This window comes from Moschus berezovskii, chromosome 8, assembly GCF_049115385.1.
Source record: "Moschus berezovskii isolate FMDL1 chromosome 8, NW_MosBer_1.0, whole genome shotgun sequence".
Taxonomy (NCBI): domain Eukaryota; kingdom Metazoa; phylum Chordata; class Mammalia; order Artiodactyla; family Moschidae; genus Moschus; species Moschus berezovskii.
Genome location: NC_142467.1, coordinates 92,596,956 through 92,658,412, shown reverse-complemented (window position 1 = coordinate 92,658,412; position 61,457 = coordinate 92,596,956). Strand labels below are relative to the sequence as shown.

General features: G+C 53.6%; 3 protein-coding genes across 9 annotated transcripts; all 3 read right to left on the bottom strand.

Annotated features, from left to right (window-relative positions):
* Window positions 1-6,598: 6,598 nt before the first annotated feature.
* Window positions 6,599-20,183, bottom strand: NCLN (nicalin). Of its 2 annotated transcripts, none has more exons than XM_055430442.2 (15): window positions 19,835-20,183; window positions 14,661-14,851; window positions 14,425-14,569; window positions 13,508-13,602; window positions 12,598-12,678; window positions 12,205-12,308; window positions 11,246-11,334; window positions 11,023-11,162; window positions 10,616-10,794; window positions 9,575-9,662; window positions 9,442-9,480; window positions 9,191-9,354; window positions 8,241-8,294; window positions 8,071-8,149; window positions 6,599-7,977 (listed from the first exon to the last, which is right to left on the bottom strand). In XM_055430442.2, exons 1-15 carry the CDS (start codon window positions 20,016-20,018, stop codon window positions 7,921-7,923), a joined length of 1,689 nt encoding a protein of 562 aa, XP_055286417.1. In that variant the 5' UTR covers window positions 20,019-20,183; the 3' UTR covers window positions 6,599-7,920. The 2 variants fall into 2 exon arrangements, with proteins under 2 accessions (XP_055286417.1, XP_055286418.1); XM_055430443.2 differs by having other exon boundaries at window positions 9,191-9,351; window positions 19,835-20,182.
* A 2,202-nt stretch (window positions 20,184-22,385) lies between these two features.
* Window positions 22,386-28,526, bottom strand: S1PR4 (sphingosine-1-phosphate receptor 4). The gene has a single exon (XM_055431052.2). The coding sequence runs from the start codon at window positions 28,412-28,414 to the stop codon at window positions 27,257-27,259; it is 1,158 nt and encodes a 385-aa protein (XP_055287027.1). The 5' UTR covers window positions 28,415-28,526; the 3' UTR covers window positions 22,386-27,256.
* Window positions 28,527-30,148: 1,622 nt separating this feature from the next.
* On the bottom strand, window positions 30,149-60,857 carry GNA15 (G protein subunit alpha 15). Of its 6 annotated transcripts, none has more exons than XM_055430168.2 (8): window positions 59,214-60,857; window positions 51,020-51,204; window positions 48,990-49,144; window positions 48,177-48,305; window positions 45,418-45,547; window positions 43,679-43,832; window positions 36,185-36,417; window positions 30,149-30,743 (listed from the first exon to the last, which is right to left on the bottom strand). In XM_055430168.2, the coding sequence occupies exons 1-8, from the start codon at window positions 59,356-59,358 to the stop codon at window positions 30,582-30,584; spliced, it is 1,293 nt and encodes a 430-aa protein (XP_055286143.1). In that variant the 5' UTR covers window positions 59,359-60,857; the 3' UTR covers window positions 30,149-30,581. The 6 variants fall into 6 exon arrangements, with proteins under 6 accessions (XP_055286143.1, XP_055286145.1, XP_055286142.1 ...); XM_055430167.2 differs by lacking the exon at window positions 30,149-30,743 and adding an exon at window positions 34,968-35,581 and having other exon boundaries at window positions 59,214-60,853; XM_055430170.2 differs by lacking the exon at window positions 36,185-36,417 and having other exon boundaries at window positions 30,157-30,743; window positions 59,214-60,840.
* Window positions 60,858-61,457: the final 600 nt, after the last annotated feature.

The following is a 61,457-nucleotide window of genomic DNA, read 5'->3' as shown; positions in this document are numbered from 1 at the left end:
GTCTAACTCGAGTCTGAACTCCACGACCTAAAATTCAGCAACCGTGTGTGTGATCAGTCGTGTCCAACTCTTAGTGACCCCCATGGACTGTAGCCCACGAGGTTCCTCTGTCCATGGAATTCTCCAGGCAAGACTAGTGGAGTGGGTTGCCATTTCCTCCTCCAGGGGAATCTTACTGATCCAGGGATCAAACCCTCATCTATTGCATCTCCCACACTGGCAGGAGAATTCTTTACCACTAGCATCCCACCTCCTGAGCGCTCTTCACCCCTGGCGTTTGTTCCCTGACACACATCGGCCATACCAGGGAACAGGTCATGGCAGAGAAAACCAAGACTATGTGCCTGAGGGCACCTGGAACACTTGAGGCCGACTTTGATTTTATTATCAGCAGAGGAAATCTGGTCACATCTGCTTCATGGCAGGAGGTCCTTGGTCTGGGCTGTTACTTAAAAGACAGTGAGGGTGGGAACAGAGCCTGATGGGGAATCTGGGACTGAGATACTTCCCAGCCAGTTGACTGGCTCTCAGGATCTGTTGTCAAAACCTGCTCCAGGACCTTTGCACAGTCTCCCGGAATAGTTTCTCAAAATAATTACAGAGACTTAGTTTATCTTAAAGGAAAACTCTACAGTTGGGATCAGGTCATTCTCTGTGCGGGGGTGGGGGGGCGGGGTGTTGAGCAGCTGCCCTGCTTCACCTTCTTGGTGCCAAGAGCACCCCCCAGTTGTGACAGTTGTCCCCAGATGTGGCCCAGGGTCCAAGGTGAGAGCTGCTGATGTGAACAGGTAAGGTTCCCACCTTGGCTTACCTCGGCAGAGGGGCCAGACTGGGATCAGGGGGGCAAAGTCCAGGCTGCACCACCCCTCAGATGTGCAGGAGACCACCTGGGCGGGCATTCTGTTGAAAACGCAGAACCGCCCCCAACCCCGTGGGTCTGATGAGGGGCATGGGACTCTATTTCAAACCAGTCTCCAAATGAGGGGCAGCAAAGGTGTGAGGAGACACCCACTGTGTCCCCGTCTTGACATCTGCAGACAAGACTCTCACTTCACAGGGTGTGGGTTCATTTCACAGGGCGTGGACATGACGAGGACTGAGCCCGGGAAGGGAAACGTCCTTTCTGGGTCCTGGTCTTGCCGCCCTTGCTTTGGGGGTTCATCCGGTGGTGGTAGGAGGGCCAGCCGGTGGGACTGGGGCCCAGCCTGGAGCGCCAGTGCCAGCGGTCTCTGCACTGCCAGCCCAAGTGTCTTCCTGGGTGAAGATCAGCCATGCCCTGTCCCCTTGGACCCTGTGTCCTTTGGCCTCATCCCTTCAGCGCCCCCAAGACCTTCACTGTCCAGGCTGTGTACACCTCCTCTGGCACATCCCCAGAGATTGAAATGTCCCCACCTGACAGGGCTTAGGGGCTCGGGATGTGTCCCTCAGAAACACTGTACTGCAGTCCCCACCCGCCCCAGATGCCTCCCGCCTTCACACACCTAAGGACACAAGGCACCTGGGGCTGTCCAGGGCTCAGTGCCCCCAGCCCCACTGCCCTCCCTCTGCTGGGGGGGAACTGCCCGTCCGCCTTCCTGCAGGGACCCCCGGATCCTCCCTGAACCTCGCCATTTGGCTTCAGGGATGGGAAAAGGTTTTTCATTGAGCCAACCCCTCGCTGCCCCCTCTCTCAGCAAACCACACTCCCTGGACACAGCCAGCGGGAGGGGAATCTGAAACACAACTCCGTCACCCCCTGAGCAAATCTCTCCCCTGTGGGGAGGTGGGGGAAGGAGAGGAGGGGCTGGAGATGAGTAGGGACCCAGCCATGTGCCTCTCAGTGGCCACGGTCCCTTCCCCCATCCCTCCTCTGCTGCGGCCCCACTCCTTTGGCCCTAAGAGTGGACACCTGCCCCTCAGGGCTTCTTCCTGTGGGACTCTGAGCCTGGGAACAAGAGGGCCTGGGTGTTGAACCAGGGAGTTTGTCAGAGGATCTTCCCCCTCCCCAAGTTAGAATGAGAAAGAGATGAATAAATGCTCTTTTCTGAATGAGTTAGCCTCACTGTGTTTCTGTAACTCGCCATCAAAACGGCATGAGAGTCTATATTGCAGGATTCCATTTCTGTGAAATGTTCAGAACAGGCAGAATCCAGAGAGACATACAGTGGGTTTGTGGTTACCAGGGGCTGGGCTAGAGGCTGGGGGGTGACTGCTCATGAGGGCAGGGTTTCCTTTCAGGAGTGGGATAGGATGTTCTGGAATTAGATAGAGCTGACAGATACACAGCTGAATGGACTAAAACCTACTGAACTATACACAATGAGATGGCAAATGTTACGGTGTGTGACTGTATCTCAATAAGACTTAAAAAAATAAAAATAAAAAAGGTGGGGAGACTTCCCTGGTGGTCCAGGGGTTAAGACTCTGCACTCCCACTGTGGGGCCATGCGTTCAATCCCCAGGATCCCACATGCTGCAGGACGTGGCCAAATAATAAAAATATATTTTTTTAAAAAGTGACTGCCAGCAGCATCCTGTTGCCAAGGGACCTTAAAGGCAAGATACTTCTTTTGCCCAGATACCATTTTGTCCTCTGCAAACTGGACACAGAAGCAGATATGTGGTCCTGACCTGTGCCTTTAGGAGAGGAATGGAAGGAGGGTCCCTGCTTGGGCACCAGGTCCCGGTGGTTTCAAGCAGGAACTGTCAGTGGTTGCCGACCCTGGGACTAAAGGATCAACCCACAACTTGCTCATTAATCACAAAGGGGGAACAGCGACTCTCTTGTGAGATACCCAGCAGACACATCGCCCTGAGCTCAGCAATGACACCCCCACTTCATTCCTGGCTCCTGTACCAGCGCCCCCTGCACACCTGCTCCTCCTCACCTTTAACTATTTTCTGGACCTTCTGTAGGTCAAATACTGATTAAAATTATCAATAACTCTCAGAACTGAGGCTGAAATGTCAAAAGAAGCCAAGGATGTGTGTGTGTATGTGTTAGTCACTCAATCGTGTCCAACTCTTTGCAGCCCATGGATTGTAGCCTGCCAGGCTTCTCTATCCGTGGAATTCTCCAGGCAAGACTACTGGAGTGGGTAGCCTCTCCATTCTCCAGGGGATCTTCCCGAACCAGGGATCGAACCTGGGTCTCCTACATTGCAGTTAGACTCTTTACCATCTGAGCCACTCAGGAAGCTCCTGAACTGAGGCTGAAATGTCCAAAGAAGCCCAGGACGTGTGTCCCCTGCAAAAGGACTGCACCGCCAGTCTGCCCTGGTAGCTGCCAGATGAGTCCCATGGTGAGAAAGGGGAGAAACCAGAGGGCAGACTTTGGGGGGCTGTGGACTTCTCCCAGAAAGAGCCAGAACAGTAAGCACTTGAGGGTTTGTGGGCCCTGCAGTGAGAAAACAGCTGAGGGTGATTCACAGCTGGGTTGGTCTGGTTGTGACCGTGTGCCAATAAAGCTTTATTTACAAAGATGGGCAGTGGGCCAGACACAGTCAAGGGCCACAGTTCTCTGGCATCTGGTTAAACACACTCCCTCCTGAGAGGCACCTATGAAGGCTTGTGATGGTATGAACATCAGCAGGGCGCCAGTAGATAAGCCGTGGTATCTTCTTAGTACAGAATACTACACAGCAGGGAAAAGGAGCATGGAGTCTAAGTGAGAGATACCAAAGCAAGAGTTAATGCAAGAGAAGGACAGTACAACGTGACCCACAGGTGTGTAGGCCACACACAAGCGAAGCTGAATATTGTGTACATATCCATAAACCAGACGCTTTCTCCTTGTAAGGAAAACTATGACAAATCTAGACAGTGTATTAAAAAGCAGAGGCATCACTTTGCCAATAAAGGTCCGTCTAGTCAAAGCTATGGTTTTTCCAGCAGTCATGTACAGGTGTGAGAGCTGGACTATAAAGAAGGCTGAATGCCGAAGAATTGATGCTTTTGAACTGTGGTGTTGGAGAAGACTCTTGAGAGTTCCTTGGACTGCAAGGAGATCAAACCAGCCAATCCAAAAGAAAATCAACCCTGAATATTCATTGGAAGGACTGATGCTGAAGCTGAAACTCCAATAGTTTAGCCACCTGATATGAAGGGCCAATTCATTGGAAAAGACCCTGATCCTGGGAAAGATTAAAGGCAGAAGAAGGGGACAACAGAGGATGAGATGGTTAGATAGCATCATTGATTCAATTCAATGGACATGAATTTGAGCAAACTCTGGGAGACAGTGGAGGACAGAGGAGGCTGGTGTGCTGCAGTCCATGGGGTTGCAGAGTTGGACATGACTGAGCGACTGAACAACATAACCATACACACAGAGACGTTTTTAAGAGTGAGAAAGTTACAGACAGTGGGAGATGCCTCTGTGCAGAGAGAGCAAGGTGGTTTCACCAGATGCTCTTCCTGTTTTATAGCCTTAAAACACAGACCCTGGAAAGAGATTGATGCCACTGGGGTCCCAGTAGGGGATTGCACCTTTGCCCAAATCGTTTGCTGCTGCCCAGGGTTGATGGGGACCTGCAGTCATGCTCACTGGTGCTGAGGGAGCCCACAGAACAGGGTCATCTTCACAATTGTCCCCTGGGAGTCAGTGGCCTTGCGCAGCCCTCCTCCTCTGCCCTTCCCTCCCCACAGCTTCCCATCACACTGACAGCAGGAAGGAAATGCCCACCAATTCCCCAGGGGCCTCTTGTGCTCCACCTCCTTCCTCTCTCCCCTTCCATCTCTGCCCCACCCACACAGGCCCCCTCCTCACGGCTCCTGCAACTCGCCAGGCCTGGTCCTGCCCCAGTGCCTTTGCACAGGCTGTGCACTCTGCTTGGACCACCATCCTGGATTTCCATATGGCTGAGTCCCTCCTGTCACTCTGATTTCACTCAAAAGCCTGCTCATGTCCACCTGGGAGGTTTGTTTTTACTCCAGTGGACCGCGGGCCCCAGAGTCTCTGCGTGGCAGCTGCATCTGTATGCCCAGCAGGGCACCTGGCACGTGCTGGGGCAATACTGGCTGACTCCACAGTTGAATGAGACTGGATGCCCTCTGCAGTGGCGGAACCAGAGGGCACCTGGGGACAAGGAGGCCACAGGGAGGGGTCGCGGGTGGAAGCCAGGAGGGGCGCTGAGGGCCATGCATACACGCCTTCCATCCAGGGTGGACACGATGGGGAGACACCAGCACATATGGAATGGCAGCTGTCTGCCTGCCGCTTTTGTGGTTTTCATGTTTTTGGTATAATGGGAACAGTTCCGTGGAAAAGGAAGAGGAAGTTAACAGCCTGTGTTGAAATAAGGGGAGGGGCCGGCTTTTCCCCTGAAACGTGGGAAGTTTTACCTGAATCCGAGCTGGGGCCAGAGCCACCTTCCAGCCTCAAGGTCGTGGTGTGGGGGACATGAGGGTCTGAGAAGAAGCGACAGTGACGTTGAACCTTAAGATGGGAGTCACTATGGAGACTTGAGCAGCTCTGTGGTCAGGCCCACGCATGGTCCAGAAACAGCCTTCAAGCCCCTCCTCTGGGTCCAGGGAGCCCAGCCCCCTTCTCCCCTTCTGTGTCCCCCCACCTGGACAAGCATAGCCCCTCGACCTGCTGGGGGTACCCACTCCCAGTCGGTCTTCCCCAAAGCTGCCACCAGAGGGCGCCCGTGAGCATCTGAGTCCAACCCCTCCTCTGCCCACAGCTCCCCCAAGGTTCCCAACTCCCTGGGGTCAAGGATCTCACAGCCCTCTTTCTTGGCTGAAGCTGTGCAGTTCAAACCACACCCCCTGCGCCGCCTACCTCCCCCAGGCTTCCTCTCCCCACTGCACACGTCTCTGTACTCTTTTCTCTGCTCCCCCAAACCAAAGACCCTGATGCAGGGACCCTGACACAAAGGCACTGAGAACGGTGCAGGCAGGCAGAAGCCAACAGGGACAGGCCCCAGATCAGGGGTCCCCCACAGTGAAGCCCAGGAAGCAGGCGGACCCCTCGGGAGTTCCCAGGCCCAGGAAACGGAGCCCGATGCTGGAACCCCAGTGTGGAGCTACACCAGGCACCCCAATGACTGGCCAGGGCTTCCCCAAAGCCTGGGCTGGGGCTGGGGCTGGCCAGTGGGCTTGACCTTCATACAGCCATCACCCTTCCACCCATATCAGGTTGAATGGTGTCCTTCCAAATTCACAACCAAGCAAAACTTCAGAACGTGTCCTTCTGTGGAAACAGGGCACCTGCAGGTGGAGTGAGTTGGCATGCTGGCTGGAGCAGGATACACCCTAAACCCAAAGACGGACGCATGCTTATGAGACATCAAGAGATGGCCATGCGACCCTGAGGCCAGGAGCCGGGGGACACACGGGACCCTAGCCCTCACTGCCTCCAGGCCTGGGGTGTAATGGATCCCAGCTGTATTGTGGTACGCCACCCCCCACCATGATCTATCAGCTCTGAGCTGGCTGTCACCTTCACGTTGCCATGGGGTGGGTGGTGGTCCCAGCTAGGGGCAGGAAGGACACCGACTCTGTTCTTTATGCAGGCACGAGGCTCTCCCCACAACCGTCCCCCCAAGAAATGCATAAAACCCTCAGGGGATCTGCCCAGACCCTGAGGCCCCAGCCCCGACAGGACACGAGATGCTGTGGTTTGTTATGGCTTTATTTCTCATTGTCTGGCCGCATCCCACAAGCAGCCTGAACTCCACCTAGTCAGTGGCCCTGACCATGCCCCCCAGGGAGGAAGGACACTCACTCGGCATCCCCAGCCAGTCCCTGGCTCACACATTGACACCCGAAGAAGGGTGAGCCGCCAGCACACGCCTGCCCCTCCCAGGCCTGCCAGATAGTCACCTGTTCCCTCCAGTGGGCGGTAGGTGGCTTCGGGAGGGAGCCAGCCCCCAGCCCCTCCGAATCGAAAGGCTGGCGAGCGTTCCCTGGTGGCCAGTAGGGCCCTGGAGTCCCTCCTCCTGGATCCTGAGTCCCCAGCACTCGACAAGTCACTGATTATATTGCTAATGAATGGGTACACCTGGGTCTCCCTGAGGTCACTCCCAGCCCTGCTCGCCTCCCCCACTTCACCCCTTCCCAGGGGCTAAGGCCTGGACCTGCCCCTCCAGGTCCCAGAAGAGCTCCCCTGTGGTCACGTCCCCTCCGGGGACATGGGGAAACACGCTCCTCCTGAGTGCAACCTCCTCCGTGCAGATGAGGAAACCGAGGCCCTGGGACAGGTGCAGAGGGGCTGCCTCAGCCCCCAGGGCTCCGCAGGAGAACAGGCTGAGCAGGAGCCCCAAGGACTCGGAGGAGGGCGGGGCCAGGTGGGCGGGGCTCCCGGGCAGCGGGCGGGGCAGAGGAACCCAGAGGCAGGGTGAGAGGGCAGACAGGGAGGGTGCCAGGGAGGGTGCCGGGTGTCCAGGGGCTTCAGGGAATCCAGAGGCCGCCCCCTGAGCGGGAGGGGCTGGAACCCGGAGACCCAGAGGCCCTAGGCACACTCTCCAGACAGGAAAGAAGGGAGAGCCCCAGTTACTGGAGCACGTGGGAGTGGGGGTGGGGGGTGCTCGGGGAATGCGGAGGGCAGCCTCGAGGTCAGAACAGAGCCAGCGTGGTGGAGGGCAGGGGGTTTGGGGGGTGGCCTGGCCCGACTTCCTTGGCCTGCGACTGCCAGGTCCAGGTCAGCGTCTTAGGTGGGGGGAAAAGCTGGGCGCGTTTCCTCTTTCCTGGCCATGGCTTATACCCCAGGGCCATGGGGCCGTCTCCAGGGTGGGGGGCTCATCCACACATTTGTCCCCGAGTCTGTGGCCTGGCCCCAGACCTCCACCGACGCTCCTCCAGGGGAGCACAAAGGACAAAAAAAGAGAAAGAAGCCCCCAAGTCCTCAAGAGCAACACAGAAAAGCTCTGTAATTCAAGGTTTCGGCCACCGAGGGGGAGGCACTGCCCTCCAGGTGAGGCGGGGATGGCAGCCCGGTCACTGCGTCTTCGCCTTCAGCAGTCTCTGAACTGTTTTGTATAAGAGGTCGAAGTGCTGGGGGTGGTGGGAGGACTCCAGTGAGACCAGGGGAAAAGGGCCACCCATTGGGCTCCCACAAGGACCCGCCTCCCACCGCCCGCTGCTTACCTGGACTGCCGTGTAGGCCATCCCGAGGTAGGCACCAATGCAGACGGCCAGGAGCAGGTCAAAGATGGCTGGCTTGACCCTGGGGAAGGAAGGGGGCGGTGGGGTCGGTCAGCCAGCTGCTCCCAGCTGTCCCGAGGCCCCAGGCCCCTGGGCGGTGACAGGGCGCTCACCTGTAGGCGTTCATCACCTGCTTCAGCTGGTCGTAGAAGACAAACTCGGGGTCCCTGGCAAGAGAGCACTTGCTCAGCAGGCTCACCCTGACATCAGAGCCACCCGAAGTCCCACTAGCCCAGGAACACAGGAGGGGGGAGGACCCTGGGTATGTGTCTGCAGGGGGTTGCCACTGTCTGTCCTAAGGAAGGACGTCCTTTATTCTGAACTAACATCTTTTCTATGGCTTTCTGGGCCAACAATTCTCTAAGAACAAAGTGTGGTGACTGTGGAAATGCTCTGGTCTGGTTTCTATAGAGGGAGAAGGATCACAGCTGAGGACTCAGAAGCCCCAGCTCCACAGCTGTGGGTCCACTGTGACCCTCAGTTTCTTCTTCTGTTCAAGAGCTGTCTCCCTGGAGTACCACAAATTGGGAGGAAGATGGAGAGCCAGTGAGTGGCACTGAGCTGTCTGTGGAGGAAGAGGGGTGTCTCCTGCCTGAGGGTCCCCCAGGCACCCTTCCTCAGTCCTCATTCATCCCAACCAGGGAACGTGGGAGCATCAAACAGAAAGACAAAGCCCAGGAGGCCTGCAGTGGGCAGGACCATTCTGAGGGCAGGAGGGGGCCAGGGGTATCAGTCGCCTGAGGCCCAGGGCACAGAAGGATCACCGAGGGTAGGCAGGGGTACAGGGCTGCCAGATAAAACACGGGGCTTCAGTTCCGTGAGGACTGAAGATAAAGACGACACGGCAGTTCAGTGTAAGTATCCCAGACACCACATGAGAGGTACTTATGCTGGGATAGTTCGTGGTTCACCTGGAGCTCAGTTTAATAGGTGCCTGCACTGCTCACTCATCCTATTACGTTTCACCGTGAGTTTCCCTTTGCTCCATCTGGGGCCAGTGTGTGGCAGGGAGACCCTGGAAGGGCCCTCTGCCAGCTGGGGCAAGGGCTGCGCCTGGTCTCACCGCTTGTCGGCCTTGACGTGGTGCGGCTTGACCTCCTTCAGGTAGCGACCGAGGTAGTGCTCCAGCGTGCTGAGGAACGTGCCGTCCTTGTCCACGAGTTGGGCGGCGCGGGGCTGGGTGGTCAGCCAGTCCATCACCGAGTCCAGCTGCTCCTGCTGGATCTGCTGCGGTGACGCGACGGTGGTCACAGGACCCCCACACACACTCCCACCACGCCCCCGAGCCCACCCACCCGCCGGCCAGGCCATTACCATCTGCTCCGTGAAGACCGGCATGTCCGGGGGTGTCCCCTGCAGAGAGAGGCGGGCCGGGGCTGAGCTCAGACCCCCTGCGGGGCTGGCGGAGGGGGCAGAGAGGGCGGCTCACGGGTGGCCGGGGCCTCACCTTCTCTGTCAAGTTGTAGATGACACGGGTCAAGGCCTCAGCGATGAGCCTCGTGTTTCGGGTAAGGGTTTTCGAGTCAACCCGGGACCTTCGAGGACAGATTTTATTTATTCACTTATCTTTATTTATTTAATTAGAGGCTAATTACTTTACAATACATCACCATGAATCAGTCACAGCTGTACATGTGTCCCCCGCCATCCTGAACTCCCCTCCCACCCTCCTTAGAGGACAGATTTTAAAAACATACATATTTGGAAGTGGCGTCAATCACCCAAAACCAAGAATGATCACATATGTATCTGATGATGAAAAGACAGAAAAAACAAAAGCCTTCCCAGCGGATGGTCCCCCACCCCACACCTCGGGCTCCTCTGTGTGTCAGGCCCACCCCTCACGGGGCTGCCCCGGGTGCCCAGCTGAGCCCTGAGGATGCCCATGGGCCTCAGTGACCAGACAGCTCTGGGCCCGTGTGCTCCTCCAGAACCTGGGGGTATTGGGGGGGGGGGTGTGGTCAGGACATCTGCTGCCACCGGCTGCCGAGGGCAGAGCTGAGGTAACGCCCTGTAGAAGGGCTACGGTGTCCCCCACACCCACGGCTGACCAAACCCCGGGATGGGACCCGAACTGGCAGCAGGGTATCCACAGATGTGACTGGTTAATATGCAGTCACAATGGAGCAGAGGGTCCTGAAGTCCATGGTTCTGTCCTCATAAGGAGGGGAGCCTGGACACAGGCACGGGGAGGGGACCCATGACAACGGAGTCAAGGATGGCAGCACAGCCACAAGCCCAGGGTCAGCGAGGGCTGAAGCCACACAGGACCAGAGGAGTGGCGCTTCAAAGGCGACACATCCTGACCCGAGTGGGTGTGGGGTGCAGGCTTCCGGGGAGGCAGGGTGAGGTGGCGGCCACTGGCTCTCGCAGCACCCCGCCCCATCAATTTTTCCCTCTCTTCACCTGGCTCATGTCCCTCAGTTCTGGGGCCACCTCCTCCAGGAAGCCTGATGGGCTCAATCCGATGGGGGTGGGGGGCTCTCACCTCACGTCCATGATGCTGCTGCGCTGGCCATCACGGTGGCTCTCCAGGTGAGACAGGGTGAAGGCAGGCAGCCGGCGGATGGCGAAGCGCTCGTGCTCCCAGGCCAGGATATCCTCGGCCAGGTTGATCTTCTTGTGCACCATGGAGAACCGCACCTCGGGAAACTGGTGGGCGGCCACCTGCGAGGGGAGCCATGAGGCTCTGCCCGGTGCCCATGTGCCAGGCCCTGGCTTCACTGGCCTCTGTAGAGGTGGCCCCTGCCGCCCAATGGATCCCCAGTCCCTCCCCGAACCTCCTGCTTCTGGAACCTGAGGAGAAGCCCACCTGCCCGCCGGAAACCCAACTGAGGCCCCAGGGTTTACACGAGCAGCTCCCATGTCCCCGCTCAGCCCTCACGGGGTGCCTACCGTCTCGAGCTCCCGCAGGAAGGCATGCTGCAGCGTCCCCTCCCTGGGCGGCTTGGACACATGCAGGTGGAGGCTGTCCCCCCGGCCCACAGTGTCCAGGCAGAGGACGAAGGCCACGTTGTCCTGGAGCAGGCTGGAATCTGCAGGCATTGAGGGCTGGTGGGCGGGGGGTGTGGGCAGTACTGGGGGCCCAGACCCCACCCCGGCCACGGGGGCCGCTCACCTGTGTGGTCCAGGTTGTCTTCCAGCCAGCGCTTGGTGCCCTGGTAGTTAAACTTGCCTCCTCCGGAAGCAAAGAACAGGAGGTTGTACCTGGCAGGGAGGAGTGGGGCCACAGAGTTGACAGGTGGGGGAGTCCAGGCTCCCAACAAGGAGGGGATGGTCCCCCCGCTGAGTACCCAATCCCACCCTGTCCTGGCACTGCTGACATTGGGGCATCCTGAGTGCTGCGGAAGCTGGGCACATCCCTGGCCCCCACAGGTGAGTGCCAAGAGCCCCCTAGTCCTGACACCACAGACATCCCAACTTCACCCATTGTCTCCAGCGTGAGAAGGGAGGCTCCAGCGACCTCTCAGAGTGGAGAGGTGGACCATTCAGAGTGGTGCACCCACTCAGACTGGGTGGACCAACCAGGAAACAGGAAGTGATGGGAACTCAGCACCACCTTCCTGAGCAGAAGTGAAGCCAGCGGGGTGGTGAAGGACCATGTAACTGTGCCCCCACCCCAGCTGCACCCACCTCACCACAACCACGGCAGTCCTTATAAAAGAAACACAGCAAGTGTGGCCCCGCCAACAGCTTGCTCTCAACGCTCACCACCACCTGCCGCAATGGACCGTGAGCACAGTGCTTCTCAAGCCATCTCTCTGAGAGCAGGCTGGGGCCTGGAGTGTGAAGTTTGGGGAGACCCACTGGCTACTAGGGCCCTGCTCTCCCAGGGCACCGTGCTGTGTGGACAAGTGCCCCTGCGAGAGATCGCAGTGTCCAAGACGGGGAGACGCTCGTCTAAGTGGCCATAAAGATTCTGCAGGGGTTTCTGTCTCTTGCATCTGGAAGCAGCCCAGCCCCTGGTGGGATTCCCGGGGAGGGGGTAGGTGGGTGGACCTGGAGGGGCGGGGCCTGACTGAACCAACTCTGAGATCCCGGGTCAGCCAGCCCCCAGCTCCAGGCCCTGTCACTCACGCAGCATGGGTGCGCTTGTAGGTGTACAGCCTGGAGAAGAGGCGGGCGAGTTCCAGCAGCACCGAGATACCACTCCCATTGGAGTCCGCGCCGTGCGACAGCCACTGCAGGCAGGGACAGAGGGTGCGCTCACCCCACCGCCACGGGCACCACCACCCACCTCCACCCCGGCCTGTGGCCCACTCTGAACCCCACCCCCACAATCTTACCTTCGGTCATTTCCAGTCCAGCAGGGATCGCTTCCTCTCCCCTCTAACCCCCAGCTCTGCCCAAACCTGACTGATGCACCCGTGGCATGGCCCAACCGCTGCACACGTGGGAAGCTCCCCCAACCCTGCTACCCTGCAGCCTGAAGCTAGAGTCCCCAGCTGGGCAGGGAGGGCATGGACATACCGGGGCCACCCCGAAGGCATCATAGTGGGCCACGATGACGATGGTGGGCAGGTCCTCTCCACCCAGCCCAGTCAGTCGCCCCTGCAGAGACATGGGTGTGAAGGGCCTGCCCATAGGAAGCAACAGCCACCCTCACCTCGGGGGGCAGGGTTCTAGGCTCTGCCGGCTACACCGTGGGCACCAGTGGGCATGGTCACTTTCCAGTAAAACTTTATTTACAGAAACAGCAACACCAGATTCTGCTGGGGGCCAAGGTGCCAGCTCTGTTTCTCCACCTGGAAACCAGGTCTACCCTTCATAGGCTGAGCTCCGCTGATGGAGACCCCACTCGTCTATAAGACCCTGCCTGAAAGGACAGCACAGGAAGAGCCCAGGAGTCAGGGTCCTCTTGTGTAAACTGGACCTCCATCAAATCCAGCAAGGAGCAGTTGGGAAGACCTGTCCAGAGCACTGCCTAAGGGCATCAGGCGCTAAGGCCCTGCAGCTTTTACTCTCTGGATGGAGGGCTGCCCTGCAAGGAGACAGCGGAGGCCTCCTGGTGCAGGAAATGGGAACAAAACTGCTCAGAGCTTTTTTCTGGAGGGAGCAGTGATAAAACCCCACGTTTGCCCATGGAGAGAATGGAAGTGGGGGACGACTTGGGAGCTTGCTCTGGCCTGGACACCTCCTAATGGGAGATGGGTGTCTGGATTTTTCTGCACTCTGCTTTAGTTACCACCCTGAGCTCTCCTCTCTCCCAGCTTAGAGAATGTTCCAAGAAGTGGGAAGCAGGTGGCCACTCCAGGAGGCAGGGGACCGGGAAGGAGGAGGAGCTGGAGGAGCCCCACCTCCCCAGAGGCGGCCACTTGATCCCCTCGCCCAAGAAGAAGCCCCTCCCGTGGGGACAGGCAGCTAGGCGCCAAGCACTTACCTCCACGCTGGTGATGAGCCAGTCACTCACGGCCTTGCTCTGGACCCCGCTGGTGACCATCTGGAAGCCGTTGGCGGTGGCGGTGTGCAGCAGCACTGGATACAGGGCCAGGGAGGGTCAGCCTGAGCCCCATGACTGCCCTGCAGCAGCTGGGGGGGCGGGTCCCAGACCAGAACCTGGGTCCTCATCACCCCAGACTCTAAGCATTCGGTCTGAGCAAAAGCAGGACTGATCACATGGACAAAACACAATGCGATAACTGGACATGTGAACGAACCTGGGCATCCAGGACAAGGGCTGGTGAAACAGTCTCCTGGTTCCCACATGGGAACCCATGTGTGCCCTCGCTCTGCTCTGCAGGGCCATCAGGGCCCCTTCCTAAATCACAGAGGGGTGCACACTGCCTCTGACCCAGCTTTCCAAGGATCACTTGAGCAGGGACGCCAAAACTTGAGTTTCCCATCAGACAGCTCATGACCCCCAGCCCAGCCCCAAAAGTGCAGATGGAGTGAGAACAGAGATTTACAAAAAGGAAAGTTTTGTTCTCTCCAGAATCGGGAGAGGGTGTGAGCTAAAGGTCCACTTCACCTGGGGGCAGGGGCTGCCTTAAAACGCCCAGGATCTCACCCTGCCTCAAATCCTTCTGTTCTTTACACATTTAAACATTTAAAAACACAACTGTAGGGATTCCCTGGTGGCTCACTGGTAATGAATACACCCGCCAGTGCAAAGGACGAGGGTTCAATCCCTGGTCCGGGAAGATTCCTCCCTGCGGGTGGCGACTGCAAGATGGGATCTGTGATGCCTGGTGCCCCCACGGTTAAGGATGTGTTGGCTTGGAAAGGGGGAGCCCCAGAAACAGCACAGCGTGGCCTATCCACGCGCTCCCTCGCACTGTAGCAACCCCCCCAGCCCACCTTCGGCGGCAGAGGCGGAGCCCTGGGAAGCAGAGGCAGCCTGCGTCTGCTCGTAGATAGACAGCAAGGCATCGTCCTCTACAGCAAAGTACACGGGAACGATGGTCTCCATGGCCAGCATCTCAGGCTCAATCTCCATGAATTGCTGCGAGAGAGGCACGCGTTCGGTTTGCGGGGTGTGTGGGGAAAGGGGGCCCGGAGGGAGAGGGGGTACCCCGGGGCGAGGCAGGGCTCACCCGGACGACGTCCTGCGGCACGGCGGCCATGGTCCGCGGTAGGATGATGACCACGGCGCCGGCAGACTGGCGCAGGGCGCGCTGGTAGCGCTCGTACGAGAAGTCCAGCAGCCGCACGAGCACGCAGCGCCGGCTCAGCACGTCCGCGTCGATGGTGCGCGCCTCCGTGTTGAGCACCGCGTTCCGCGTGCCTGCAGGGACGTGGCCCTGAGCGGGGTGCCGGGCCCCGCCGGCCGCCAGCCCGCCTGGCACCCAGCCCAACCCCGGGGACTCGCGGGGCCTTCCAAGAACCTTCTCCCTGGGCCCACATCCCCTCCCTGCCCACATTCCTAGACAGCCCTACCGGCTGTCCCTGCTCTCTGCACGACACCCCCTGCTGCAGCCATCCCCCAGAAAGTGAGGTCCCTATCCGCTCAGCCACCCTGTGATGGCGAGGAGGCTGGTGCCCTCAACCCACCCGACAGAGGCAGCCAGGGTCTCCCCCAAGCCACCCACCCCACCCCCAGGCAAGACCCTCAGCAAGAGCACTAGGACCGGAACTCAGCTGGTCTTGCTCCCCGAGTCCTTCACCACCGGGTTCCCCACGGCTCCAGGACCCGCAGGCGGACACGTGTCAGCTGAGCAAACCCAACCCCCAGCCTCCCGCCCTGCCTAGATTGTTCCCAGACGCCCAGCACAGTTTCCCCAGCACCCGCGCCACTCCAGGATCCAGACACCAGCAGAGGGAGCCCCCAAACTAGGGGGCTGCACCTCCCCACCTCCAGGTTCCCAATGTCCTGGGGAAAACCCAAACCCTGCCCTCTCCAGGCCAACCACCACCCCCCAGCCCCCAGGTAACTAGCCCGGGGGTTCCAGGGGCACGAAGCTTGTTTACTGCAGTGTGAACCCAGCATCACCTAGCAACTACCAGTCTAGCGCGCTCAGGACATGGAATGAATGAACAAATGTTTGGTCTCCCCAAGGGCCCTCAGGAGGGCAAGCGCCAGGGTCTGTCCACTTTCTTCCACAGTCAGGGCCACACTGTCGCCTGTGGGCCATCCTGGGTGCTGCAGGGTATACAGCAGCCTCCCTGGCCCTCTCACCCTTGTTGCCAGGAGCCCCCCTAGATGTGGTAATCACAGACAACCCCAGACATAGCCCCGTGACCCCTGGGAGCAGGGCCACCCGGATTTTTCTCAAGAAAGATCCAGAGAATCAGGTAGGAAGTGAGAAGCTGCCTCCTGGCGTGGACCCTGCCTTGCTCACAAGCTTTTTTCAGGCAACTGACTCCTTCCCTCCAGAGTGGAAGGGGCAGGTTGTAACCAGGATTGTGTAGCCAAAGTGAAAGTCGCTCAGTCTTTATCTGACTCTTTGCGACCCCATGGACTGTAGCCCACCAGGCTCCTCTGTCCATGGGATTTCCCAGGCAAGAATACTAGAGTGGGTTGCCATTTTCTCCTCCAGGGGATCCTCCCAACCCAGGGATTGAACCCATGTCTCCTGCATCACAGGCAGATTCTTTACTGTCTGAGCCACCAGGGAAGCCCACTGTTCTAAGGCTGGTGTGTCCCTTCACACACAGAGCACCTCTGCCTTGAGAGCGGAAAGGGCAAGAAGCAGTGCAGACATTTGATGCAGCACATGGACTCCCGTGGTGGCACTGCCTGGGTGCACGGCCCTCGGGGCCCTCTATCCTCCCTGGACTGAGGGGAGCGGGGCTTGGACGGGCCCCCTCCACTGCTGGGGCCACCAGCATTCAGCAGGATGCTGCCGAAACTCCAGATTCTTAGGTCAGACCTCCCGGATGACAAAGGCACCCCGTGCCCAAAATGTCTCACAGGCCCTGGCTGAGCTGGGCTGCACAAAGCAAGCACACTAATTCTCCCACACTGGGGGCAGGTGTGACCCCAGGGCCTCCACCCTCAGCCCCTCACAGCAAGTGTCAAGACAACAATGCAGACAAACAGGTCTGTTTCCCCACGGGAGCCGGACCATGCTGCTTGGAGAACAGGGCGGCCGGGTGAGGTGACACTTGTGTCCTTGGAGACATACCAAGCCCCCACGAAGCCTCAGGCTCAGACCAGGGGCAGGGCCCCTCCCACCACTGCTTTGCAGGAATGCATTGGCCAGCACGAGAAGGGTCGCTTCCTACAGCCCATCCTGAGGGCCAGTCCAGGGGAGGGGACCAGAAGGACACAGAAGAGACAGTCTCCCAGGTGGGAAAGGGCAGGGCCGTCTCAGGGGCAGGGGCCAGTGAACAAGGGAGCTGGGCTGTGCACCCCAGGCAGGGGCCTCCATGCCTCTCCCCACCCCTCCGGGGCCCCTCTTCTGCTTTAGGGTGACAGGGAGCCCCCGAGGGCCTGGTAGGGGAGGGCAGCAGAGACCTTCAGGAGCCCTTGAAACTCTGAAAAGGCGGGTTGGCCCTCCCCCCACGCCCCACCTGTCCCAGCCACAGCCTTCCGGGGGTGGCTCAGATGTCACCTCAGGGTAGGGACACACAGGGCTGCCTGTGCCGACTGTGACCCGCTTTCCAGAAGGAAGAGGACAGCCAGAGAGGGAAAGGAGGTGGTGAGAGCAGAGTCAGGCTGACACCAGACCCCCAAGTGTCCCCTCAGAGGCTAAGCACCCCAAGAGCAGAGACCACCTTGGTTGACGCAAAGCTGAAGTCTGCAACGCCTGTTGGCCCTGCGTCATGATGGGCTCTGGACACCTGGATGGGAAGTTGCAGGTCCCCACTATGGGACCAGATCTGAACGGAGGTCACAGACTTTTCAATCGAAGGCCAGTTCTCTCTCCCTGCAGTGGCACTAGTCTTATGCAATGTAAAGCCACTGACTGTAGGAGTGGCGGAGTGCCAATAAAACTTTATTTACAACAAGGGGCAGAGAGCCCATCCCGGTGCCCAGCGTGGGTGCCCACGTCCCTGCCTACCAGAGCCGTTTCTGCAGGGGACCAAGTGGGATGGGCATGAGCGGCCCAGTCCAGGGAGGCTGGAGTCCGTTGTGGGAGGGCAGGGAGGCAGGCCACACCCAGGGCCCAGCTCACACCCCAGCTCAAAGAGCACACACACGCCTCTCCTGCCCAGCTGCTGGGCTGCCGGTTTCTCAAGAGGTGTGGAGAGCGGACAGGAAGTTGGGAAATGAGGTTCAGAGCAAGGGCATGAGTGATGCTGGGGACACTGCAATCAGCGATGACCCAGCAGAGCAGCTCTCAGATGCTCCACCACTGGGAGGGAGCTGGGGTTCCCTGCTCCACTGGACTATCCCACCAGCATCTCCCCGGGCAGTGGCGGGCTCCCCACATCCCTGCCAATGGGGGACACTGCCGGGTGGGACCAGGGTGGGGGTATAGATGTGTGAGCCGAGATGGGTGGGCGCCCCGTCAAGCCCCTCTGCTCATCCCTGAGCCCACTCGGTGTCTGGCAAAGATGGGGGCTGGGAAGGAGGGTGTGTGGGTGAGGGAGTCACAGGGTCAGAAAAAAGAATAGGAAGGAATCAAGGGCTGGGGGCAAAGGACTCAGAGAGAGGAGGGGAGGAGGACAGAGAGGAAGTATTGAAGATTCCGAGGGCCCACGTGGAGGACGAGGCAGACAGTGATCATGGTTGGAGTGTCAGGAAGCGCCTGTCTGGGCAAGGACAGGGGGCCATATCAACAAGCAGGCCAGTGCTGAGCAGGCAGCAAGAGACACGGGGCATCCAGGCGGCCAGATTACAGCTGCCCAAGGGGCCGGAGCAGAGCTGGGTGTGCTAGGAGAGCTCGCAGCAAGGCTCCCAGTGTGAGACAGGACGGGGGGGTGATATGGTGAGGGAAGGAACAGAGAGTTATCTGGAGAGAGCTAGGATCCCGCCAATGGAATGGCCGAATCCTCCAGACCAGGACAGAGCCACCAGTCACACGTGGCTATTCAAAATTATGATGCTGAAACGCCAAAAGTCATCCCAAAGAGCCACCTGCGACACCACTGGCACAGACCCTCTTCCCAGGGGGATGCCATCAACACACACAAACTGCCCGCTCCTTAGGGGCTCCGGGCACCCCACTGGCGAGGAGCCTGGGGTCTGCAGCCAACACTGTAACCCTGAGTTCTCCCCCTTGGCACTGCTGACAATCTGGCCCAGATAATTTTCTGAGTGAGGTTGTCCCAGGCGCAGTGAGGTGTGGGGCAGAACCCCTGGCCTGGCCCCACTAAATGCCAGGAGCCTGTCAATCAGGGGACTGGGGAGGGGAAGCCCTCTTGGGGTGGACGGGCCTTGCTTGCCGGGGGCCTAAGACACCAAGCTGGGAGAGAAATCAGAGCCCAGAAGGTTCTGGAACACCAGATACAGCAAGGCCGGGAAAAGAGAGGTCACTTTCGAAAGACTTTAACAGATGAGGGGGCAGGGCTGAGGAACAGAAGCTAGGCAGGATCCAGGCCTGGAGGCCTGAAATCCTGGGGAGAAGGAGCAGCAGGGGGGCTTCCAGGAAGCTGAGGGGTGGGTACGCTCTCAAGCAGAGAGCAGTACATGGAGTCCAACGGATTTCAGAAGCCCAAAGGCAGGAGAATTTCTGAGGAACCTAACTCATAACCTGGGACCAGGGAGGGCCTCGACATAGAGACAGGCTGGGGTGAGCGATCAGAGATCTGAGCCCTAAAGCAGGGCAGAATGTGAGCACTAGATAAAGCGCACCCGCGTGCTGAAGGGCTGTGCAGGGTTGGCCAGCTTAGCCTGGAAGAAGGGCGCTGAGAGGCTCCACTCCAAATCAAGGAGGCCCAAGGCTGGCGTTCTGTTCCAGCTGGGGACTGGGGAGAGAGAGGGGACCCAGGAGATCAGAGCAGCGACAGTGTGGCCTGTGGCTGGGAGGGAGTTCGGGGCCAGAGGGCTGTGGGAGAAAGCGCGGTGGGCCCCCGTGACACTGGACAGAGAGAGCTAGAGGCCCAGCAGCGGTCCAGAAATCCAGGCTCGGACTTGCCTGGAGCTCCGGTAAAGGGTCTGGCAGCCCAAGTGAGGTCTGCAAGCTGGACTCCTGCTGGACGTGTGGGAGAGGCAGGTCCTGAGGCCCAGGAAGTAGAGACCGAACCGCGGGAAGGGGCATCCCGGCTGGCATAGGCCGGTGCCCTAGGGAGGCGGGAGGCTGGGCGGCTGAGCTGGGGGAGACCAAGAGCCCAGGAGAAGAGCTGGGCCCAGGGGGGAGGCCAGGGGCCCGGGTCCACGCACCGTAGGGTTGCCCCTGCAGGTCGTACTGCTGCATACGGTACACGGTGAACTCGTGAGCCGCATCGGCAGCGGGCAGCGGCGGTGCGACGAGCAGCAGCACCGCGGGCAGGAAGACGATGAAGCCGAGAGGCAGGCACGACGCCTTCAGCATATTCTCCAGCACCTCGCCCGCTTCCTCCAGCATCCTGGCCGGCGGCGGGGCCGCGCGGGGTGGCGGCGGGGTCGGGACGGCGGTGGCAGTGGCTCCCGTGGACTCACCTCGGCATGGGTAGGCGCCGGGGTCCTGCGGGCGCCGCGCGGGGCAGCCCGCGCCCGCCCCGGGGTCCTGCCGGCACCGCCGAGGGCCGCCCGTCAGCCGCGCTGCCTACTGGGAGTTGTAGTCTTCCCGGCACGCGGAGCTACATGGGAGTTGTGGGCCCATTCTGTTACTCCCTAATAGAGAAAGCTGTGGTGGACTGGCTAAAGTTTCGCTTAAACTCCAAGTCAGAAAATATGGAGACTTTAAAACAAACTATTAGCAGTGTAACTTACTGAAACCCTGTCTTTGCTGTGGGAGAAAGGCGAGGGACGGGAGGAAGAGGTTGTACAGGAGGTGACCTTGCGACCCGGAAGAAAGTTAGAAATAAGGAAGAGAGGGGCGGACCTGTTGCGCTAGGACTCCTGGGAATTGTGGTCTCGAGCAAGCACAAGGGGTCATGGGAGCTGAAGTCTTCCTGACAGATGTCTGGGAAAAATCACTTAAAACTCCCAAAGAAAATAGATTTTAAATTGCCTGAGGGCAAAGACTTGTGTTTGCTTTGTGCACTGATGTATTCCTCAGAACTTGACCCAAGGCCTGGCACACAACGGGTGGGTTATATAATTTTTGGATAAATGAATGAAAGAAGAATCAAAAAAATCATGACAGTTTCCTAAAAGGGAATGTGGCAATGGATTGTGGGACTTGTAGTCTGCAACCTGGCGTTGTGCTGCGGTTGATGATATAATTATTTATACTTAGGCTTAATTATATTTGAGGCGTACACAAAGTAAAAAAGTTATTCGTTGATAATCAGAAATTCAAATTATACTGAGTGTCTTAAATTAGTATTTTCTAATCTGCCCACCCTAAGAACCCAATTGTCCCTGGGTCAGAGGCCTTAAGGGTCATCGGTAACTCATAACCTCTGTACGGATGAGAAGGCTGAGGCCACAGGGTGCAGAACACAATGGCCCTGGCCCCTAGGTTCTGGTACTGTTGCCTAAGGAGTTGAGCCTCCCTTCTGTCCCAAGTGAGAGGAGGCAATTGTGTTGATTAATAACATGAGTTCAAGACCCAGCTCCTCCACTTCCCAGATGTGTGACCTTGGGCAAGTCTCTTCACCTCTCTGAGCCTCTATTTCCTCAACTGCCTGCCGAATACGATGATAAGTAATCCAACACTCTTCCCAGGCTCCTCAGGGGTGTGTGAGGATTCAGTAAGATAATTCATGTAAATGCACTTTGAGAGGATGAGGCATCCGTGAAGCGCTCAATAAATGCGGGTATTACGAGAATGCACCAAGCTCATGCAGCCTTGGAGCTGCTGCATCTGCTCTTCCTGCAGAAACCTCACGGACCCCTCCTGCTTTCTGCATGGGTAATTCCTTACCGAAAATGACGTTGAGTTTGGTGTTTGTCACCCGCGCCAAACTGTGGCCTTTGTGCAAGCAGGTGCTTTGTTCACAGCTGCAACCCCAGTGCCCAGAATAGAGCCTGACACACAGTGGTTAAGTGAATGAGTGAGTGAATAAATGAGTCGTGAAAACCCTAACAGGCAGCCCACCCCTCCCAGCTATGGCACCTGCATATGGCCTTCCCCAGGTCTCTCGGGGGGTGGGGGGTCCCAGGCTGGAGGAGTCAGGAGTGGCTTGGCAAGGCAGGGAGAGGGGCGAGAACTCATTCTGGCCCATGTGATCTTCATCAGCAAATATTTATTATCTGCTTCTCCATCTACCCCTGCTCCTCCCAGCCAGGCTATGAACAGGCAACACACACACACACACACACACACACTCCCAGCCAGGCTATGAACAGGCAACACACACACACACACCACCACCACCCCCCCCAAGAGACAGAGCAAGAAAGGGGCCTGAACCTGGCTCAGATAACGAGGCTTGGATCTTAGGGCTACCCGTGCCACCTCCTCCCCTGAGCCTTGGTTTTCCTGACTGTAAAATGGGGAGTTTCAACTATTCCTGCATTGTGGAAGTAAAACCTTGGGGCAGCCCAAAGAATAACTTGGAACATTCATTCTTAGTTTTCCAAAGAGGGAAGGAACTGGTATTCATTCATTCATTCATTCAAGAGACAGTAACGAATAGGGATCAAGAAGTCACCTATCTGAGTCTGAATCCCAGTTCTGCCTCTTCCTAGCTGTGTGAACTTGTGTGTTACCTAACCTCTCTGGGTCTCAGTTTCTCCATCTGTAACATGAAGTTAATGGCAGTATCTGCCTCCTGGAGGTTTTGCCAGGATTAAATAAATTAACATACAGGTGATTAGAACAACACTGAGTGGTCTTTAAGGCTTCGTTGTTATTATTTATTTAACTATGTTACCAAAAACAAGTTCATTCACAACGAGGACAAACAAACCAAAACTTCGGGAGTTGGAGCAGAGAAAGATTTATTGCAGGGCCATGCAAGTAGACCAGTGGCTCATGCCTCATAAACTCATTCTCCCCAAAGGGTTTCAGCAAAGCAAGGTAAGAGAGAGACGTGGTTGGTTGTTGGAGACTTCTTAGTGTTGGAATCCTTTGTTCTTGCAGCTGGACACAAAGGACAGGATGTTCCTGTAAACCTCCAATGAGACAAATGTTATTCTCTGTTCTGCAACTTTTTATCTCTGTATGAATAGATTCAAGTGTCAGAGCCTTGAGGACAGGCTGTCCTGTATATTTCAGGCTATAATGCAACATTCTTGTACAAAAGGTGCAGAATCAGCATGACAGGCAACAGGGCACAAAGGTGGAAGTAAGAGGGACAGATCTAATAGGGAGTCAGATTTGTTCTTCCCTGTTACAAAAACATGCTTCCCAAGTGGTGCAGTGGTAAAGAATCCGCCTGCCAATGCAGGAGGCATAGAAGACACGGGTTCGATCCTGGGGTCTGGAAGATCCCCTGGAGGAGGAAATGACAACCCACTCTAGTATTCTTGCCTGGAAAATTCCATGGACAGAGGAGTCTGATGGGCTGCAGTCCGTGGGATCGCGAGGAGTCAGACCCGACTAAGCAACTGAGCACAGCACACAACACAATCATACACAGTTTGAGAGCCTTTAAATCCCTGGCCTTATCAACATCCCAGGAGGGCAGGAGACATCGACATCACCATTTTACAGATGAGGAAACTGAAGCCTGTGGTGCCTGGCAGAGCTGGGGAACAGCAATGGGTTACAGACACCCGAGCCACCTGAGAGCAGAGGGCCACGTCCATGAGGATGGCTCCTCCTCAGTTAGGGAGGTGGGGAGTAAGGAGGCGCAGAGGTTTCAGTGGAAGGCATGCTGCTGGGACCAGTTATACCAGAGCTCTAGCTCACGGAGCACCTCCTACCGGCTGGGCCCCGTGCTGTGTTTGGGACACAGCAGTGACCCAAATGCTGTCACTAACTCCACTCTCATGGAGCTCCAAGTCCAGGAGAGAAGGTGGATGTGTGACCGGGTGTGATTGGAGCTGTGATGGAGATGCACAGGCAGATGTGTGAGCCTGGAAGAGGGCTAGGGAAGAGGAGAAATCAGGGAGATTTCCTGGAGGAGGTGATGCTGAAGGTGAGGCCTGAAGGATGCACAGGCCACTCTAGTGGGGTCAACAAAGACAGGTGCAAAGGTCCCAGATAGGAAGGAGCAGCGAATAGTCCAGTTCAGTCAAAGCAAAGTGTGACACAGGGTGGAGGGGGCCATGGGGCCAACAGGCCCGGGGTTGCAGGTCAAGAGCTTTAAGGCAGCCCAGGCTTCACTTGCCCCAAATTCCGCCAAGACCCCACCCACCCTCACTGTTCCAGATGAACACATGTGGCAAGGAATCTGGAAAATATAAGAAGTATCCCAGGTTATGAGTTACCCAGGGGGCGCTCTGGGAAGGGAGAACCCACCTGCCAATGCCCAATGCAGGAGACACAGGAGACACAGGTTAATTCCCTGGGTCAGGAAGATTCCCTGGAGAAGGGAATGGCAACCCACTCCAGTATTCTTGACTGGAGAATCTCCTGGACAGAGGAACCTGATGAGCTATAGTCCATGGGGTCCCAAAGAGTCGGACATGACTGAATGACAGCACGCAAGCATGCAGTCCTAGCTTATACATGCTTAGAACTTTCCCCTCCCTGTCCCATAGCACTTTCTGTGATGATGGATAGATTCTGTGTCTACATTATCCAAAACAGTAGCCACAAGCTAGATGTTCCATCAAGCACTCAAAATGGGGTTCAGTTCAGTTCAGTTCAGTTGCTCAGTCGTGTCTGACTCTTTGCAACCCCATGAATCACAGCATGCCATTACCAAATGTGATGGGCCAAATTGTGTCTCTTCCAAAATTCAAGTCTCTAATCCTAATTCCAAACACCTCAGAAGAGGCCCTTATTTGGAAACAGGATTTTTATAGGTGTAATTAGTTAATCTGAGTCACACTGGAATAGGGTGGTCATGTATGGATGTGAGAGTTGGACTGTGAAGAAAGCTGATCGCCGAAGAATTGATGCTTTTGAGCTGTGGTGCTGGAGAAGACTCTTGAGAGTCGCTTGGACTGCAAGGAGATCCAACCAGTCCATTCTAGAGATCAATCCTGGGTGTTCATTGGAAGGACTGATGCTAAAACTGAAACTCCAATACTTTGGCCACCTCATGCGACGAGTTGACTCACTGGAAAAGACTCTGATGCTAGGAGGGATTGGGTGCGGGAGGAGACGGGGACGACAGAGAATGAGATGGATGGATGGCATCACCAACTCGATGGACATGAGTTTGAGTGAACTCCGGGAGTTGGTGATGGACAGGGAGGCCTGGCGTGCTGTGATTCATGGGGTCACAAAGAGTCGGACACGACTGAGTGACTGAACTGAACTGAATCCAATAGGACTGGTGTCCTCATGAAAAGGGGAGGGGCTATCCTGATGGCCCAGTAGTTAAGAATCCCCTTCCAGAGAGATATCCTATGGCATCCCTTACATGTGGACTCTAAAGAGAAATGATACAAACGGACTTACAACACAGAAAGAGACTCATAAAGGGCAAACTTATGCTTGCTGGTTGGGAAGAACAGGGGGAAGGGATAGTCAGGGAGTTTGGGATGGATATGTACTCACTGCTACACTTAAAATGGATAACCAACGAGGACCTGCTGTATAGCGCATGGAATCCTGTTCAACTCAACCATGATGGGAGGGGAGTTTGAGAGAGAATGGATACATGTAATGGATGGATACACACATGTACAGCTGAGTCTCTTCCCTGTTCACCCGAAACTATTGCAACGCTGCTTGCTATTTGGTTATACCCCAATACAAAATAAAAAGTTGAAAGAATCCATCTTCCTATGCAGGGGACCTGTATTTGATCCCTGGTCAGAGAACTAAGATCTCACATGTTGCAGGACAACTAAGCCAGAACACCAAAACTAGAGAAAGCCCTCCTGCCACGATGAAGACTCAGAGCAGCCAAAAAAAAAGAGTTGACAATTTAGACACAGACATGCAGGCAGACAGAACCCATGTGAAGATGGAGGCAGAGATGCAGATGATGCGTCTACAAGCCAAGGGATGCAAGACTGCCAGCAAACCCCCAGGATCCACGAGAGAGGACTCAGGGGAACCAAGCCTGCTGACACCTTGACCTCACACTTGCAGACTCCAGAGTTGTGAGCAAATACATTTCTGTTATTCAAGCGCCCCCTCCCCAATCCGTGATACTTGGCCACCGAAGCTCTGAGAAATGCACCGAGAAACTGAATTTTTAAAATTCATTTTAATTTTAAGTAGCCACATGTGGCTAATGGCTGCTTTATTGGACAGCACAGTCAACACATCCATCATGCCATCCCCTATCCTGCAGGGGAGAAATGGAGGCTCAGAACAGAGCTGTCCCTTCTGGAGTGGCAGACAGGACACTGCCCCAAGGACTTGGCAAGGTGGAGGCAGAAAGACCTGTGGGCACTGTCTCGGCTGGGCGGATGGAGACAGAGAACTTCCCACTAGCCACAAGTGGCTACATTCAGAAGGTGTCCCCCATAGCACTGTCTGGTACCATTGCTGTGAGTCCTGCAAACTGCTTAAATTCAAACGCATTCTAAGTCAATGTCTTCAGTTCCATTGACCTCTTATTGAGGGCTCAGTAGCCATATGGGAGGGAGGGTTCCCATACTGGGAAACACAGATGTAGAACATTTCAACTATCACCGGATGTTTCTTTGACACACTGATGCCTGCTCGCCACAGCAAAAGCACTGAGCGAGCACTGACAGCCTCCTGCAGTGAGTTCCGTCTGCCATCAGCCCATTTTACAGATACGGAACGGAGAGGCAGTTAGTGCTAAAGCATCTCCCTCTCTGTTGGTCTCCAGACTGAGCCCCAAAAGATGCAGAAGCCAGAGGTGGGGGGAGGAGGCTGCCCAGAACCCACGATGAGAGATAGGGCAGGCAAAGAGGAAGTGAACGGGAAGGGGTGAGGGTCAGTGTCACCGCCCCACCCTCACCCCACCCCCTCCTGGTAGCCTCCCAAAGTTTACACACACCTTCAACAGAGTGGATCAGTCACACACATGTGTGCACAAGCACACACCCTGACAAGAGGCCTGCTACACGCAAGGATATCTGCACACTAGCGCTCGCTGCTCACCAGCACAACTCGCTCTGCCCTCGACCTCGCTATCCCTCTCTGTCTAACACACACATAGAGTCTCACCCACACCAAACCCCTTGCCGTCACAACCACACGCCCCCCCAGCACACAGACCCATGTCGCTCCCTGGCCACTGGCCCAGCTCCAGCAGACCCACAACCCTCACGCATTCACCCTGACACCAGCTGTGAATGAGGGACCAAACCATCTCACCCCACCACTGAATTTCCCTGTTCCCAGGGCATCCACCCACTCCCCCCAGCCCACCCCCCCGAGGCCCAGAGAGGGGCTGGGACTCCTCCGAGTCACACAGGAGGGGGGCGCACACAGCAAACCCATTGATCTCCAGTCCAGCGCGCTCTCGGTTCCAACCAGCCGTTGCCTCCCGTTCCACAACAACCATGGGAAACCCACTTGGTGCCAGCAGCCCCAGGAGGCTTCCGGGAGCACCGCGGGGCCCTGGGATGCAGGCCCCTGGTGGCTAACCGGTTCCTTCCTCTTCTTCAGGCCCGACTGCAGCATCCCTGCACGGGAATCGAGGCTGCTGAACCACCACCCGGACCGTGGGTTCAGACACTCCGCACGCTGGAGACACTGGTCAGGGGCTCCCGCATCCGGAAGCTGTGCGATCGAGAACCCCGAAAGCTGTCCCTCGGCCTCAGTGAGCTGTCGGTGTTGGAGGCTGCAGAGTGGGCCTCGACGGCCTGAGCCAGGCAGTCCCCAGGCCCTCGAAGCCCTAGCCGGAGACACGCGCCGCACAGGAAGCCCACCACGGCCCGGCACACCTCCCGGCTGCGGAAGGAGTAGATGATGGGGTTGACCGCCGAGTTGAGAACGGCCAGCGCCAGGATCCAGTCCATGCCCCGCAGGTACTCCTGCGCCCAGACGTTGGAGCCGAAGATGTCGGCCAGCAGCAGGCCGAAGAGCGGGCCCCAGCACACCACGAAGGCCACCAGGATCATGAGTACCGTCTTGAGCAGCCGGCGGGCCTTGCGGCGCGCCGGGGTGCTGGGCGCCTTCTGCCCGTTGGCGCGCACCACTCGGAAGATGGCCCCGTACAGCACCATGATGGTGGCCAGGATGCAAGCGAAGACCACCACGCAGAAGAGGATGTAGTCCTTGGAGTAGAGCGGGAGGAGGCTGGAGCATCGCTGGAAGGCGCACACGCAGTTCCAGCCGAGCAGGGGCAGCAGGCCGAGGAGCGCGGCCAGCAGCCAGCACAGCCCGATGAAGCTGCACACGCGGCCCCGCTTGGTGGCCCCGCTCTCGGCCACCGGCCGCACCATGGTGGCGAAACGCTCCCCGGCCGTGAAGAGCAGGCTGAAGGTGGAGGCGGCCAGCGCCATGAAGAGCAGGCCCTCGCGCAGGAACCACTGGGACGGCGCCAGGCGGAAGGTGTGCGCCCCCGACAGCAGCACGTTGGCCAGGTACGCGGCGCCCGTGAGCAGATCGCTGAGCGTGATGTTCACCAGGCAGTAGTAGACCCAGCGCCGGGAGCGCATGCGGCTGGCGATGGCCGCCAGCACCAGCAGGTTCTCCAGGACCACCAGGCAGCTCACGGCCACGAACAGCCCTCGCAGCACCCCCAGGCCGACCTCCTCCGCCCCGGCGCGCCCCGCCAGCCGCCCCGAGTGGTTGTAGTGCAGGACGATGAGCCGGCTGTGCCCGCCGGCCGCCAGCAGCTGGCAGGACTCGGGGTCCCCCGTCGGGGTCCCCGTGGCGTTCATTGCGGTCCCCCTCCCCGAGGGCAGACTGAGGCCCCGGGGTGGGGAGGTTCGCTCGCCCCAGGCAGGGTGGAGCCGCTAGCCTTGCCCGGTCTTGGTTTCCTGTTATTTGAAATTTCCTGTTATGTTCAAGGTACCCCCCTGGGTGGGGGTGAGGCTGAGACGGGGAGGGGCATCCAACGGTCGGCTCCCATCCTTACTCCCAGAAGGCAGGGCGCTGCGGTCACCCCCTGCCGCCCCCTTCCGGTCCTCGAAAGCCCATTGAGGGTGGGGTCCCCGCCCCCACCCCCTCACTCCCTCTAGAGGGTGGGTAACGGGTTCCTTTGTGGCACCCAGGCGGGAGGACTCTCCCGCCCCCACCAACAACTCCTTGCAGCCCGGACCCACTGGTCCATCACCTGCTCCTCAACCTCTCCAGGCCCGCCTGGCACACAGTAGGTGCTTAATACAGAAACACTGCCAGCTCCCTCATCGATGGTGCAGTTGTACCCCCATTTTATCCTCACAACAGGGCCAGGACTGAACACTTCTCAGAGGGGAAATTGAGGCCTGGAGAGGGGCAGTCCCTGGGGAACCCTGCTGAAGACAACACGGTGGGGAGGTGAACCCCACGCGCCCACACACCCACATGGATGGGGGACCCTCCTTACCCGGGTTTTCTGCTGTTTTCCAGCCCCTGAGCTGACCTTGCCAGCAGCAAAGCCGCAGGGGACCCCCACCCAGGGCAGCACCTCACCTCTGGAGGGAGGAGGGGCTCACAGAAGTGGGGAGCTCACACCTGAACTGCTCGACCTCCCTCAGACTGACTCAGCCTGAGAAGGGTGAGGACCGGGGTGGCGGAGAGGAAGCGGGGGGTGATGTGTGGAGTGATGCTGGGGGAGCCTGAGGGGGAAGGCACAGCCCTGGTCAGTGTCTGAGGGGAGTGGCACAGGTATCTGAGGGGCTCCCTAGCCCCCCTGAGTGGAGGATGGGCAGGACGGGGTTCTGAGGGAAGCCCAGGGCTTGTGGCCCCGCCCTGCAGCCCTCCCCTGAGTTCACTGTTGAGCTCTGGAGCAGGACAGTTAGAGGGAAGGCAGGGGGGCTGTGCTGAGCGGCAGCCACACGTAATCACTGGAGGTGACCAAGCAGAAACAGATCTGAGGTGGGAAGCGGGTGGGAGGAGGGGCTGTGCAGGCTGGTGGGGAGAGCGAGGAGGGCATGAGCAGGTGCCCTGTGCAGTAAGACCACCAAGCCCCAGTCCCAGCCTCACAAGGGACCCCCGACCCAGGCACACTCAGAGACAGACACGTGCATAGTCTGAGCCTGGACCTTGGACCGAACCTTGACCCCAGGCTGAATCCTGACCTTGGCTGAGCCCACGACCATAGGCTGACTCCACGACCATACGCTGACTCCAACCCTGACCCCTGACCCTTGCTGAGACTTGACCCTGAACTGAGCCCTGATTGCAAGCTAAGCCCTGATCCTATTGAACCCCAATCCTGACTAAACCCCATCCCCAGGTGGGCCCCTGACCCTGCCTAGAAGAGCAAATTGAGAACTAGACTGAAATGTTATGAGAGAGCAGGGTTTGACTAAATTGAGGCCAAGCTGTCCAACTGTAGTGACCTTATGCCACGAGTTACCTGCGGCTTAGGTGAAAAGCCATATGTGCATTAAAACTTATTTAACCTTACAATTATCCTTATGTTACAGAAGAGCAGTCCCCCTTCAGAAATTCATCCTGAAGATACAGCTCTAACAATACCCAAGTGAGTATGGAGAAGGTCATTCATTGTCATTTGTAAATGCAAAATATTGGAAGCAACCCACATGTCAGCATACAGAAGAGAGACTGATGTGTTACACTGCACTTCAGAATGGAGTACTACACAGCCATGAAAAAGAATAAGGTCCATTTCTGTGATGGAATGGGGTGATTTCCAGGACATATTGTTAAGTTGAGGGAGGAATGCAAGAGTATAGGTAATATGTTACCTTTTGTATAATAAAGAAGAGGGAATAAAATATCCACATATCTGCTTGTTTTTGCAAAATGAAAGGTAAAGCAAAGAGCAATCAAATTGGTTACCTACAAGAGTGGGTGGGATTGAAATTTAGGAAAGGAGGGGATAACATCCTTTGTATTTTCCTTTTTGTATAATTTTTAAACTGTTACTGCTTTCTATATTCAACAAAAATTTAAATCAACAACAATGAAGAACAAAAGCTTTAAGATGGAATATAGAGACATCCCTGATGGTCCAGTGGTTAAGACTCTGCACTTCCACTGCAGGGAGCATGGGTTTGATCCCTTGTTGGAGAACAAAGATCCCACATGCATGCAGTGCAGCTAAAAAAGAAAAGAAAAAAAAAAGATGGGATATAAGTAGAAAACAAATGAACCGAATGATATTTCAAATGAAAAACACAACCCCCCAGAAATAGAAAAGAACCAACTTATGCAACTTGTGGACATGGTACTGATTCTAAAGACAAAAGGAACTGCAAAAAAAAGTTTTTTTAACTTGGTTCAGTACATTTGTGTGTTCCGGAGTGGCATTGGTATAGTGATTCTGAAACTCTCGTGTGTATTATGGGACTGAGCGAACTAGCAAGTGTGTTGATATTATTAAGAATCAGGTCTTTCCTGGGGGAGAAAGAAAGTGCAAAGATGAAATGGAAGAATCCCATGGGAACAGAATGAGATTAAAGTATCCACGTGGACTTGATAGTTAAACAAATATCTGCTTCCTAACTCTGTCCACTGAGACAACCCAATAGGAATGAGTGCACCTAGCACCTAGATCTTGCTTCTAAATATCATCCCCTAGAAAGGCGGGGAGGGGAATGCAGGACTCTTGGGAGAAATGGCAGAATCCAGGATACAAGGTGTATACAAAGTGAGGCTGCAATGTCTTGGTGCATCAGAGAGTAAGGAAGGGCTCCCAGAAGGATGGGACCCATCGGAGAGATACTGGCACAGTCTGATTGTGAACACGTGTTGTTCAGTCACTAAATCATGTCAGCATGAACTGAAGCATGCCAATCTTCCCTGTCCTTCACTATGTCCCAGAATTTGTTAAATTCATGTCAGTGGAGTCAGTGATGCTATTTAACTGTCTTATCCTCTGTTGCCCCCTTCTCCTCCTGCCTTCAATCTTTGCCAGCATTGGGGTCTTTTCCAATGAGTCAACTCTTTGCATCAGGTGGCCAAAGTATTGGAGCTTTTCAGCATCAGTCCTTCCAATGAATATTCAGGGTTGATTTCCTTTCGGATTGACTGGTTTGTCCTCTGCGCAGTCCAAGGGACATTCAAGAGTCTTCTCCAGCATCACGATTGGAAAGCATCAATGAATGATCTTAAAATCATATAGACAGAAAATAGGATGGTGGACGCAGGGTCAGCAGAGGGAGAATTCAGGTTTGGTGTTTAATGAGAAGAGAGTTTCAGTTTTATAAGGTGAAAAGAAAGAGTTCTGCAGACAGAATGTGGTGGTGACATTTGCAATCATTACGAATGTATTCATTCAGTCCTCTCTCTGAAATGGATGCTCAACATGGTTCATTTATGTTATGTTTATTTTACCACAATAAAAAACAATTTTGAAGGGACTTCCCTGGTGGTCTAGTAGCTAGGACCCCATGCCCCCAATGCAGAGGGCCCGGGTTTGATCCTTGGTCAGGGAACTAGATCCCACATGCCACAACTAAGACCTGATGCAGCCAAATAAATAAATAAATATTTTTTTAAAATCAGAAAAAAAATGAATGATCTTTCCGTATGATCCAGCATTTCCACTCCCAGGCATTCACTCAAAAAGAGTTAGAAAAAAATCACCATTTGATAATTATCCCAGCAGTAATGGACCCAAACAAGATTGATCAGTGGAGGGCTTCCCTGGTGGCTCAGTGATAAAGAATCTGCCTGCTAGTGCAGGAGACACCAGTTTGATCCCTGGTCCGGGAGGATCCCACATTCTGAGGAGCAACTAAGCCCGTGTACCACTACTATTGAATTTGGGCTCTAGAGCCAGGGGGCCACAGCTATCGAAGCCCACGTGCCCCAGATCCTGTGCTCCACAATAAGAGAAGTCACTGCAATGAGAAGCCCAGGCACTGCAAGTAGAGAGTAGCCCCCACTTACCGCAGCTAGAGAAAGCCTATGTTCAGCAACAAAGATCCAGCACAGTAAAAAATAAATTCATCAGTGGATGTTAAAATGATTGGGTGGAAGTTTAAAGGGGAGAAGTAATCTCAAAGTATGTTCCAACAGATGACTTAGCAATTACAAATGCCTTACTTAGAACCCTAGTAAAGAGCTTCTTAACCAAGCCATCCAGGTGAACACACTGGGAATGAGGACAAAATGGTGTTTGTGGGCCTCCTGACAGGAGGCACCGAGGAGGACACTTTGCTTCTGGGATATTCCTGCCAAACCTAGACCACCTGCATTTGATCGTGGGAGCCATCAGACAAACCCCACTGAGGGACAAGGTCGTAACAGCTATTAAGTGTGTGTGTGTGTGTGTGTGTATACGCGCACGCTAAGTCACTTCAGTCCTGTCTGACTCTTTTGCGACCCCATGGATCATAGCTCACCAGGCTTCTCTCTCCCTGGGATTTCTCAGGCAAGAATACTGGAGTGGGTTGCCATTTCCTCCTCCAGGGGATTTTCCCCACCCAGGAATCAAACTCAATTCTCCTGCGTCTCCTGCATTGGAGGTAGATTCTTTACCCCTGAGCCACCTGGAAAGCCTGAAAGGTATTAAGAGACATCAGCAGAAACAACAAAAAGCCTGAAGCTGACTCAGAAGAAAGGAGATCACAGATACATGAAATTATGTGCAATAAGTGATCCCCGACTGAATACACCACCGGTGGGGAGAGAGGGGTGGGGAGGGGAGCGTTGCTATATAAGACAATATTAAAACAACTTGTGACACTTTCATACAGGCAGTATATTAGCTACTATTACTGTCTCAGTGCTAGATTTCCTGAATTTGACCATCCTAGTTACTTAACAAGAGGTGTTTTGTTTGCAGAAAACACATGGGTTTTTGTTTTGTTTTGTTTTTTATTTGTTTTGTTTTGAGTCAAAGTGCATGATGTCACCAGGTCACTGTCAAATTATTTAGAAAAGATTAAGAAAAAGAACAAAATTATTTTGTGCATATTCTTTAGGGACTAGATTGTATACTTTTAGATTATGATTATAGAGAAATGTAAAGCAAAAGGTTAACTGTGGGAAGCTCTAGCTCAGGGGTGGGCAAACTTTTTCTGCAAGGAGCCAAACAGTAACTATCTTTGGTGTTGAGGGCCAGACAGTCTCTGTCACAGTGACTCTGCTGTCATGGAGAAAGCTGCCCCCCACGTTGTGTAAATGAATGTTTGTGGTCATGTGCCAATAAAACTTTATTTACAAAGCAGGCTTAGAGCAGGTAGTGAGCCCTGCTGACCTAGAGGAAGCCTTTATGGGGGTTCATTATCATCATCTTGCAACTTCTGTAGGTCTGAAATATTTTTAAAGTCAAAAGATAAGTGAAAAAAATGTGGATTTCCTAACCTTGTGGTCAGGTGATGGTCTTTAAATATCAAGAGGAAGCAGGGGGACTTCCCTGGTGGTTCAGTGGATAAGACTCCGTGCTTATCTCAGGGAGCCCAGACTCAATCCTTGGTCAGGGAACTGGATCCCACGTGCTGCAACTAACTAAGACCCAGTGTAGCCAAATGAACAAAATTAATACATTAATTAAAAAAAAGGAAACAGGGCTCCTTAGGGAAATAACTGGACCCAAGGCTGGGGCTGTGAAGTATGAGATGATCAGAAAGCATCTCACTATGCTAGAACTATGAGCTCTTAAGACTACTGCGTCACATCACAAGGACTTAGGGACCAACTTGAAGAGGCATCCATTGGCCAGAGAAGGAAAATAGCAGAGACATCACCTTGCAGAAAAATGTCCATATTGTCAAAGCTGTAGATTTTCCACTAGTCGTGTATAGATGTGAGAGCTGGACCATAAAGAAGGCTGAGCACCAAAGAATTGATGCTTTAGAACTGTGGTGCTTGAGAAGACTCTTAAGCATCTTGGACAGCAAGGAAATCAAACCAGTTAATCCTAAAGGAAATCAACCCTGAATATTCTTTGGAAGGACTGATGCTGAAGCTGAAGCTACAATCCTTTAGCCACCTGATGCGAGGAGCCGACTCATTGGAAAAGACCCTGATGCTGGGGAAGACTGAGGGCAGGAGGAGAAGGGGGCAACAGAGGATGAGATGGTTGGATGGCATCACTGACTTGATGGACATGAGTTTGAGCAGACTCTGGGAGATGGTGAAGGACAGGGAAGCCTGGTGTGCTGCAGTCCACGGGGTCGCAAAGAGTCGGACATGATGGAGCCACTGAACAACAAAGGAAAGAATAAGATGTCCAGTGTGTAGAAACACATCTAATGTTACATGCAGAGTTCATAGAGACACAAGGGAGAAAATAAAACCCTTTGGTGAGCTTTTGTGGCTATTAAGGAACTATTATGAAAACTGCTAAAGAAAATCAAGAATCAGTCATTAAACTTTTCTTTCCTGCACAGCTTTTATTTCTGGGTAACCAATTACTTGATAGGGGAAAGATATTTTGATCATGCTAAATTAAAATTTTTTTAAATTGTGGTAAAACACACGTGGCATTTATTATCACTTGAACCGTTTTTAAGTGCACAAAGTGGCTTTAAGCACATTCACATTGTCTTGCAGCCACCACCATCATCATCTCCAGAGCTTTCTCATCTTCCCAAACGGAAACTCTGGCCCCATGAAATATTGATTCCCCCTCCTCCTCCCCCAGTCTCTGGCCCCACCATCTCCTTCCTGTCTCTGTGGATCTGACTCCTCTAGGGACCTCCTGTGAGTGGAATCAGACAGTGTGTATCCTTCTGTGTCTAGATTACTTCACTGAGCATAAGGTCCCCAAGGTTCATGCATGTTGTAGTGTGTGTCAGGATCTCCTTCCTCATTCAGGCTGAATCACATTTCATTGTATGGATGGACCGTATTTGTTTAACCATCCATCTCTCAACGGACATTTGGATTGCTTCCTCCCCTTGGCTATTAGAAATAATGCTGCTGTGAACAAAGGTGTACAAATATCTCTTCAAGACCCTGCTTTCAGTTCTTCTGGGTGAGCTGGGCTGTTGAATAGAAAAATTCCAGGCAATAAGTGCAGAAGAAATGCAAGTATTCGAAGTCACCATTTTTGCAACCCCGAATGATGTATGTAAGTGATGATCATCAGTGACCACTAAGATTATTAGGAAAGAGAAACTTCTCATTGGGAAATTCACAATGGATGAGTCAGACTGATGCCCCCTGAACCCACTGGTCAATTTTAATGAGAAGAGAGAGAGACACACACACACACACACACACAGAACCAACTGGCTGTTGTGTTGTTACATGTCTCATGGAGAGAGACACACAGATACACAGAGAGAGAACCAACTAGCTGTTATGTGTCATCTGCTGGAGCTCACACCACCTAGAAAGTCTGTTCATGTATCTAGGCAGATCATTCACAGGGGTTACAGGGCACAGAGGAGCCCACTGATCCACACCTGGAAAGCAGTCCACCAGTTAGGAAGCTGAGAAACTCTACCAGACAAATGATCTCATTTATTCAACAAATAAATGGCAAAAAAAAAAAGGTTGGATGATAGTTATAGGTGAAAAGCTTCTTAAGAGATGGAAAAACCAAGGGGCTTCCCAGGTGGTGCAGTGGTAAAGAATCCACTTACCAGTGCAGGAGATGCAAGAGACATGGGCTTAATCCCTGAGTCAGGAAGATCCCCTGAAGAAGGAAATGGCAACCCACTCCAGTGTTCTTGCCTAGAAAATTCCAAGGACAGAGGAGCCTGGCAGGCTACAGTCCATGGGGTCCCAATGAGTCGGACACGACTGAGCGACTGAACTGAACAGCAACCAAATGCCACATGTGGGCCTTGTTTGGGTTGTGACTCAAATGAATCAACTGTGAAAAAAACACAGGTAGCTTTTCATCATCTGTGATGAGGCTTTTTCCCACCAGGGACCCACCCGTCTGAGAGGGACCCTGCGGGACTCTTGCCCAAAATGCATGGCATTAATCACATTGTGAGCAAACCTCAGACAAACCCAAATTGTGGGACTATTCTACAAAATAACCAGGCAGAATTCTTTAAACAGGCCATGACAAAGGCTAAGGAACCATCAGCCAAGAAGGAGACGAAAATCAGGAGGAGCAGTGTGGAATCCTGGCCCAGACAGAGGGCAGAAGAGGAAAAAACTGGCCAAATTCTAGCCAGTCTAGAGGTTAGGTAACAGCAGGATGGTTGACATGAATTCCCCGGCTTCTATAACCTGGTTTGTAGCATGTTACCTAAGAGGTTCACATCAGAGGAAGCTGGGTGAGGGGTGTTCTGGAACTCTGCACTATTGCTGCAACTTTTCTGTAAATCTAAAATGATTACAAAATGAAAAGCTTTAGAGAATCCCTTGGTGGTCCAGTGGTTAGAACCCCGAGCGTTCACTACCAAGGGCCCTCGTTCAATCTCTGGTGGGGAAACTAAGATCCCACAAGTCATACAGTGGGGCCAAAAAAAAAAAAAAAACCTTTAGAAAAGACATTTACAAGACACATGGGGAAATGTGAGTACCTAGTGGATATTAAATACACGGGGATCATTGCTAACTTTTTTAGACGTGTTCACGTTGTATTATACTGTTTCTTTTTAAGAAGTGAGTTTTGTCTTTTGCTTTTTACAATTTTAATGTGCTTTTAAGCTTTATTGGTATTGTCTTTTTGCTTGTTTTTGGCAGTGCCATGAGAGGCATGTGTGATCTTACTTCCCCCGCCGGGGGTGGAACCCGAGCCCTCTGCACTGGAAGCTTGGAGTCCCTAGAAAAGTCTTTATATTCTAGAAAGATGTGAATGAAATGGCACGATATCAGGGAAAATGAAAGTAACCAAGAGGCAGATTTCTCTGGTGACTCAGTAAAGAATTCGCCTGCAATGCAGGAGATGCAGGACAGGAGGGTTCGATCCCTGGGTCAGGAAGATGCCCTGGAGAAGGGAATGGCGACCCACTCTGACTTTCACTTTCAAGAGGCAGAAGGGGCAGGGAGGGAGGATGGAGAGATACGCATGGAACAGGCGTGAGGAACCATCACTTGGATGACGGGGTTTGTGTACTAGGTTCAAGGTCAACTTAGCCTTCAGGCTTAGGGCTCACAGCACTTTCAGGGGTCCATGAAACGTGTTAATTTTCATTCCCTTTTAAGATCCAAAGAGGAAAATGAATAGGCTAATCATGAATACATAACAACAAACCCAGTCTGGATTTCATTCTTCTTTCTACCAACAGGGTTGTAAAAATTAATTTTAAATATTGTTTTATCAAGGAAGAAGCCCATGAAAGCAAAAGTGCCTCAGACTCATGAAAGTCTTAATGGCTAGTCTCCCTGCTTTGGGAGGTTTGATATTTTCCATCTTACAAAGGTTTTATTTTTAAAAATTTTATTTACTTACTTGCTTACTTATTTGACTGGACCAGGTCTTAGTTGTGGCCTGTGGGATTTGGTTCCCTGACCAGGGATTGAACCCAGGCCCCATGCATTGGAATGCAGAGTCAACCGCTGAGAAGTCCCTCCATCTTAGAAAGGTTCTAAAAAGAGTTGGGTGCCTGACTCAGACAGGGAACCAAGGTCACGTGGACAGCACGTACTCTCACCATAGGGGCTTCCCAGGTGGCGTCAGTGGTAAAGAACCTGCCTGCCAATGCAGGAGATGTAAGAGATGAGCGTTCAATCCCTGGGTCAGGAAGGTCCCCTGGAGGAGGGCATGGCAGCCCACTCCAGTATTCTCGCCTGGAAAATCCCACAGAGAAGCCTGCGGTCACAAAGAGTCAGACACAACGGAAGTGACAACACACATGCCTGCACTCTTGCTATAATGGCCAGAATTTTCTTCACCTCTCTGCTCTCCCGATCAAAAAATTAAACTTCAGTCTAATCACAAGAAAAAACACTAGACAAAACAACTAAAGGACGTCTGCCAAAACACCTGCTAGGAGACGGCTGAGGTCCTAACCCAGGTATGGCATCTGGGAATATGACCTTCTTTGGAAATAGGATCATTGCAGATACAATCAAGTTAGAATCCAGGGATTGAACCCGGGTCTCCTGCATTGTAGGCAGACACTTGACCAATGAGCCACCAGGGAAGTCCAAGAATGAGGTCAGCTTCATCTAATTCAGTGTGACTGGTGTTTCTGTTGTCCTTCAGTCACTCAGTTGTGTCTGACTCTTTGTGACGCCATGGACTGTAGCCCACCAGGCTCCTCTGTCCACGGAATTCTCCAGGCAAGAATACTGGAGTGGGTTGCCATTTCCTTCTCCAGGTATCTCTGTAAAAAGAGCAACATTGGACACAGACACACACAAGAGGAAACGGCCATGTGAGGACAGAGGCAGAGACTGGAGGGATGCCACCACAAGCCAAAGGACACACAGAGCCACCAGAAGCGGGAAGAGACAGGAAGGACCTTCCCCTAGAGCCTCTGGAGTGAGCTCAGCCCTGCTGACACTTTAGTCTCAGATGCTGCCTCTAGAACTCTGAGAGATTACATTTCTGTGGTTTTAAGTCCCTTTGTCTGGGGTACTTCATTACTGGAGCCCTGGACAAGCCACAGAGCTGACCAGCACTCTTCAAAATGGTCAAGGTCATCAAAGACAAGGAGAGTCTGAGAAACCATCCCAGTGCAGAGGACTCTAAAGAGATGCAATGACAAAATGTCATGAGGGATCCTGGGTGGTGTCCCAGGACAGAAAAAGGGCATTAGGGGAAAACATGAAATCTGAATATAGAGTAGACTTCAGTTAATAATGTTTTAATATTTGTGTGTGTTAATCACTCATGTGACCCCATGGACTGTAGCCTGCCAGGTTCCTCTGTCCATGAGATTCTCCAGGTAAGAATACTGGAGTGGCTTGCCATTCTCTTCTCCAGGGGATCTTCCTGACCGGTAGATTGAACCCATGTCTCCAGCATTGCAAGTAGATTCTTTACCATCTGAGCCACCATACCATATTAATATATTAATAATATGGGAAATCAGATGTGGTTTTATAAGGCAACTCTGTATTCACAATTTTTCTATAAACCTAAGACTATTCTAAAAAATAGTTAATTTTTTAAAAATTAAAAAACAACAGATTTCCTTGGTGGCCCATTGCTTAAGATTCTGGGCATCCACTGCAGGGGGCACGGGTTCAATCCCTGGTTGGGGACCTAAGATCACCCACACTGTGCGATGCAGGAAAAAATTTTTAAAAAGAAACCAAAAACCTGTTGAATGAATAATAGAGTCTTGGCTCAGCCATCTTCGGGTGTGTAGCCTTAGTCAAATTATTCAGTTTCTCATGTGCCTCAGTTTCCTCATCTGTAAAATGGGGGCAACGGGATTTGTGCCACATGGGGCTGCCCTGAGACCAGGTTATGGTGAGTAGAGTCATCACTGTCTCCATCAGAGATGGCTGGTGGCTGCTGCTGGAATTTTGGGTGAGTAGCAACAGAGGGCCAGCCAATATGACCCCATGGTCACAGAGAGAGGCTGGACTTCTCTTCCTGGCTTAAAGTGCACACAGTCCCGCACAGCTCTGTGTTCCGTGCCCTGCACAGTGGATGGACAAGTAGAACTTTTTCCTTCCTTTGCCATGTTGCTACCCTGTCCGTGACAGGAGACTTGCGACAGGACAGCGGGGGCCAGGGCTGGGGGGTGGGGTGTTAAACAGGACGCCCCTAAGAAACCAAAGGTCTCCAGAATGTCATTTCTTTAATGTCCACCCTGCAAGGGGCCATGCAGAAGGTGAGGGAATAAATACAGAAGGTTGTAAGATGCAGCCTGGGAAGGAAGGCGGATGCCTGTGGACCTCGGTTTCCTTCATCTGCAAACCGGGGCAAGACACTTTGAGCCGAGAGGCTCTGAAAGGGCGTCTCTTTTAAGAAAACGGAAGTCCCTGAGCTCCCCAGACCTCAGGCTGGGATGTCGGCTCTGGTCCGCCAGGGGGCGCCAGATCCCGCGTCCCCGGCATGAAGGCCCACTCTCTCCGTCCCGGGGCAGGCACAGAAGCCCCAAAGGGTCTCTGCCTAAGAGAGGACATACCTGTAGGTGGGGGTCCTGAGAGAGCCCCACCCACCCAAGTCCTGGATCCCTTGCTCTTTTCACCCTTTCCTGCACCTTGGCCTCCTAAATGGCCACTGTGTTTTCTCTCCGAGGAGGTAAACTGAGTCGAGGGAAGGGGGATCCAGAGGCTGTCCTGACGAGGGGCGGAGAAGGAAGGGGGCAGCGACCGGCCTTCCACGCCGGCTCGCTCGGAGTCCTTCCTCCGCCTGGGCCGGGGCTGGAGCGACATGGGGCATCTGGGCTGGCTGAGCGCCGGCCCGCCCCGCGCCCGCTGCCCGCAGGTTCCTCCTGCCCCAGCGGAGGGCCTGGGTCAGAGCAGGTTGATCTCGTCCAGATAGCGGGCCAGGACCGAGTCCCGTACGTCCTTAAAAACCTTGCGGATGTTCTGTGTGTCCGTGGCGCACGTGTAGTGGCTGAAGAGGCGGCGGGAGCGTGGGCCCTTCCTTCCCCCGTCGGCACCGTCCACGCAGCCGGCGTACATGCGGGTGTACATGTCCAGAATGAACTTCTTGGCGGCCTCCGCGTCCTGCGTGGGGCCTGGGGACAGGGGTGGGCAGTCAGAGCTCGCGGCTCGTGTGGCAGGTGAGAGCCCCTTCCTCCTGGGACCAAGGTAGACTCTGGACAACCTCGGGGCTGCAGGAACCATCCGGCACGGTGCCTGCCAGCCGCCACTATCTTTTGTGTTTCTAGCCATTCACGTGACTGAGGCCCAGCCAGTAGGAGCCTCAGGGGTAGGCTCACGTGGGTCACATGGCCTGGAATGGACCAATGAGGCTGGTCTCTGAGACTGCACAGAACCGTGTTAAAGACCCTCTCAGCTGGGCTGGAGGTCAAGAGAAAGACATCCTGGGGAGATGAAAGAGAAGGGGAGGGATGGCTGCCCTGGTGACGCACACATGGGATTTCCACCCCCCCATCGCTCATTCATTTACATGTGTGTGCATGTGTGTATACATGTATACACACACTCGGACACACATACATATGAAATATAGAGAGTCAAGGGCTTCTGGAACCCCCCAAGACCCGCCTCCACTACTTACAAGTTGGGTTACCTTATCTGTTAATCCACCTAACCTCTGAGAGTCTGTTTCCTCATTTGTTTAAAACAGGGATCATAATAGTCCTAGGCCTCCCTGAAGTCTTGTGAAGACTCAACACAATCATGTCGAGGGCTCAGTGTTCAATCAGAGAAACTTTCAGGAGTCTGTACTATCATCATTCTGTCAGAAAGGCAGGTTCCCATAGTGGTTACGACCTGACAGCTTTGGATCCAGGAAACTTGGGTGGGACTGCCTCTGCCAGTCACTAGCTGTGTGACTTTTGGCAAATAACGATACCTCTCTGTGCTTCAGTTTCCCCATCTCTTTAGTGGTGAGAATACTGAACAACGATTTTTTAATGAGCACTTTTAACAAGTCAGTACACGAGGGTGCTTCCATCAGTGTTAGATGTATTAGCTTATTATTAGTTAATTGGCTTATTATTATTGTCATGGATATTATTTAGTAGAGAGGACAGAAGACCGTTGAGTCAGAAGTTAGCAAAGGGTGCTCCAGCCTCTGTGGCTAGGAGAAAAGGATGAGTTATGGGGGTTCCCTGCGACATGAAGGAAAACAAACCATCCTCAAAGCTTATCTACTTTATCCCTGTTTCCAAACTCTCCAAGCCATGGTCCCACTTCCAGAACTGCCCAGGGGATGCTCTGGGAAGAGGGAGAAGAGTGTCCAGGTCACCTTCCTGGAACAAGCTGACATCTGTCATCCAGACCTCAAGTCTTGTGGGTAAGATTGGTTGAGACTGGTCACACAGGCTCTGACAGACCAGCGGTCACACCTGTGGCTGCTGCTGCTGCTAAGTCGCTTCAGTCGTGTCTGACTCTGTGCGACCCCATAGATGGCAGCCCACCAGGCTCCCACATCCCTGGGATCCTCCAGGCAAGAACATTGGAGTGGATTGCCATTTCCTTCTCCAACGCATAAAAGTGAAAAGTGAAAGTGAAGTCGCTCAGTCGTGTTCGACTCCATGGACTGCAGCCTACCAGGCTCCTCCATCCATGGGATTTTCCAGGCAAGAGGACTGGAGTCGGGTGTCATTGCCTTCTCTGCACACCTGTGGTGACATCATCAAGACTTACACACCAAGCTCATGCTAAGGGTTTCACTTACTGTGGTTGATTGTGTATTAGGATGAATACATAAAACTCACAATTTGGTAAACACACCAAATCCATGTCCACTCAGAATCTCAGAATATGACCTTATCTACAAATAGTGGGTTTTGCACGTGTAATTGGTTAAGCTGAAATGAGATCATACTAGATTAGGTCATGTCCTAAACACAATGACTGGTGTCCTTGTAAGAAGAGAAGAAATAGGGACTTCCTTGGTGGCACAGTGGATAAGAATCCACCTGCCAATGCAGGGGGACATGGGTTCGATCCCTGGTCTGGGAAGATTCCACATGCCGCAGGGCATCTATGCCTGAGCTCTAGGGCCCGTAAGCCACAGCTACCAAAGCCCATGCACCTAGAGCCTGTGCTCCGTGACAAGAGAAGCCACCGCAATAAGAAGCCTGTGCAGCACAACGAAGAATAGCCCCCACTCCCCACAACTAGAGAAAGCCCACATGTAGCCACAAAGACCCAGCACAGCCAAAAACAAAGAAAGAAGAGAAGAGACAACCAGAGACAGAGAGTCGCGTGGTAACAGAGGGAGAGACTGGAGACACACACCGACAAGTCAAGGGATGCCAAGGATTACAGGTGATCGCCAGAAATTAGGAGGGAGGCCTGCTGCAGACTTCTGGCCTCCTAAACTATGAGGGGGAGATTTCTGCTGTTTTCAGCACCCAGTATTAAGGCTTCTGTTACCATCTTCCCATTCAACAGAGGGGGAAGCTGAGACTCAGAGATCTCCAGCAGAGATCAGAGACAGGTCTGGAACTCAGGTCTGTCTGACTGCACTTGAAACCCCAGTGACTGCAGGCAGAGGTGTGGCCTGAACCAGCGTCTCTCTTGGGAGCTGCTTTTGGGAAGTGAAGGGCATAGAAAGTTCTAGAACCACTCACCCGGGAAACTGGGGAAGTAGGTAGCCAGGTGGGAGGTGGGGATCTTCTCCTCCAGGATGTCAGTTTTGTTGAGGAAGAGGATGACGGAAGTGCTTTTGAACCAGGGCAGTTCCAGGATGGTCCCAAACAGGGCCAGACTCTCCTTCATTCGGTTCTGGGTTGGGAGGCACAGGCAGGTCATGGATCCAGATGGATGCTCGGCCTGAACAGGAGCCCTCCCCGCAGGTGGAGATGGGGCTGGCAGCCCACCATCCGGCAGCTTGAGGCTCCCCAGTTCCCACCAGGCTGGGACTCAGGGCAGTGGGGCCGGCTGCCTGTGTATGCCCAACATTGTTTTGTGCCTGTACTGGTTGGGCTAGTGTACCCCACCCCCAAATTCATGTCCACCTGGAAATTCAGAATGAGACCTGATTTGGAAATAGGGTCTTTGAAGATGTAATTAGTTAAGAATCGGTCACACTGGAGTAGGCTGGGCTCTGACTCCAATGTCCTTATAAAAAGGGGAAATCAAAGGACTTCCCTGGTGGCCCAGTGGTTAAGACTCTGTGTTTACAATGCAGGGAGCGAGGGTTCCATCCCTGGTTGGGAAACTAAGATCTCACATGCCACGCAGCATGGCCAAAAAAGTTTTTAAATTATTTTTTAAAAGAGGACACAGGGAGATGGCCATGTGAAGATGGAGGCAGGAATGGTGTGGTGTCTTCTCCAGTCAAGGGACCCCAAAGATTGTCAGCAGACCAGAAGTTGGGAGAGCCTGGAACAGATTCTCTTTCACAGGGTCAGAAGGAAACAGCCCCACTGACACGCTGACCTCGGATTTCTGGCCTCCAGGACCATGAGACAATAAATTTCTGTTGTTTGAGCTTCACCACCTACTCCCCACAACCAGCCCTACCTCCCAGTTTGTGGGACTTCATCACAACAGCCCAAGCAAAGTGGGACATCGTGTGTGGCTCGATTCAAGCAAGATCTGTGTCAGAATGACCTCAAATTGATTCTATCTGACTCTGTTTGATTCTATCTGACTCAGCCTGAAAGTACAAATTTTAACACCTGACCCGTGGATCCTGAAACTGTCTATGTGAAACTTTAACCCTGAAAAGTGCACATGTCAGAGATAATAGTGTGCCCAATCTTCACTGTGCTCAGTCACTTTGGTCGTGTCTGACTCTTTGTGACACCATGGACGGTAGCCCGCCAGGCTCTTCTGTCCATGGGATCTCCCAGGCAAGGATACTGGAGTGGGTTGCCATTTCCTCCTCCAAGGGACCTTCCCGAACCAGGAATCCAGCCCGCATCTCCTGCATCTCTTGCATTGCAGGTGGATTCTTTACTGCTGAGCCACTAGGGAAGCTGAATTAGGAGAAGAATTCATGAAAAGGAGAAGAATCCTGAATGAAAACAGGACATAGCCCCACTCCCACAGCATGACCCATGCTCCCAGGACTGCACACACTGTGCTTCAGGGTGTGGGAACAGGGTGGTCTGCCTTGAAGCTTGAGTATCCAACTCTGTGTGTGTCCCCAGGGTCCTTGAATCACAAATACTTGTGGATCTGTGCATTGGTGTTCAATGGTCAGGCCACAAAAGAGTGGATGGTGAAGCTCAAAGACACGCCAGACACACACAGACTCCCTCAAGAGTGGCGGTAGGGTTTCCTGCTCAGTTGAGGGTCCCTGGTCAAGGAGCGAGTGAGAAGAGTGGGGAGACGGCACCCCACCTCCCCAGCGGCACTTCACCTCTTGGTTGTTTTCTTCCAAACACTGGTCATATTCACTCAGTGAGGCCAGGTAGATGAGGGCAATCACATTTTCGAAGCAGTGGATCCACTTCTTGCGTTCTGACTTCTGGCCCCCGACGTCCACGATCCTGCCGGGAAACCACCTCCTGTCAGAGCTCAGGCCCAATCAGGGACCCTGAGACATGGCACCCCAGACCCGAGTCATGGCTGGGACATGCCACAGTCCACATTAATAGCAACAAGAATAGATGCTAGCCACCTGTGTGTGACTGCCTTTCACTCCATGGGGTAGGCATCACTATTATATCCATTTTACAGATGAGAAAACTGAAGTGCAGAGAGGAGAGGGGACTATCCTGAACTTCTGTTGCCCTGGGCTGCCTTCTATCCCACAGTAGAGGACAGCTGGTTGGACACATCCTCAGCCTGCCCTGTTTTGACTAATGACCCAGGGGAAATTGCAAAATGTCTCCAGAACTCAGTTTTCCATTGGCTGTGTTCTGGGTGACCACGGGAGTGTCCAGCAGCCACAGATATGGGCAAGAGCCATCCCCTCTGTTTGCGTCCCAGGACGAGTGTTCGCCTCCAACCCCAGACACACCGCAACAAAAACCTGAGCCCTCCCACCTTCCTGTTGTCTCTTCTAAGAAATATGGGTCACTGATAACAAACCCTGCATCATTTACCCAGGGATGCGACCATTACTCAGGCAGCAGGCCGGAAATGCCAGAAGCCTCAGAGCAAGAAAAGACTTGCCCCGATGTACAGGAGGAAAATCCAGGCTGGTGCCTGAGGCTCCTGAGTCCCCAAACCGGCCTTTCTGGTGATCCCCAGATTCCCTCAGACCCTGTGTCCAGAGTCATATGGGGGCGGCAATGGCTTAGAGCAGGTTTCCAGAGGCTGAGACAGCTGTGGGGTTCGCTTACCCTCCAGCCTCCCAGCTCAGAGTCCCCCTTTCCTCTGAGCCCTCACCTTTGCCTTGAGAACGGACTCAGGTTTCCCCTTCTGAAAATTCCCCTCCTCCACCCAGTCTTTCCTCTGAACTTCCCCAGCCACTACTTCCACTCCTAAACGTTCACCAGCTCACCCATCCACCTGTTCATCCACCCACCCACCCACTCGTTTATCCAACTTTCCACCCACCAATCTAGTCACCCATTTGTCCACATATTCACCCAGCCATTCATCCATTTATCCATCCGTCCATCTATTCATACAGCCACCCACTGACCATCTATCCCCTGCCTCTTCATCTGTCCATGCATCTACTCAACAGTCCACGCGTCCACTCATCCCTTCACTCATCCCTCCATCCTTCCATCCTTCCATCCACCCGTCTTACCTAATCCATCCACCCATCTATTCTATCTTTCCAACCATACACTCATATTTACAAACTTCCACTCTGACATTCAGTTGATTATCACTAGAGAAGCAACGGCTTCCCCGATGGCTCAATAGTCAAGAATACACCTGCAACGCAGGAGACAAAGGAGATATGGATTGAATCCCTGGATTGGAAAGATCACCTGAAGGAGGGCATGGCAACACACTCTTGTATTCTTGTCAGAAAAATCCCACGGAGAGAGGAGCCTGGCGGGCTACAGTTCAGGGAGTTGCAAAGAGTTGGACACGACTGAAGCGACTGAGCACACACACGCACTCAATATCACATAATATATCAATCAGAGAGGCAGTAGAATCAGTCTCAAGCTGTAACTTCAAGGGACTCTCCATCTAGTGCAGGAGACCCAAATGCAAACAGTAAATTATGAACCTTCATGTTTCAAAAGCACGGAGCCAGGAGGGAGGGCCATTCAAGGAAACAAGAGATCAGCATGAGTGGGTTGAACACTAGAGGGTCTCAGGGACACCTGCACAGCTCTCTGCCACCATCTTGCTAAGGTCATTGAAGATTCTCTAAAGGCTAATCCCAGAAGTTGCTTGTCTCTCTGACCTTTTGTTGGTCTTTGACACTGGCCATGGCTTTGCATGGACCTTTCTTGGCTGCGCTGGACCCCCACACCTCTCTGTCTTCCAGCTCAGGCCTGTTTGTGCCCAGCCATCTCCCAGATGGCCCATACTCCTCAGACCCAACCTGCCCCAAATAACTCCATCGGCTTTTCTAACACCTCCCACTCTATCACCACCACAGTGGTTTTTACCATCTACACCATCATCTTGATGGAAAACTCACAGCGAGCCATTTTTGACTGCCTGCTCTAATTCCCACACTCACCCATTCTACATCAGAAACATTTCTTGCACCACTCCATCATTTCCATCCTCATGGCCACTGCCCAGACCCTTCCCAACCCTGTCTGCCTGAACCATGGCTCCTGCCTCCTCCTGGGTCTCCTGACGCCCAGCCTGAATCCCTCGTTGATCACTAGAGGGATCACCCTCTGAGTTTCCCCAGCCCCAAATCAATCCCTCTGATCTAGCCCTGACCGCACAGTCTCTGTCTCCTCCTTCCCATCACCCCATAGCTCTAGTGAACTCCTAATCATTCTTCAATGCCCTAAGACCAATGCCTCCTCCTCCAGAAAGACTTCCCCTCCCAGAACTCTGTGGGCTATGTGTGGGCCCTTCCAGGTCCCAGTCTTGACTCCATGAGGGGATGGAGATGTCTATACCCTGCTTTGCCTACTCCAGCCTGACAGGCCCTTTGTGGGCTGGGACAGACAACTCCCACTCAGCCCTCAGCGCTGCAGCTCCTTTGCCCCTCCTACAAGAGCCTCTAAGCTCTGTGCTTACCGCAGGTTGGTTTTCTGCACGGAGAAGCAGTACTCGTTGATCCCGGTGGTGGGCATGCGGCTGCGGAGCACGTCCTGTGCGGTAGGGATGTAGCCCTCTTCCGTGATACGGTCCAGATTCGACAGGTAGCTGTGGAGCCGGAAGCCCTGAGTGCTGACCTTGCAACCTCCCTTTGCTTCTCAGATTTCCCCTGACCCAGGGCCCCATGAGGACCCTGCTGGGGGAGGAGAGCCCCCAGAGAGGGGCCAGCATTTCTGTGGGTCCCAAGTGGCTGAGGAGCACAGCCTGAGGCCACAGGAGCCTCAGAGAGAAGCGGCTTCACCCTCAGGCAGTGTGTCTCTCTGGGGAGGGTGTCACCCCAAGTGTGTCACTGCCACAAGAGCAGTGAGACCCTTGAGAACTAGACACGCAGCGTTGAGCCCAGGACACCATCACCCCAGAAATGGTCTCACGCCAGAAACGGTGTCACCCCAGGGCAATGTCATCCTAGAATAGTCACCTTCGAGGTGCCATCACTCCAGAAACGGTGTCATGCCAGGAGCTGTGTCACCCCAGAAACATCACCCCAGGAGCTGTATCACCCTGGTAACAGTGCGCCCCAGGAACTGAGTCACCTGTGAGCAACGTCACCCCAGAAACACCCTCACCTGGGAGTCAAGACCACCCACAGCACCTCCGCAGTGGAAGCCGGCCAGCCTTGGGGCCCTTCTGCCTGCTTGGATCCCTGGGAATGGGTCTCCTCGGACTGTGTCCAGGCACGGCCTGCCGCCCCAGACCCCGGTCCCTTACCCGGCCCGCGGACCCCAGACTCACTACACAGCCGAGTCAAGCAGGTGGAACTCTCGCCGGCGCTCATAGCAGGCGCGGATGCCGGCGTCCTCCCACAGCCACTGCATGGCCACGGCGTAACGCTTCTCGAATTTGGTCACCTTGTAGGGGTCCTGGCTCATGATCACGCTGGCGTGGTGCTGGGAAGGGGCGGACGCGGCGGGTCAGAGCAGCGGGACGGGGCGGGCGGGGTCGGGGCTGCCCTCCTGAGTCTCTGCCCGCTGGGCGCGTGTGTCTGCAGGCCGCAGGGGCAGCAGGGGCGCGCGCGCATGGAGCGCCAGTTCGGGTGATCCTGCGCGGGGCAGCAACCTCTGCTCCATCTGTCCGCTCTTCCTTGCGCCGGAAGCAGGCGCTCTTGTTTATGTTTGAATTATCTTTTTATAGAGGTAGTTAAGCTACCATGAGGTCATGAAGGTGGCCCTAGTCCAGAGTGCCCTTATAAGAAGAGATTCGGACAGAAACACAACAGAAGGATGGCCATGTGAGGATCCAGAGAGAGGACAGCCATCTAGAAGCTGAGGAGAGAAGATTCATAGTGAACCAGCCCTGAGATCCTAGGGGTCAGGACCCATATATACTGCTGGGGAGAATGTAAACTGGTACAGCCACTGTGGAAAACAGTTTGGAAGTTCCCCCCAAATTAAAAATAGAGCCACCAGGAATTCCCTGGCAGCCCGGTGGTCAGTATTCCACATTTTTACTGCCGAGGGTCCAGATTCAATTTCTGGTCAGGGAACTAAGATCTCACAAGTTGCGTGCAGCAGCCAAAAAATAAATAAGCCAACAATGCGTTTTTAAAAAATAGAGCTGCCATATGATCCAGCAATTCCACTCCTGGGTATGAAATCAGGATCTTGAAAAGATATCTGCACTTTCAGGTTCATCCCAGCGTTATTTACAGTAGCCAAGATGTGGAAAGAACCTAAATGTCCATCAGTGGATGAATGAATAAGGTTGTAGATATAGGGACTACTATGCAGCCTTTAGAAAGAAGTAAATTCTGCAACAGGGGACAATGGGAATAAACCTTGAGAACATCATTTTAAGTGAGATAAGCCAGTCATAGGACAGATCCTGTATGATTCTACTTACACAAAGAATCTGGAAGCGGCAAATGCAAGAACACAGGGAATAGAATGGCTGAGGGGATGGGTTGGGGGGTGATATGAATAAAGTTTCCCTTAGTCAAGGGGAACATCTTCTAGAATTTTTTCTTTATGACATTGTATCTGCAGTTACTGATACTGTGTTGTGCACTTAAAATTTGCTAAGAGAGTAGATTTCATGTCCAGTGTTCTCCAAACAATAAAATGTTTAAAAAGAAGGATGGAGAATTCCCTGGTGTTCCAGTGGTTAAGACTCTCTGCTTCCAGTGCAGGAGGTGCAGGTTTGATCCCTGGTCAGGGAACTAAGATCCCACGTGTGGTCTGGTGCAGCCAAAAATAAAATAAAGACATATAAAAAGAAGGGCGATGTGACACATGGTCTGCATAGCACTGTTCCCTCAGCAGGGTGGGGCAGGGCTCAGGAACCAGTCCACCATAATAATACTTCTAGAACAAAACACATGCCCACTCAGGACTCCTACCAGACCTCATAAGATCCAAGGGAGAGATGACTGAGCGCTGGGGGTCCACGGGGGAACCCTTGAGGTGGGGGCACATGCTGATGCTGAAAGTGAAACTGTTTACTCTCTCAGCCCTGTCCAGCTCTTTGCAACCCCATGGACTGTAACTCACCAGGCTCCTCTGTGGGATTTCCCAGGCAAGAATACTGGAGTGGGTTGCCATGCCCTTCTCTGGGGGAATCTTCGTGACCAAGGGATAGAACCCGGGTCTCCCGCATTGCAGGCGGATTCTTTACCTACTGAGCCACCAGCTGGTGCTAAGCTGCCTTACATGCACACCAGGATACCAAGAAACCTCGGAGGGGGCGGTTCTTAAGAACTCAGGTGATCTGAGGAGATGCGGTCCCACCTGGAAGCCCTAAGGGAGCACCCTCCCCACGGGGCTCACCTTGCTCTCGGGCCAACTGAAAGGGATCTGTAGCCGTTCCATAGCTTCGATCATGGTCCTCATGGATATGAAGATGTTCTGGTAGACTAGGGGCCGGAAGTTCTTGCGGTCCTCCTCAGAGTAGCCTGCCCCATGGATGATACGCATCTGCTTGATAAACGTGCTCTTTCCACTCTCGCCGGGACCTAGGGAGACGGCCACCGTAGTCAGCTCAACCCTCGGGGGGTTCCCGGCACCCAGCATCCGCCACCCCCGGGCAATAGGGCTCAAATCCCACTCCATGACCCTGGGTGAGTGCCTTCATGGCTCTGAGCCTTTATATCTCCACCTGTAAAACGTGGTTTGCTGGGAGGTGTGAGGGTTAAACTGGTTCATGAAAACGTAGTCCTGGAGGGTCAGCAAACCACTGGCCCTTGGACAAAGCTTGTCAGTGCCTGTTTTTGTTTTGTTTTTGTTTGTTTGATTTGATTTTCTGTTTCATTATTACTATTTATTTGGCTATGCTGAGTCTTCTTGGCAGCATGGGGAATCTAGTCCCCCGACCAGGAATCGAATCCAGGTCCCCTACATTGGAAGCTTGATGTCTTACCCACTAGACTACCCGGGGGAAGTCCCTGTTTTTTGTTTTGTTTGCATTTTGTTTTTGTTTTTGGCTGAGCCACATGGCTTGTGGGATCTCAGTTCCCAACCAAGGATTGAACCAGGCCCTCGGCAGTCAAAGTGCGGAGTCCTAACCACTGGACCTCCAGGGAATTCCTGACAGCCACCTGTTTTTGCATGGCCAACAAATTTTTACAATGTGCATGGTTTTTACACTTCTAATTATTTTCACAATTATAATTTTTACAGTTTTTAAATAGTTTTTGCATTTTTTACATGGCTGAGAGGAATCTAGACACTATTTGATGACACCTGAAAATTACATGAAATTCAGGTTTCAGGGCCAGTAAATAAGTTCTGGGCTTCTCTGGTAGCTCAGCTGGTAAAGAATCCACCTGAAATGCAGGAGACCCCGGTTTGACTTCTGGGTGGGGAAGATCCCCTAGAGAAGGGATAGGCTACCCATTCCAGTATTCATGAGCTTTCCTAGTGGCTCAGATGGTAAAGAATCCTCCTGCAATGCGGGAGACCTGGGTTTGATCCCTGGGTCAGGAAGATTCCCCCAGAGAAGGGCATGGCAACCCACTCCAGTATTCTTTCCTGGAGAATCCCCATGAACAGAAAAGCCTGGCGGGTTATGGTCCATGGGGTCTCAAAGAGTTGGACACGACTAGGCACAGCACAGCAAATGAAGTTTTAACTGGCAGATGGCCACACCTTGTTGTGTATAAATTATCTCGAGCTGGTTTCTTGGGACAGCAGAACAGTTGAGTACGCAGACCCTCCAGCTTGCAAAGCTGAAAAGATTGACTGTGCCATGCTGTCTAGTCGCTAAGTCTTGTCTCTTTACAGACCCCACAGACTGTGGCCCACCAGGCTCCTCTGTCCATGGGATTCTCCCAGCAAGAATACTGGAGTCGATTGCCATTTTCTTCTCTAGAGGATCCTCCCGACCCAGGGATTGAACCCAAGTCTCCCACATGGCAGGAAGATTCTTTACCACTGAGCCACCTGGGTAGCCCAAAACGATTTTATATCTGGCCCTTTACAGAAAAAGTCTGTGGACCCCTGACTTAGAATGCGCTTTGAAATAGTAAGAGTTACATTCGTGTTCACTACTATTAGCAGTAGTAGTCTTTACCATAATTATAATTACTGTTATCATTATTTGCTATAATTATTTCAGGTAGAGAAAGTTTTATGAAGGAAATACAATAGGACAAACAGAGTGATTAAGCGACTACTGCTAAGTGCATGGAACACTTCTCAGTGGAGGTGACGTTGGGGTTGAGATTGGAAGGCTGAGAAGGTCGCTCCCGTGTCAAGGTGTGGGGAAAGGGAGCACCAGGCAGTGGACACAGCATGTGCAAAGACCCTGGGGCAGGACTGTACCTGACGTGTTTGACAAACAGGTGGGAGCCCCGTGTGGCTGCAGCAGAGTGAACAAGGGGGAGGGGGAGGGGAGGGCAGGGAGGGGACGGGCTGGTCATGCAGAGGCTTGTGGGCTACAGGCAGACTTGGGTTTTGCCCTCAGGGAGTTGGGAGCCTAGAAGGCTGTGGGCAGAGGCGGGGCGGGGCCTGACTCAGGCGCTCACAGGTGCCCTCTGGTTACTGCAGGGAGGACTGCCCACCAGCCAGACGGTTCAGGCTGGCCCAGGTGGCCAAGTGGAGTGAGAGTGAAGGGGACATTCACATGAGATACTTGGGAGACAGAACCCACACAACCTCACAGTGGAACAGAGTGGGATGAGGCTCCTTGCAGACTCATCTACAGAATTTCCAGGGCCAAGTGCAGGATGATCCCTCGGGGCCCTTCTGAGGGCAGGGTTGCACGGCCCAAAAGCCAGGAGTGAGTCTGTGATATTAACACTAGAACCTTCCAGAGCCCAGGACCAGGAGCTCAAAGAGGAAGGCCTGGCTCACTGCTGTCTACGCCCTGATATCTCCCTCTTGGAGCCTCTGTTTTCTCATCTGCGAAATGGGCTTGACAGCCAGGTGAGAGGTACATGGCTAGGAGGACTCCTCCAACACCTCCATCACCCTGTCAGCCCCTGGAGGACCCTGGCATGGGGTCCCTCCAAGGGCGGGGGACACTCACGCAGGAGGAACTGAGACCAGCCTCAGAAAGGGAAGGGGTAGACTGGCTGGAGCCAGAAAGAGGAACCGGGAGCAGTGGAACATAGTGGGGAGGAGGCAGGGAATGCGGGAAGTGGCAGAAGAGAGAGCGCTCTCTTGCATGGGGGAGTGGGGGGGGGGGGGCTCCAGTCCCTCCCTACCCCCAGCACATTTGAGGGCAGTGAGGAGTGGGCTGCGGACACCACTGCACTTGAGATCCAAGAAAAAGAGTCACTTTTCTGTTACCCTAAAGGACACTCACGGGGAAACTGGAAACACTGGTGGGACGTGACGGAGACAAGCCTGTATCACATGCATCAGCCACTCATCATCGTCCTGGGGGGCTTTGCTTTTTAGTGAGACCCAAACCCATGGAAGTATTTGGGGCATAAAAAAGTGAAAAGTAATGACCCTCGAATTAAAAATAAATAAAATTTAAGAAAAGATCAGGGCTGCAACTGTACTCACAAATGGATCAAAAAACAATGAATATATCTGTACTAAATATATAAATGTATAGCAGGGTGGGACTTCTCTGGTGGTCCAGTGGCTAAGACTCTGCACTCGCAATGCAGGGGTCCTGGCTCAATCCCTGGTCAGGGAACTAGACCCCACATGCCAAAACTAAATGATCTGATGCGCAACTAAAGATTCTGTATGCTGCAACTAAGAACCAGAGCAGCCAAATAAATAAATATTTGTAAATGCAATTGCATTTAAAAAATAAATATATAGCAAGTAAGCTATAGACATACATTATGTAAATTACAAATATACACACACACATATATATAGTGTATATGTGTATGTGTATGGAGAGGGAATAAAGGGCATGAGACAAAATAGTAACATTTTGAGAAGAATCCAGTACAACTTTTCTAGAACTCTGAAAGCATCTCAAAATGTAAAGTTAAGAAAGTGGGGGGAAAACCCCTCAAATGCCAGGTGAGATACTGCGTTGGGAGGCTGAAATGAGAAAAGGGCCTTCGTGGAAAAACCAGTGAAATCTAAACTTTGGAGTTGAGTTCACAGAAACCTAAGGGTACAGTTCCCACGTTAATATCTCAGCTATGACAGCCCATGGCACTTATGTAAAAAGTCATCATAGAGGAAGCTGTTCAGAAGCTGGGAATTCTCTGTGCAGTCTTTGCCACGTTTTTGTCCATTGAAAGTGATTCCGAAATAAAAAGTTTCCAGGACTTTCCTGGTGGTCCAGTGGTTAAGATTCCATGCTTCCAATGCAGGGGGCATGGGTTCGATCCCTGGATGAGCTAAGATCCCGCATGCCATGTGGCAAGGCCAGCAAAAAATAAAATGTTTCCTATAAACAAATTAACAACAAACAGACAGCACCCCTTCAGTATGGAGCCACCTGTCTCAGATTCTGAAATTCCTTGGGTTTCAGGACAGAGATACATCAAACTCACTAAATATTCCTGCAGTGGGACATCTGACTATCACAGTCGGTGAGATAAACCCACAACCTCACCTCCCACTGGAAAACCTGGGGAGATGGGCTGGTCTCTGCATTTTAACAGCTCTATCTATTTATTTATTTGGCACATCACGTGGCATGTGGGACCTTAGTTCTCCAACCAGAGATTGACCCTGCACCCCCTGCAATGGAAGTGAGGAGTCCTAACCACTGTTCTACCTGGGAAGTCTGAGATGGGCTGGTCTCTGATGCTTCTGCGATTTGGAGATGGTAGAGGTGGCTGTGAGTTCTGCCCCCCTGACCTCGCCCTCCTAGTGCAGTGGGGGGTCCATGCACCAGCTCCCCCAAGCCCACAAGAGGAATGGCCCTTGGCTCCACTTTTCAGGTGGAAAAACTGAGTCCCAGATTGGTTGGGTCCTGCAGTTGGTGAGTGGCCAGATTGGGACTAAAACCCAGTTTTGAGTCCAGAGTTTTTGGGCTCTTTCATGATCATTCTGGGAAGTTCCGCAGGTGCTGCGTGAATCATTGCCATCATCCGTCTTCCCAGCAACAATGATTTAAGTCTTAGCATCTGCCAGGCCCTGAGCCCAGGTCCTTTCTGACTGACCTTGGTGGATCCTCACAAACATTCCCGCTGTGTTCCCATTCACAGTGGAGACGTGGGGGTTCAGAGAGGTGCAGTGACTTTCCCAAGGTCACAAAGCTAATGGAGAAGCAGAGGAGTAAAAACAAGCCCTTGTGGATCTTTCACCAACAAAATAGGACATGGCCGGTAGGCTGAGTCAGGCATCATCAAAATATCAATTAATAGGATTTTTCTCCACACACTCGGAAGCTCATCGGCTCCTCTGGGTGCTGCCAAAATGGCAGTGAGACCTACGGCAGGGGACTGCATTCTTTGACCTTCCTCTGGGCTGCTCCTCTGGGAGCACAAACAGAGATCTCACCAAGAAACAGTTAATTTTGTTGGGATGCACTGTTTCATTAAAGAAAAAAAAAATCCTGGTTGCCACTCACAACTTAAGTTTCATGACTCACATGTGAGTCCCAACCTGAAGTCTGAAACACTTCACCTTTGCAGCTGTGACTCCTGGAACCACTGAGGATTCAGGAGCCTCTCGTGGTATGGTTCAGGAAGCTCCCCAAATGATGCTGAAAGATGTAGGAGAGCTGTCTCCACCTGGCACAGCCTTGCAGCCCAGACGGGAAGTGGCCGCTTCCTCCTGGGCATGGGGGAGGAAGTGGAAATGCAGAGGCCAGGAGCTGCGCCAAGTCCCAGGCATCACAAGACAACAGGCGGCTCCTTTCATGGGGAACCGCAGCCCCCACCCCACCGTCCACTCCTGGAAGACGGGGCTCCTGGGGCCAAGGGGGTCAGTCCCAGGCAGCTGGAGACCACACAGCCCAGCTTCCATGCCCAGCTCTGCCTCCAAACCGGCTGCAGACCGCAGACCCAATCCTGCCACATCCATGGGCCTCAGTTTCCCCATCTGTCACTGGGGTTCTGTGGAGGCACATTCACAGGGCAGTCGAAAGCGTGGACTTTGGAACTGGAATTCTAGACTCCAGTCCTGGCTCTGTGACTTTAGGTGAGTCGCTTCACCTCTCTGGGCCTTGGTTTCCCCATCTGGGGATAGGAATGGTTGCCACCTCACATAGTACAGACAGAGCTGGCTTCTTTATTATTATTATTATTGGAGGGGGCACACTGCACAGCGTGCAAGATCTTAGTTCCACTAAAAGGGATCAAACCTGCACCCCCTGCCATGGAAGCTTGGAGTCTTAACCACTGGACCACCAGGGAAGTCCCAGAGACAGCTCCTTTAATTGTTTTCTTCAGACTCTTCCCCCTTCTCAGTGTGGTGACTACTTCTTGCCAGGGACAGACCCCTGGTCCCTTGGGCTTCTTCCTCAAAAGGATCAACCACCTCCCAGAAAAAAAACAAAAAACTTTTGAATTCAATTCCTGTTTTTAAGAAGGAGGGCAGGTGTGGAGGCAGCCCTTGGGGCTTGGATGGGGGTGGTTGAAACCACAGTCCAGCAGGCTGTCCACAGGGCCACATCAGTGCTTGGACACGTGAACAACCTCCCTTCTCCCCTTCACCCCCCCACAAGCAGAAGTGGCTTCCTGCTTTGGGGCTGGCTGTCCAGTAGTCAGTGGAGCAAAGGACTCTGCCAGCTCTAGGAATATACAGTATAACTCTGGGGAAAATCACCCCAGAAACTGGATTCATTCACTCATTTATAAAGCATGCATTAGGCATACCCTCATGACCAGGTCACTGTACTCCTGAGGACACAGGCGTGAATAAGATGGACATGGTCTCTACCTCTGTGTTGCTTGCTGTGTAACTGGAGAGACAGATGGTGAACAAGGAAACAGGAAAATACCAGAGAGAGTGTCATGAAGTGAGTGCTATGAAGAAAAATTGGGCAGAGGAAGAAGGACGGGTCTGACTTTGAAGCCAGGGAAATCAGGGAAGACTTCTCTGAGGAGGCGACACTTGAGTTGAGACCCACCAGCCAGGCAAAGGCTTGTGGGGATTCTGAGAGCCCTTGGCAGGGACAATGGTAAGTGCAGAGGTCCTGAGGTACGGTTAGAAAAACCTGAGATGTGCAAGGAAGGATCGCTAACACTGACAGACCAGTAGCTCAGCTGAGCTCCCAGTTTCCCCAAAAGGGAGAGAAGATAAAGAATGAAAAAAGAGACATCACTACAAATCCTACAGACATGAAAGGATGACAAGGGAATGTTAGAACAATCGTGTGCCTGTATACTTGAAAACTTCAAAGAAACAGACAAATTCTTTGGAAGATACCAATAACCAGAGCTCACAAAAGAATAGCCTACGTAGCCCTATTTATTAAAAAATAGTAAATACCATATCATATATAAAAGCCTAGTTATTACAGAAAGTGAATAGAGATAGCTATTAAAATCTTAATTAAAACTTTCCTGTGAAAGGAAGACTCAAAGGAATACTCTGAGGTTCCACAGCAGGGACCATGGGTTTGATCCCTGGCCAGGGAACTAAGAGCCCACATGCCACGTAGGGTGAGGTCAAAAAACCAGAACAAAATAAAAAACCTTTCCAGGCTCAGATGGCTTCACTGGAGTGCTGTGCCCCACTTTCTCCTCTGTTTCCACCCCTGAGGGCTGCCCCTTTCCACTGAGCAGGAGAAGAGGCAGGGCAGCTATCCAAATGACCAAGCCTTGCCCTTTGTCCCAGGGCAGGCAGGTGGGAGTTGGGGACCTCAAGGCCTTCCCCAGCCCTCGTCCAGGACTCAGGTATTCCCAGGAGACCTTCCAAGGTTGGGGTCCCTGGGCTTAGGCCTGCGGGGCCACACACAGGGCAAAGTGGCTGGGGGAGTGGACACATGTGGACCATAAGACGTGAGGTCTCAGAGGCTGCAACTTCGGAGCCTTCCAATCCATCACACTCGAATCACCCCAACTCCCTCACAGGGTTTTGTTTACCTCCTCTTCTTGATGCCGGAAATTATTTTATCTACTTGATAGTTTACGGGCTTACAGTCTGGCTCTGTCACCAGAAGCTGAGGTCCCTAAAGTCAGGGACACATAATGCTCCATCTCCCCTGCTATTGCACCCCACCTCCAGGAATTATGCCGTACATCTTGAATGAATGAACTGATCCATCAATTAATCAATCCATCAAGGGTGCTTGGCCACCCTTTGCCCATGCGACTTGTCCTGATAAACCACCAGAACAAACCCAGGTCAAGCCCTCAGAGGGATGGAAGGGTCCTGGACTCTCCATGGTCGCAGGGCTAGGCTGGAGGTCTGGGCGCTGGGCAGCTCATTCCCTTCTCATGACTCGGGAGCCCATAGGACGGGCTGGGCCAGCCAGGCAGGAGTCAGGCCACCCAACTGAGCCACCTCCACCCCTGCAGATGACCTGGAGGTGGCTGAGCCAGGGGAATGGGCCCACAGCTCACTCCCTGGGAGGAGGAACCGAGCCTCAGTCGACTCATTCTGAAAGTGGGCTCCTAGGCTGCCCCGCCCTGGGTGGCCTCCAACTCACCCAGAAGCAGCAGTTTCAGCTCCCCTCTGTCGCGCTTCTTCTGCTCCAGGAGGATCTTGTTGATTTCCTGGTCGATCCGGGCTGCCGACTTCTCGTCCTCGGTCAGACACCAGGGGCAGCAGCGCCAGGTGAGCGAGCGGGCCATGGCGGGGCCTCAGCGGGCACGAGGCGGCATTGCCCCGCCTCCGCCCCAGGAGGAGCCCCAGTCTGGCCGCTCGGGTAGGGCTCCTGGCAGCCGGCGGGAAGGGCCTCCCTCGTCGTGGGGGTCGCCCCCCCAGGGACCCCCTGGCTTCCCGGCCTGGTCTACCGGCCGGCCCAGCTTCTCCAGGCCTGCGTGCCAGCTCCGGGGTGGAGGAGGAGAAAAGATGCTGGCTCAGGGCTCCCCACCCATCCCCAGACCTGTCTGGCCCGGCCTGACAGGTTGACGGCAGAAGAGCTCAGAGATGAGGTGGGTGCCTCGGGGTAGGGCGGGCCGGGAAGGAAAGGCCAGCTGCCTGGGTGCACGCTGGGCCTCCTTCCTCATTCTGGAGAAGGGGTGGACCCAGCTCTCCGTCCTCCCTGGGCCTCTGACGCCTGCTCTGGCCCACGCCCCTCTTCCCTTCCTCTGGGCCAATTAGACACAATCCTCAGAATACCTATCACCACCTTTATTATTTTTTTTTAATCACTTCTTGGCCATCCTGAGAAACATGTGGAATTTTAGTTCCCCCACCAAGGATCAAACCAGCGCCCCCTGCATTGAAAGCCTGGACTCTTGACCACTGGACCTCCAAGGGAAGTCGCCCATCCTGATATATTTTTTAAAGAACATCCAAGGCCCAGGGGCACATACTGTTTTAAGCACTTTTGTGTATTGGGGGAAGTGGGTTTCACACAGATAGCGCCCCAAGTTCATTCCAGCCCCCTGCACAGATGGGGACATGGAGGCACAACCAGGCCTGACTCCCGGGGAGGCCCCTCCCACCCGTGGGGCCCCAGGGTCTCCGTGCAGAGCTTTAGAGCTTTAGTGCAGCTTTAGAGCCAGGGCCGCTCATTCTCCCTGCAAAACAGGTATGTGGCGCCTCCTATGTGGCAGGCAGTCTACGAAAAGAAGGGACTGAAATGTCAAACTCCCTACTACCTCCCTGTGTGATACCCTTGACAGATAAAGAAATACCTTAAATATATGTATATCCAAGCCTATCAGATGGTGACAAGGTGTGTGAGAGAGGAAAATAAAGCCCAGGGAGGGGATGGGAGATGTAGGGGGGCTCATTTGTGGCTTGAAACGTGGGGCACGGGGAGGCAAAGAAGGTCACTCTGATGAGACAACCTTTGGGACCAGGACGAGAAGCCAGACAGGGAGGCTGGCCACAGCGAGAATCTCGGGAGTGAAGGCTGCCCCCCAAAAAGCCAAGAGGTCACCATACCCAGGTCTCCAGATGTAGAGGTGGACCAGAGGGTGAATTGTGTCTGGTCCCCCGCTGACTGGCTCCAATCCGGTAAGAACTTTGCTGTGTTTGGGAGCAGAACACTCTTGGAGAGGTTCTAGAAACTTCTAGAAAGTTCCCAAACACCCCTCTCCCCAGAGACACACAGAATCCTGCAGCCTCTGGGCCCCTCCCAGAGGTGCTGGTAAGACCCAGAGAGGGTGCGTGTTGCACTTGGGACACACAGCTGCAACCGTCTCCCTCCACCACGCCCTAGCTGCGACTGGTGTGGTTTTCTTGTTGTTGATTCATAACGGCTGGCAGATGGGAAGTTCGATAGGGGCCCCCTTGGGTCACTGGGGCCCGGCAGGCGCTGCTCTGCCCACCCCCGTCCCCGCCCCCTGACCGGATGGCCATGGGGAGGGGATGCTCCCCGGGGCCCCGAGGTCTGGGTAACTTCCCACTCCCAGGCAGGTGAAGAAAAACAGAAATAAGTTTGGGCTGTGCAGAGCTGGGCGGAGAGAAAAGAGGTGACCAGCTTGGCAAAATTGGGAAGCCAGGCTGAGTCACGGGATGGAGAGCGGATGGTGGGGCAAGGCGGGGAGTCCCTGGGGCCACCCCGCTGACTATTTCCCAGAGGATACCAGGTCTTCAGCACGTGACATGGGGCCAGGGTGGTAGGCACTGGTCTAATACCTTCCTTGGCTCCCGCTGACCTCCTGAGAAAAGACAAGCAGTGCCTTGGTTCCTTTTGCTCCAGGGCCCAGACTCTGAATTTCTCTAGCCTCACAGCAAATCTTCTCAGTTCCCCAAACAGGAAAGGGTTGCTTCCTCC

What these genes read in the sequence shown, in the direction of transcription:
- NCLN (XM_055430442.2), bottom strand. Translation starts at nt 20,018, where the DNA reads ATGCTGGAGGAAGCGGGCGAGGTGCTGGAGAATATGCTGAAGGCGTCG. An exon ending in GGCTCATCACCAGCGTGGAG is followed by an intron (nt 12,679 to 13,507) that starts GTAAGTGCTTGG and finishes ATGTCTCTGCAG; the next exon opens with GGGCGACTGACTGGGCTGGG. An exon ending in AGACAACCTGGACCACACAG is followed by an intron (nt 11,163 to 11,245) that starts GTGAGCGGCCCC and finishes CAATGCCTGCAG; the next exon opens with ATTCCAGCCTGCTCCAGGAC.
- S1PR4 (XM_055431052.2), bottom strand. Translation starts at nt 28,414, where the DNA reads ATGAACGCCACGGGGACCCCGACGGGGGACCCCGAGTCCTGCCAGCTG.
- GNA15 (XM_055430167.2), bottom strand. Translation starts at nt 59,358, where the DNA reads ATGGCCCGCTCGCTCACCTGGCGCTGCTGCCCCTGGTGTCTGACCGAG. An exon ending in CTGCTTGACTCGGCTGTGTA is followed by an intron (nt 48,306 to 48,989) that starts GTGAGTCTGGGG and finishes CCGGCTCCACAG; the next exon opens with CTACCTGTCGAATCTGGACC. An exon ending in GTGCAGAAAACCAACCTGCG is followed by an intron (nt 45,548 to 48,176) that starts GTAAGCACAGAG and finishes GTTTCCCGGCAG; the next exon opens with GATCGTGGACGTCGGGGGCC.